The 66,961-nt window shown below is 35.7% G+C and overlaps 6 protein-coding genes and 1 pseudogene across 6 annotated transcripts in view; 3 read left to right on the forward strand and 4 right to left on the reverse strand.

Moving 5' to 3' along the window:
- The window catches only part of LOC144451920 (U3 small nucleolar RNA-associated protein 25 homolog), a 15,481-nt gene extending 10,595 nt beyond the window's left edge, over positions 1-4,886 (forward strand). The window contains exons 15-19 of the mRNA XM_078142830.1: positions 31-107; positions 982-1,053; positions 2,525-2,649; positions 3,397-3,495; positions 4,342-4,886. Coding sequence (XP_077998956.1) covers positions 31-107; positions 982-1,053; positions 2,525-2,649; positions 3,397-3,495; positions 4,342-4,579 — 611 coding nt within the window. The 3' untranslated portion in view covers positions 4,580-4,886. The remainder of the gene's footprint in view (positions 1-30; positions 108-981; positions 1,054-2,524; positions 2,650-3,396; positions 3,496-4,341) is intronic.
- Positions 4,887-11,762: 6,876 nt separating this feature from the next.
- Positions 11,763-22,585, reverse strand: LOC144444029 (transmembrane protein 62-like). The gene is made up of 14 exons (XM_078133522.1): positions 22,447-22,585; positions 21,918-22,029; positions 20,392-20,529; positions 19,082-19,127; positions 18,584-18,734; positions 17,857-17,981; positions 17,081-17,203; positions 16,481-16,636; positions 15,649-15,808; positions 14,904-15,014; positions 14,420-14,501; positions 14,056-14,154; positions 13,059-13,177; positions 11,763-12,098 (listed from the first exon to the last, which is right to left on the reverse strand). The coding sequence occupies exons 1-14, from the start codon at positions 22,555-22,557 to the stop codon at positions 11,763-11,765; spliced, it is 1,869 nt and encodes a 622-aa protein (XP_077989648.1). The 5' UTR covers positions 22,558-22,585.
- A 3,631-nt stretch (positions 22,586-26,216) lies between these two features.
- Positions 26,217-27,398, forward strand: LOC144453539 (NADH dehydrogenase [ubiquinone] 1 beta subcomplex subunit 3 pseudogene; annotated as a pseudogene).
- Positions 27,399-28,270: 872 nt separating this feature from the next.
- On the reverse strand, positions 28,271-37,909 carry LOC144453512 (transmembrane protein 62-like). The gene is made up of 14 exons (XM_078144824.1): positions 37,566-37,909; positions 35,941-36,052; positions 34,982-35,113; positions 34,716-34,761; positions 34,134-34,281; positions 33,596-33,720; positions 33,093-33,215; positions 32,418-32,573; positions 31,938-32,097; positions 31,163-31,273; positions 30,607-30,691; positions 30,121-30,234; positions 29,512-29,630; positions 28,271-28,785 (listed from the first exon to the last, which is right to left on the reverse strand). Exons 1-14 carry the CDS (start codon positions 37,752-37,754, stop codon positions 28,426-28,428), a joined length of 1,980 nt encoding a protein of 659 aa, XP_078000950.1. The 5' UTR covers positions 37,755-37,909; the 3' UTR covers positions 28,271-28,425.
- A 1,569-nt stretch (positions 37,910-39,478) lies between these two features.
- Positions 39,479-55,598, reverse strand: LOC144444045 (transmembrane protein 62-like). The gene is made up of 14 exons (XM_078133523.1): positions 55,365-55,598; positions 53,080-53,191; positions 52,024-52,155; positions 51,514-51,559; positions 50,628-50,778; positions 50,092-50,216; positions 48,093-48,215; positions 46,903-47,058; positions 45,538-45,697; positions 44,880-44,990; positions 43,726-43,810; positions 42,728-42,841; positions 41,910-42,028; positions 39,479-41,364 (listed from the first exon to the last, which is right to left on the reverse strand). The coding sequence occupies exons 1-14, from the start codon at positions 55,596-55,598 to the stop codon at positions 41,026-41,028; spliced, it is 2,007 nt and encodes a 668-aa protein (XP_077989649.1). The 3' UTR covers positions 39,479-41,025.
- A 600-nt stretch (positions 55,599-56,198) lies between these two features.
- LOC144448933 (protein FAM177A1-like) lies at positions 56,199-60,711 on the forward strand. Its single transcript, XM_078139313.1, has 5 exons — positions 56,199-56,303; positions 56,535-56,693; positions 57,437-57,503; positions 59,431-59,528; positions 59,877-60,711. The coding sequence occupies exons 1-5, from the start codon at positions 56,214-56,216 to the stop codon at positions 60,003-60,005; spliced, it is 543 nt and encodes a 180-aa protein (XP_077995439.1). The 5' UTR covers positions 56,199-56,213; the 3' UTR covers positions 60,006-60,711.
- A 3,210-nt stretch (positions 60,712-63,921) lies between these two features.
- On the reverse strand, positions 63,922-66,698 carry LOC144453375 (small ribosomal subunit protein mS39-like). Its single transcript, XM_078144651.1, has 2 exons — positions 66,582-66,698; positions 63,922-66,153 (listed from the first exon to the last, which is right to left on the reverse strand). The coding sequence occupies exons 1-2, from the start codon at positions 66,609-66,611 to the stop codon at positions 64,219-64,221; spliced, it is 1,965 nt and encodes a 654-aa protein (XP_078000777.1). The 5' UTR covers positions 66,612-66,698; the 3' UTR covers positions 63,922-64,218.
- Between the last annotated feature and the right edge of the window lie 263 nt (positions 66,699-66,961).

Raw genomic sequence — 66,961 nt, forward strand, 5'->3', positions numbered from 1 at the left:
TTTTGTATATTCCTTAAACACTATAATCACATTATGCTGGCAAGGTATTGGTCAACAATCCTGTCATTTCTGGAAGTATTTGTCAAATTGCTACAGCACTGCCTCAGGTAAGAAAGGATAGTAAATCACTCACTTGCACTGCAAATATTAATAAGAATGCTTTATTGTCACATACATTCCAACAATGAAATTTGTAGTGGTTCTGCAATTTTTTTTGCAAAACTAACATTTTGAACGATAAAATTTACAGAATACCAAGATAAAGAATACATTCTTTTAAAAACTATGACAGATTCTTCAACAACACTGTGACTCATTTCAAATACAAACATCAGATTTAAACATTCAACCTTTTACCTATTTGCTACCTCCTTACAGTCTGGAATATTCTGGAATATTTTCACCACTAGAAAATTTTGCGATTTTACAGACTTTTCAGCTAGTTCTCAAAAACAATGTGTTCATGTACAAGAAGGCATTTTAGTCATTACTTTATATTTTTGTGTTTAAAATTGTTTTCCAGCGAAATTTTGCAAAAATAAGTCTTCAGTGAATATTTCCAGGTTTGACAGTATTCGTTTTGATAGAATTAGTAGTAGTACTACAATATCCACACTATTGTTTTACCGGTACAACAATTAAGATCATGAAACCTAATACAACATGTTGACAAAATCTTACTAACACTGCTACACGTTATCATCTGGCTGAACAAATATATCTTACCAACAGTGTAATGTGTCTGCCTCAATGAAAATCTTACCAACAGTCCTAAACTTTATCGTGTGGCTAACAAAAATCTTGCCAACAGAGATATTTGTGTCGCAAGGCAATAAAAGGTAGCAGTGTTTGGTAAGACTTTTGTTGAGCCAGTCAATAAATGTAGCACTGTGAGATTTTGTCAAGCCAGACGACATTTTGTTTCTGGTTTCCTAAATTTAATTGTATCTGGGTTTTTTTATGCTTTTTCATGTTTTGCAGGTCTTTCAAAGAATAGAATGTGAGAATTATGTTGAGTTACCACAGAAAAGATATGATTACTTCATCTCAAAAGTAAGAATTGAAGTTTATTAGTCTTCTAGGGTCTGTTTGTGTGTACAAGTCATACAGTAATACTGTCAACTGTCAAGATGAAATTTTTATTTTTGTGTGCAAATTCCAACCAAAACTTACTCATCACAATATCTCTTATTGAATTCTACAAAAAAGCTATATTTAGTTTACCTCAAACACCCAGACTATCACATGGAACAGTTTGAGTGAACTGTTAACAACAAATGAATAGGCAGGTTATTACTACTCAACTGTGCAAAGAAGTATCACACCATAGGTACAAACAAACATACAGACGCCATAAAGAAGTACATTCACCTTCCTCTTTGTCTGGCTAAAACATGAGGTCAGAATAAATTATAACACTTTCCCTTCATGACCTCATGGGGGCGCTGTATCCATTCCAATAAAATGCATGTTGATTTGCATGTCTAAACATAGCACCCACAGTGGAGGGTCCATGGTCTAAAGTGGTGGAGATACGCTTTGTCTTTAGGAAAGTGAAATGCCTAAATCTTACATTGATATCAGATATTAGTTGTATATAAGAACAGTTTATCATTGCTTTACTTGTGTCATGAAATATTATTAGAATGTTTCTGATAACTTTTAGTAACTTTTAGGGAGTGTTCAGTTTTATGGCCAAGGGTGGGTCGGCAAGTTTTTGTTTGTATCGTACTGAATTAGACTAACCCTCCCTCCTGTGAGCCCTTCTGCAAGAAATTTTGCAAATTTGCATGATTAATAATGGCTCCTGAGCTTTAATATGATTCAGAGAATCACAACTTAAGGTCTAAAATAAGAAAGCCCCTGTTGATCAGCTTTGTAAAAGTGATGACTCCCTTCTTTGGGGTGACCCCCAGTCCCCTGATTTTCCACTTACCCCCGGCCATAAAAACTGAACTTGTCCTTAGTTTGATGTGCACCATACAGGGTGGTATACATGGGAAACAATGAATGTGTCGATGTCAGTGGTGGATAAGATGTAGTCATCAAAAGTGCTCTGTATCCTATATTTATGTGGTTAACTTCTTGCAACTGCCGACATCAGACCATGGACAAATGGAACAGTTACAAACAGAGAAAGTAAACAACTGAATTGGATTAATAACACTTGGCACAGCGTGTTTATACAGACACTTGTATTACTTTCCATCATTTGATAAGAACAGCTATATGGCCACTTTACATAAATAGTCCAATGTCACAAACAAATTTCCAGTTCCCCTGGCATTACATGTACACATAAAGAGGCCATAAAACTGTTCTTATCAAACCATGGTGTGTAATACATGTCTGCTGTCCCAGCATACTGAGCCAAGTGTTATTAATCCAATTCATTCGTTTACTTTGTTTGTAACAGGTTCCATTTGACTACGTCTGATGTTGGCAGTTGTAAATAATATAGCCATAAATCTACAATTTATAACTTGTTATGACCATCTTTCCCTTCTTCCAAACCAATCCGTAGGTACTTCCTCATTTCCGTGATAAAGTGATGTCAGGCACCTTGATCTTTGTACCATCCTACTTCGACTATGTCAGACTCAGAAACCGTTTCAGAAAGGAAGAAATCAACTTTGCCCAGATATGCGAGTGAGTATAATTACAGATTTGTGGTCTCACTTTCTGTGTACATATATACTACGCAAAATGGTCATATCCGGTCTACCCATACTGTCTCTCTTTAATGAAAATATAAAAACTGACAAATATTTATTTATCTGTTTTTGGAGGGGAGGAGATGAACTGTTATTGTACATGTATTATTTCCATGGCACTTTATTCAGCAAAGGTTGATTTATTACCGTGAACACGTAGTTTGGTTCTAAACTTATTTTAACTAATTTACATGAAACATTTTTTAGCACCAAAATAAATCGGCATGTAAATGTGTGAAAATTGAATCATTTTCATCAGGAAATTGTGACTAATTATTCATCTAATGTAAACATAACTAAATCAGGTGATGTAGTTTGGGTTACACTGTAGTCAAAATTTTTAACTGCTAAAAATGAAGTGGAGTGCAAAGTGTGCAAAATGGTCTTTTTGCTAAAACTTTCATAGTGCCAAAATAAATTACTAGTAATCTGTAAAGTATGCTGTAATAGGGCGCCCTCACACATCAGGCAGCGTGACACAACATATCTTGCAGTCTACAAAATAAATATGTTCACTGTATTTTCATAAGAGTAGTTTTGTCTGAATGTATTGCTTAGTTCAGGCAAAGAAAGCATTCAGAGTTTTCTTTCCAAGGTGAGATTTGACACTCGGCAATCTTTGTCTATAATTGTATTGTTGTGATGTGTGTTAATGAACAATACCTCTCATCTTCTACTTTAGGTACACAAAGCAATCTAACATTTCCAGGGCCAGGATATATTTTTATGAAAAGAAGAGACCTTTGATGTTATATACAGAAAGATTTCACTTCTTTAGACGGTACTACACTTTTTCTTGCCTTGAAATTGTACTTTATCAGAATCTGTGGTATCAATGACATGATAATGTAAAAGTGACATTATTTATATAGCAATGTTTTTGAGGTTGAGATGTTGATCTGTACTATATTGTGACAATAGAAAAAAGCAACTCATACAATCCTTAAACACATTCATCATGTCAGTAAAACATAGTTCTTGTATCACGACCAAACTGTCTGTTTACTGGTTTTACCACTAGGTGGTGTAGTTCTTGTATCACAACCAAGGATTCTTGTTACTAATGAGTAACGTTTCACCTGTTCGTCAGCTGGTTTTTACCACTAGGTGGCATAGTAATACTAATTTTAGTTTGTTGTTTTCAGTTGACATTTGAGTAAAAATACATATTTTTTTGTACAATTTTTTGTGTAGAGCCTTCCCTATATATTAACATTCCAATATTACAAGACTACCCATGTGTACAATACATTACAACACAGTTTTTGCCAGTCAGCTGCTCCTAAATTTCCTTGGACTTTTTGTTCATTATGAAATACAAAAACGATGAATTGATATTCCCTAACTTAGATCCGCTTGTAAGAAATGGTGGCCTAAGCAAACAGTAGTCCAGCTAAGATGATTGAGTTGATAATAATACTAATACTAGTTAGCTCACAAAATCGTGTAGCCTGTGATTGTGAACATGGCAAGCCTCAGCTTTTATAATCATTGCATACTTCAAGGTATCCAGAACTTGTTATGGATGGAATAAGACCCTTTAACATAGATTTGTTTCACTGACCACAGTCAAGTGGTCCACTATGCTACAGCTGTACTGACTTTGTTTTCAATGTCTTTCTTTCAGGTATAGAATAAAAGGTATAAGACACATCATTTTCTATCAGTTGCCAATGTATCCTGACTTCTACAGTGAGATATGCAACATGATAACTGGTGGGGTTGGAGTTGATAACAGTTGTACAGTGCTGTATTCAAAGTATGATGCACACAGACTGGCTGGTGTTGTTGGCATGAACAGATGTTCTCACATGTTGTCAGCTGAGAAGAATGTCCATATGTTTGTCACCGAAGAAGAGAGTTGAGAAGTAATTCCATGTAATGCTGCATCTTGGATTGTTGAAACACACGTCAAACTCACACTTCACACGTTGTATGTTCAGAAGAATATCCATGTTTGTCACATAAGAGAGTTTAGTTTAGAAGCAGTTCCAATATATTGCTGCTCTTGGACTACATCAAACTTGCACTGCTACTCTCAGACAAACTGTGATGGCCAGCAGCATCACACTGACGACACTCTACAAGACTTGCCCAGCAGGTGTCCTTACACTTGAAAAATTCCTGCTACTAGATGAAGATCAAGATCATGTAAATAGGTCACCGCTAATAAATGACTTCACTTCATTTCATAGAAACAGATGTGACTGTTGTCAGATTTCATTTATGGTAATGAAGTTTGGAGCCAGTGAAGTCCTGGATGCTCAGAATGTAAACTAGAATTGACATATCTACACAGCTAAAATTTATCAGGTTTGAAACAGGATTTGTGACAGGCCTGGTACAGGTATAACCGACAGGGCCTGTGCAGGGAAATGGATTCAGGCCTGTGACAGGCCTGATCCAACAGTCCTGTGGCAGCCTGCAGCAGGTCACTCTTTCACAGGCATGTGGAATTTTAGCTGTGTAGAATCCAAATGAACAGTGTGATTTTATGTGCATTTTCTGAGGATGATGAATGGTGGAATGGAGTCTTGATTTTTTTTATTTTTTTTGGGGGGGGGGAGAGAGATGGTGAACACAGGCATCACATAAAAGAAATACTATTACAATGGTAATTTTTACAGATAATTTTATTGTAAAGTTGTGCACTACTAGCAGTGCTTGCATTACTATGTAAGCTACAGTAGAGTTGCTATGGATGCTAACAATAGATGTATGTATATACATACTGCAGGGTGGCTGACTGTAATGTATGTATGTATATACATACTGCAGGGTGGCTGACTGCAATGTTGGTATATACATACTGCAGGGTGGCTGATTGCAATGTATGTATATACATACTACAGGATGGCTGACTGCAAACAATGTATGTGTATACATACTGCAGGGTGGCTGACTGCAATGTATGTATACATGTATACATGCTGCAGGGTGGCTGTGTATGTGTATACATACTGCAGGGTGGCTGACTGCAAACTTATTAGATTATTACGGTAGTTTCTATACCTGTACTACTTTCTAAGTGACTAAGAAACTATATTATTAAGTATACCCCAACATAATGAAAACCTTGCCAGGAGGTATCAATTTACAAGTTGAAAAGTTGACAATTCACCACAGGATTAATGAAAATCATCATCCCCTTTTAGAAAGCAGAATTCAAGTACATGCTATTCAGATCATAGATTTTGTTACTTCATTCAATCTGACGACATGTAGCAAGCGAACGGAACACTGCAAAGCAGCCAAGTAGTCTCAAATTCACATACATTTGAATTGACAATAATAGTTAGTAGAAATACAGGTAGGTGGCATTGGAAAAGTCTTTAAACCCTTTACATAGAATTTACAAAAATACATGTATGCTGTTTTCATACATGTTATATCCTTGTTATATCCAGTTGATAAATCAATTATAAAATTGTATTTGGCTTTTACATGATATGAAATACCAACTCCAGATACAAACACACTTAGTTGCACCTGTTATTACTAGCCACTACTTAATTAGCATGTTAGCTAGCACCTGCTACTAGCCACTATTTAAGACATGTTAGCTAGTACCTGTTACTAGCCACTATTTAAAGACATGTTAGCTGGTACCTGTTACTAGCCACTATTTATTTGACATGTTAGCTAGCACCCTGTTACTAGCCACTAGTAAATAGACATGTTAGCTAGCACCTGTTACTTGCCATAGGTAAATAGATATGTTAGCTAGTACCATCACTAAACAACCAATATTAAATACCTAGTACTTCATACCACTAGCACACAATCACTGGCACACAATCACAAGTTGGCCACTGTTATATACTTATTTGCTTGCCTCAATTACTAGCACACCTCACTTACTAGTACACAATCGCTGACCAATATAAAATCTTCACTTTACTAATACTAGCACCTACACTAGCCTCTATTCTCTATTTCCTAAGCTATCACTCAATCACTGGGCTACCTACCACTAGCACATATACAATAGCCACTGTGAAATCCTTGACTACCATCCATCGCTATCAAATATTACTATTCAAGCACCTGTTACTGTTGCACTATATGATAAATGCACATACACACGCTGTATTAACTGGTACATGTTACGAGCACTTCAAGCTGTATTACCCCCAGTAACTAACACCTTTTACTAGCCACTGTGAAATACACAAACACACACTATAGCACCTGGTAGCCACTGTAAAGTACACACACTCACACACTATTACATAGCACCTGTTACTAGTCACAATAAACACACAAACACTGATGAGCACCTATATATGTTGGTCCTGATATCTTGGTATTCGACTCACACTGTACAATGAGCCAGTGAATGGAATACCAGTAATGAAAGCACAGTAAATTGCTCCTCCTGCTATGAAGGCATTATTAAAATGTATGCACACCTACATGTCTCTAGTCTGTATTAAAGATACAACGTGTTATATATACCACACCTGTACCTATCAGCTAACTCTCAGTGAAAGGGATTGACCTGCATGAGGGCACTTTGTCACAGCGTACCTTACAGACTACTGGTACTATATCTCATGACATGAAATTTAGGTATTGAAAATGTCCTTATTCAAGGACGGGAAAACAGAGATTGGTGTTGGGCAGCTGTTCAATTGATATGGCTGACATCATGGATCTGATCATCATCGTAAACCACAGCCTCTTTTACGACACCGCAAATGGCTTCGTTACTGTGGAAGAAATAACAGTTCTGGTTTGCGAGAATGGGATCTGATGCAACAAATAGTACAACATACAAAACAATCACTTTCTTTGATAGAAAACCTATGTACAGAGTATACCACATGGTGAAAATATCCTCACCAAAGATAATAAAGTCTACCACTGTTTGATTTGTTCTTTTGTTCAGCTGTGGAAAGTTGAGTGACATAAGGGGCATTGTCACTATGAGGTACAAATGAGTAGTGACAAAACCTGTGTCACTCATGTGTTTCTGCTGAATGAAGAAAAATATTGGAGAATAATAGTTTTACCCCTTGGAGCTTTAATTTAAGAAGAAAGCGCGAAGATAACAGCAATGGTGAATATTTGGACTCTATTTTGAGCACCACAGAACCAGTAAAGTCATCTAGAACAACCAAGGTATAACTCCAGTATTTTCTGTTCAAACATAACCACTTTGCATGCACATGGTATGATAATAATTTGTACATGGCTCAAAGTATTTATCATAAAATATATATATTCGATGGTTTTCGATAGAAATACCATGTTGATTGGCAGGTGTTCTGACTAGACATGTTGATTGTAAAAATAAACAAACAAAACATGAATTTTTAAAAGTATTCTAATATAATATCTAGATGTAAATCAATATACTATATTTATCAAAGGAAAGTAAGAACGAAATATCGCACAAAATAATCATCTTGTCATTAACAAATTGAAAATATTATATGACACAATAATATAGGGATAAAGATATTTCAACAAATCAAAAAGTAATAAAAACAACAACCTGATTGTCTGCAATGAAAGTAACCCCCCCCCCCACTATAAATGCAATGTGCAAAATGAATCTTGTTAGTAACTATACACTCTTAAAAAACACAATGTCAGAAGTAATGTATAGTCCCAGGTAGTCTAATGACTACATTTGTAAATCATAACAATTCCTCTAGTACCATACAAAATCAAATAAAACTTAAAAGTCTTTTTAAGACAATAGTAATGAATGTGATATTTGAGCACAGAAATACAAAAAAAGTAATTTTTTTACACGGATATAACAAGAAACAGAAATTGACTACAGAAGTATAAAAATGTGTATGCTTTGGATGCATGCATGAACACAAATGGACCTTGCATTGGAGTTTGAGATAGATACAATACATTTAGATACTTGGTTGTTTTTTTTTAAGTGATGGGTCAGTTATCGTTAAACGTAATACCCTACCATCACAAAGTTATCGAGGTAGATATGAGGTGTACACATGAAGTATTTCTGAAAGTAAAGCAATGTGTTACAACTCTGGTAATCAAGGTTTCGGTTTACTATTAAAGATAGACATACACTAAAACCTTGGTTCTTCAATGTGGTAGATTACACAAGTGGGTGATAGCGGGTTCCTCTGTTGTGTGAATATAATCACCATGTGATCAATATAGTGTAAACATAGGAAGTCCCAAAAGAGTACATGTACTGCAAGTTTTATGGAACTAACTCTCAGAGAGCTGCCCTACTGAGACTATAATTTAAATTAACATTCACTCAATATCTTATCACTTTTTGTAAAAACATATTGTGACAATACTTTTACTTTGTGACTATCTTTAATAGTAAACTGCAGCATCGATTACCAGATTAAAATCAATGTTACAGAACTGATAGACAACATTTGTGGTAACATAGAAAAAGAAGAAAACAATTTAGTTCTCATCACAGTGATAATTATGACATTATCATCAATTGAAACGCAAGGATGATTCAATGACTTATTGTTCACAGGATTTGAAAAAACCCCACTCTTTTGTTTTTATCTTTTAGTTCCTCATTAATCATTTTTTCAAAATTACAAAGTGGACATAATTTATACAACAAACACAATTTTGGAGTGATTTTTCAACACATACATAAACATCAAAATAAAAAAATATATATCTCCTGTCATACAGTTATCACAGAGTATTGTTTTTCTGTTCTTTCCCAGTTTTTAATTTGTGATGTATAACATGTCATATTGGAGTACGTTTCATACATTAGTTCTCTGTTTTCACTTTATGTAGACAATGGAGTAAACGTGTTTCCAACGTTTCAAATTTTGTCTTTATTGAACTACAATGTGTGTATATCTTCATCCCTTTTATGACTTGGTTTCTGTAACTCTATATACTTACATCCTAACTACACGGTGTCAGGTTTTTAAAGGGTTAAATAATAGACTCTTTCAGAGATTTCAGAAGGATGACCATGTAAATATGAATCAACATCAACTACTAACTCTACTCACTACAATGGTACCATGTTTGATGTGTGAAAAGTTTAAGACAATTACATAAGGGAATCTTTTCCTGTTATTAACAGCATTATCAGTATGGTACCCTGGACTCAGTTTCCACATAGACCCTGGACAGGTTTATAGTTTCTGTATAATATTAAGCCCATAATGAGAAACAGCATATGAAATGACTATTACCACACTCCTTGCATTGCATTCCTTGGTTACCCTATGCGGGAGACATACATGTTCATAGTTACAAAATCATTTTCTCTATTGCATCCCAGCACACTGTGTCCAAATAAGGAATATGAATAAATCAGAAATATCAATAAACATAGTTATAGAACTTTGAATTTATACTATTTTCAGTTTTAAAGTACAAGCTTGAACTCCAATATTACACAAATAAGAATCAAGATATATCTTCCCTCATTATCTTATATATATATATAGAATGTAGAATTAGATCTATGGTAATTTTTCCATTATAACGGCTGATTTTGGGGATCTCAGTCATACACAGTGAGCTCACCAACCCTCTAAGGTTTGGTAATGCCAACATAATTTGGTCCCCAAAAAAACATATTTAGGCCATTCAAAAAACTAATTTAAAAAACTCATCCTTAGAAATATATTTAGGGAAATTGGAGTTGACATGGCCTATGACATTGCTTACACACATCCAGATAAGATAACTATAAATGCAAAATCAACAATTATAGTCTAAGAGGTACTTGCACTGTTGCCATGTAGACAAAGATAAGTTACCATGTTGCTTATCAGTTGGAAAGTAAACTGTCAAAACTATAAAAATCATGAGTCCATGTGCACTCATATTTCCGCAATAGACTTTTCAATGTGGTGTGTGTGTGTATGTGTGTGTGTGTGTGTGTGTGTGTGTGTGTGTGTGTGTGTGTGTGTGCGTACGTGCATGTGTGTGTGGTGTCTCTGTTATTGTTAGTCTGGAGTTGAAGTGTGTCTATCTTTATGTGAAAGACATTGTGTCCTGTGACGAGTGAAACACCAAGGTAATTCAGATTGCACTTTAAGTATTAAATTATCATCTTAAAAATTCTGTATTCATAGTAAGATTTGGTCAAATTGTTAGCCATATAATTTATACGAGAACCCTAAATAATTGAGAAAAACTGAATTTCTTTGGCATTTTAAATCATGCAGTATAATTGAACAAGTAATTTGGTCATTACAATTTCAGAAACCTGATTGAAATATCTTCTTGATGTGGTATGTAAACATTTATTCTACAGCAATATTCTATACCTAGCCACTTTGACCATAGAAATTCATCCATTTTTGTGTGCTTTGAGAATGATTTTTAGTAGAATACATGTACTCAATTATTAGTCATAATCATATATTATAATGTCATTTTACACTTTGCATTGTAGTGCTTGGACCAGACTTTTTAACTACACTGCAGTTATATTTCATTGACTGGCATAAACAGTTAGCTTTAAATGTATTATCATCCCTGGTTGTAATTTGGAGACAACCTTAGACCAAGAAATTGTTAAAGGGGAACACCACTCCAGGAAATAGAGACAATTTCATAAAACATGGGTTCTCAGGAAAGTCATTTCATGATTTTACATCACCATCAATTATTTGCAATTTCTGAGAAACATCAAGTTAATCTTGTGTATCTATAAGGTATCTTTGCTATAGGCTAGTGCATCATGGGAGATAGTAGAAATACATTATTCAATGGCTGAACACTGAATATTCATGACTACAAAATGTTATACACTCCAGTGCGAAACAGCTGTCATGAATAGTCAGTGTTCAACCATTGAATAATGTACTTCTGCTATCTCCTTGCCAAAGATACCCTATAAATGCACAATATCAACTTGATGTTTCCCTGAAATTGCAAATAATTGATGTAAATTCATGAAATGACTCTCCAGACCCCATACTTTATGACAGTGTCTCTATTTCCTGGAGTGGCGTTCCACATTAAGTAGGGGTTGAAGACTAGCCTCCCCCTTGAATGACTAAATTGTAAACAATCAATTTAAACTAACTACCTTACATTTCCACTTTGTTAACTAGTAGCCGACATAAAAGTCAAATCTTCGACTTTCAGTCTTGATGCTCTGTTGTGTAAAAACATAATATATGGCAACATCCAGGTGAATTTTGGACACAGTATGAACGCAATTGTTCCATAGCAACGTTGTGTCACGTAAGCTGCGTAGACATTCCACACTAAAGCACTGAGTAGTAAGCTATGTAGGTATATCCCTCGTATAAGTCCCACGGGTTGAAGGCTGGGTCTGCTCCCGCGACCATTCACTGATTTAGATGAGGAGTAACATCGGTAGGCATGGCCAACACGGCCAGCTAGGTAGAAAGTTACAGGAATCTGACAAAATATCACCTGAAAAAAAAAGAACCGATATAGATCACTGTTGACATTATTTAAGATGTTGTTAACATAATTAGAATTGATAATGTCAATGTGGGAACGTTGAAATCAAATCATTCACAAATTCTTACTTTCTGAATTTCTGGAGTGATAGATTGCAATAAATACAGTTGCAAAATCTGACTGACTACTGTCACACCACATTGTACCTTAAAGTAAGAACCATCACTGTAATGATTTGAGTTGCAGAGAAAAAATAGCCCATGACACAAGATCTGTGTTAAGAGTTTTTAGACTGAGACAGAGTTCATACAATTCTATACAAGGACAAAGTATGCATGCACCCTGTTTATTACAAATACAACTATAACGCCTGACTGACTATTTACAAACTATACTGTGTTTTTTTTTAAACAAGACCCATCACTGCAATGCTTTGAGTTGCAAAGGAGATCCATAAACAAGAATTAAAAGTTCAAAAACAAAGGTGATTTGCAAAAGTATTCTGTAAACATAGGTTTATATTATAAAAGGTGAAGAAGAAAAATAATTGTGTGTTTCCGATAACATGGCCTCAGAGAATTGGGCAGGTACGGTAGGTTGGGATTTTATTTTATTTGATCTTTTTAATAGTTTTTATTCAAAGTTTTTGCTTCGACACAAAATCAAACGAAGTGTTGGTCAGAATACCCCTTCTGTGATACTTTGATGAAATATGTACAGGCATCACTGGGGAAAGAAAACAGGCATGCATGAAGGTCAAGAAAACATAGAATTTCTTATCTTTTTTTTTTAAATGTTTAAAAAAAAATGTTTAGGGTTGGGACTTAAACTAGGGTCAGTCAGGTTATTGGAAAACACTCAATTTTTTTTAAATTTTGCCTCATAAGAGACAGTGAATTGAATACGTCACATGATAATACGTAATCATAGTTGTTAGAAATAGAAGAGATAGATTAAATTGATACTTACATCTAAACAAGCTGTTAGAAAGGAGAATGCTTCTGGAATGAAGACAGCCATGACATGCATGCCGTATAGAGTACTCATTCCTACATAACCATCAATTATTTCACCAAAGAACCATGGACCTATTAAAAATAATGATTTACGTATTATAACTTGTAACAGTGATGTAAAGTATGTTTACTGTGTGCTATGTATATGAAATAGTCTAGGAATAAAATTAATGAGGCGGCCGGGAGCTGAGTTGAATTTTAAATAAATGGACTGTTTCTCATTTAGCATTCACATTCCACCAAACGTTATCTCTATAACATTCACCAAGAGATACTATCTTGACCTACTATGTGCTTGAACTACACTTTTATCTGCTGTTGTAATTGCCTAAATCTCAAGTTCATGTGTTTTAGTTTCCATTCATATATGTTGAACTTGCAGAAATATTCTCATAAATACTCAGTTTCACACCTCTAAAGATCTCTCCTGAGTCTATTACATGTATATGCAGTGACAATTGTCCCTGTTTCATGATTGTTACTGACTGTTATGTATTCCTAGTTGGTGGGTCAAACTTGTGGGTATAACACCAGACATACCCCCCCCCCCCCCCCCCCCAACTCTAATCTCTCACACTCATATTTCTTTTGTCTACACATAGACCCATGTAGGGTCTATGGTCTACACTCCTTGTTAACCATTAATCAAACATCACTGCCAGGAGATCTAAATCTCAAAGTTCCATTACCATCATATTTTCCAGTGTTGATGTACAGACATACTTTCTTACTTGTTACTGACAGGTCAATTGCAATGTCAATCAACTTGGATGGATGCTAATACACCATATATAATTGCCATTGACTGGACAGTAATTTTATGTGGATTACCGTCGAGTCAATAGCAATTATATATGGTGTATTAGTAATCATTTATACTCTTTTGAAAATGAACAATTTAATAAAGTTTGCATATTCAAGATTAAAAAAAAAAATTGTGGATTACTTACCCATCGTAGTATATATACCCATGACAAGTAATGGATAATACAAATTCTCAGTCTTAGTCAACAAAACAATATCCCTACACCAACCCCTGTGATGTCCAACTGAAAGAGACACAAATAAAGAAATATATGATGTACCATACACAATATATTAACACTTAGGTCATATTATCGCATCCAAAAATGAAAATCAACAAACTGCACAATTTCGAAAATAAAAGTGTTTTTGTTGAAATGAGACAGAAAAGGTGCCATGTGACTAACACTATATTGAGTGAAAACTAAATGTTCTTTACTTGCTGTGATGTTCATAATTCATTCCCAGTATTTCATTTTACATAGAAATTTGTATCTAAGTTGTATTTACCTTCCTGTTTTCTTGTTAGCCATTTGATGATAGGTAGTGATATGACACCACCAAGGTATAAAATTGTAAAAAGAAGTTTGACCTGCCATGTTTTTTTTGAAAGGAGAAAAAAAAGATAAATATGCTGTCAGTAGTGTTACAAAATTAGCACTGAAATGTAGTTTTTAGAAAGTTGATTTTGCTGCTTCACGTCGATTATTGTAATTCTAAATGTAATTTTTATAAGTTCATGGAATATTTTTAAACAAGAATTGACACCATTTTTTGTATTCCTTCTTCAGAAACAGTGCTAATTTACCATAAGAGGGTACTAAAATAAAAGTTGTTTGCAGCAATTTTAAGGAACAACAGACAGCATCATGTTTTAACATGACAGATGACACAAGATTCATTCTAAAGTATGAAGTGTCAAGTAAAGTTGTATCGATAGCTATATACTTGTTGCCTATATCTAGTTGCAGCAAATATTAAACTGTATACTCACAGTTAGAACCCAGTCTCCCATCAGAATTACAGCTGGTACCAGCCACTGCAAAGGACGACTGCCATCAACTGAGAAATAATGCTGGACTTGGGACTCATGATTAGCTGAATCCTACAAAAGATGACACAGTGCAATCAAACATCTGGAATAGTTGGGTGATGAGTAATACTACAATACACATACCATTTTTCTCAGTATATCGTCGCATCAGTGCAGTAAGGTCGTGTCTGCCTATACAATTGCATAGCAGATACGACCTTACTGCACTGACGCTACGATATGCAAAATAGTTCAATCTATTGATGGGGTGGTTTATTTTACTGTCAACACTTTTCACAAAATCAATGATGAGGAAGGAAGCCTTTAGAACTTCTTTTATCATTCGTGAATCAAATACAAACAGGAAGTGTTACTATATCAAAACTTGTGCTCATGATGTTGATGAATCATGTTCTATAGCGCTGAACAAGAACAATAGTAAATTGGTATGATGGTTAGAAAACGCTTTCCAAATAGATGTGTCTTGATGTCCATCTTAAATTATCAACAACAGTTGATGAACCTAGATCAAGTTGTAGACTGTTCCATGTATTCCCAGTTCCATTCATCATATTAGTCAGTTGTGCATAGCATTCTCATAACATGTAAAAGAAGGTAGTATCCAAATACCAATTTCATATTTTCTGTGTATCACTTATATACAGAAATTTAATTTTGCAAATGTAGAAATTGACAAAGTTTGTACCTTGGCAGTAACTTTAATGACATGAAGTCCTTCACTATATTGTGAAGGTTTCCATTTCAGTACATATAGTGGTCCCTCTACGTGATTTACATATCCCATGTGTTTTCCGTCAATTTCTACAACGACTGATTCTATTGGCTGTGGTGAAAATACTAGCATTCTGCAAGAAAAGTGACAATATCCCAATTGTTAATTTGGGATTGTTAATGATTCAGGGTTCATAGTAGGTGAAAATATGGAGATGATTTCAATGGTGTGGTCATACAGAGCATGGCCACTTTCATGATTTTTCACATCAAAATTGTGCACATAAAAGATAACCTTTAACACCATAACTGTTACAAGGTTAGAGACACAGACTAATAGACACTTTTCACTTCATGTTTCACTATATCCTTTGGGAGCTAATCAATGTCAGAATTTGAGCAAGGTCTTCAACCCCTCAGGAATTCATTTTTCAACTATAGTCTTTCGGTTGACAGTACTTGATTAGCTTCCAGCTATTTCTAGCTTCCAACTGATGCTTCATCCTTAAATAGCTTCAAGCTATATTTTTAGTTACCGAATTACTGATTTTACTACAGTATTTGTTTTTTTTCAGCATATATGAATTTGGTGATAAACGAATCCAATACCTCAAATATGGAAATGGGACCTATTGCTTTTGAAATCAGTTTCAAGCACTTGGCACATTGATCACAAGATGGCTGTGCAGGTATATTTGTAAAGAGGAACTTGTAGTCTGTAAGGAATGCTGTGACGGAGCACTTTTATGCATCAGCCAAATGATCAAGACTATTGCAGACATGATGTATCTTACAGTCTAACTTACCTGATATGAGTTGAATGTTTTATCTTTCCTACAGGTTCATGCTTTGCTGCTAGAAACCTTGCATCTTTTGGATTAGTAATGAGAATCACCGGCCACTGGTTAAATTTGACATCCACAAAGGACAGGATATCATGATCAAAAGCCATGACTCGATATCTGTTGGTTGGTAGAATTAAAAGCAAATAACAAAGTACTCCGAAGGATAGCATTTTACATACAGGATTGTATACTAAGTACTTTGTATTGAAACAAGTAACTTCAACGTGCCATCTTGATACAAATTTAGATTATTGTCTGCAGAGAAGCTAATCATGAAATCTATGACAAAGTAATTTTGGAAATATACACAAAACAAAGCCTTTTATATCTAACAGTGATACAGACATGATGGTAGAAGTGACACAACCTGATTTTTGCATTTTACAAACGTTTGAAAATATATGTAACATGAAAATTATCAGCATAAATACATCATTCTTGTTTCTCATACATTCAGTCATTCTAACTATATCCTTGAACTTGCCACAGCCATTATGTTTTACATGAACTTGACCTAACGAGGGATGTACAAATTGATGACAATCCATGCTTTATACTTACACCCTATTGTCTTTCCAGTCAGCTACCTCTAACTCTAATGTACCCGTCTTCTCCTGTGCTTGCATATGAGGTACACCTCCACCAAGAGTATGTAAATGACCACATAAATGAGCTATTCCTGACCTGAAATAATTGAAAAATCAATTTTTATCGAAAATTTTGTGTTTATGATAATATAATGAGCTGTCAAAAACTAAGCCCACGATAATGGAAGAAATAAGATTTATCAAACAATCAAAATGTAGTGTTCAGGGGTCTCCATTCATGCTTTTTGTTTCAATTAGAATTGTTTGTAAAGGAACACTATGTACAACAAGTCTTCGAAGAAAACACAGCGCCTCCCCCCCCCCCCCCCCATATTTTACTTCAATGTGACTGAATGGAGACATGATTTTAAAAGAAATGGGTGGCAATAATTAATACTACAAAGTGTCTGATAATGAGGAAATTGCTGAATTTCAATAACCAGAAGATCAGAGTCAAGGCCAAAGGTCAATGTCTAAAAAGAAAGTTTGACACTTGCATGTAGTCTGTAGCTATGTATTAACGTTTTTGAGTTATGTGTACAATGAAGTCATTGTGATATGATAAGATGTCTTTAGGAACTTATGTGTTGTAGAATCAAATTCTCTAGAATAATAAATTTAATTTTCTGTGATAAAAAATTTTTCATGAGAAAAAAAAATCTCAGGCAATGAACTTCTTATTAGTTGTTGCGATAAGTAATGTACCATGACATATTAATTTTCGTAAATAGACACAGAAATAATTCATACCTCATAAGATAACTGAGACCAGGTGAAGGTGCAAAGACTGTTGATGTTGGGTAATGGCTCATGAAAATTGTTGAATTACTACCCTCGGCCTTCATGGTAAGTTTCTCTACAGCTTCTATAGCTGACTGTGGAAGAAAACAAATCATGGAGTTTGAACTATGAAAATAAGCTGTTTGTGGTACATTCTTACTGTTGAATTCACAAATACACATATACTCAACTAGCACACCAACCTATCCATCCACCTCAAACCCTAAAACACGGATGCACGGATGCACGCACACACACTCATGCACATACGTACACACGCACGCATGCACGCACACACACACACACACACACACACACAAACACACAAACACACACACACACACACACACACACACACACACACACACACAGAGTAACGAAGTACAACTCTGCAAGTATCTACACCACCAACCCTAAAATATACAGTACAGAAGCATAGGTATCATAGGTACCAAAAAATGTTCAGGAAATCCCTACTACGCAATGAACTGTTCTAACATTGCCAGAACACAATTGTAACGTTATAGAAGACATGCACTGGCATTATCATTATACTAGAATGTGGTTTTTATTTATAACTATTTTCACTTGAGTTAAAAAGCTTATAAACTCTGCTTGTGTCACTTTGATTAATATATTCAAGCCTGTCAATTATAACAAACGGGAAGGCCATGTGGAGTCATTCATTTAAACTAACCTCTTCAAATACCCCAAAGAAATTAAAAGGCCTTTTTGGTCCAGGAATGAGAGTAGAATCCACAGCGATGAAGGAATAAGTTCCAAATGGTAATTTCTGCTGGTATAGAAAATGAGACTGTTCTCCCTTCCTACCTGTAGTGGAATATTCCCTGTAAAACAAAAAATATAAATAAATCCTTAATCCTCTATGATAATAATACTATGTTTATTTAGTCATAAATCTGTACCATATTGTCTTGAAATAGAGTCAGTCAATCTCTACCAGCCATCATATTCTGATTGATGCATATTACAGTTTAAAACATAGAAACCAGTTGAATGTAACTATTAGTCCACTTACAGAAAATTCACAATAATGATCTCATTTCTACAAATTTTACATTGCTGGCGTTAGTCTTTTCTTGAGATTCTTTCCAGTTCTACTTAATATAAACTGACTGCCTTTCCTGTAGGGATTGACACAAAAATCATAATTACACAACGGAACACAACTTACTTGAAATAATTGACCTCGTTTTCAAGAGAAGGGACATTGAATGCATCTATGGAGAGATAACAAGAAATGGAATTCATTCATTATAATCAGATTATACAATGCACAAGCCAAACTGAACCAAAAATAGTCAAAATGTTCAAAATTGCCATTACTTTTCCTGATTTGTCTTTCATATTACTGGTGCTGGTATAATTATGTTATCCCCAATATTTTTCTTCATTCAGCTGGAAAAATACTCGTGACCTAAGGGGTTTGTCACTACTCATCTAGAGACTCATAGTTACAAAGGCCCCTTAGGTCACTCATGTTTTCCTTAGTTGAATGAAGAAAATATTGGAGAGTAATATCTAATAGTAAATTTCAACACTAGTGATAATATCATTATATTGGTAACTTTGGAAATTGGATATTTGAATCTCCATAAATATCATAAACTGATGAACATCTAACATATGACTAATGCAGTGGCAAGAATGTACAGCAATGGACCTACTACACAAGAGCCATCTTTGCATCAAAGATAGGGAGTTCGGCAAGTATAAGAATGTCATTAGACTACCTAACATACAATAGATTTGTATCTTCAGCAAGAAAGTAAATGGTAAAAGTAGACCCACTAGAGTGGCCTCTGCAGTATGTACAATTTTTTGGTCTGGAAGAAGAAACTTTATTTTATAACTGTGGAATAACAAGAACATTCTGGCAAAATTTCTTTGTAAATTGGGGCAAACATTTCTGGGTGCCAACTGTGGTTTCAGCAGAACAACTTCTTTTGGGGAATACATTATTGCCATCGCTTTTCAATTTCCTTCTGTTAGCAGCTAAGAGATACATTTATGTGAGTCGTTGTAATAGGAAATTAACCGATTTTATATCATTTAAACCTTTTGTACTCAGAATACAAAAAATTCCAGAGTATTTTATTGTGAATCGTAAGAACAAACTTGACAAGCACTTAAAGAAACGGGGTGATTTTCTTTAAAAACTTGGTCCAAATGATTTGTAATGAATTGTAATCTTTTCTTGAATTACTTTCCAGCTTTTTGTTTTCCTTCTTTTTTGTTCAACTTCAGACTGCAATAAAAAGTGTTAAATACAAAAAAAAAGGAGACCAACTACACAAAAAGAGATATTTTTGTACCAAAGCGAGGTTTTTTTTAAGAATTAGGTAAGGGATGTGAATATCATTACACAACCTTGATTTGTACTATTAACCATGACTGGCCACTATTCTGCAGTTCCAATTTTTGATTTTTCTGTAATAGACGAGTGATTGCCATGACAGTTTTTAGAGAATAAGGAATTCTTACCATGATTTCCTCTGATGTCTACCCATGTAGTTTTTTCCAAGACCTTGCTGTGTTTCAGTGTATTATAGTATGTCTGCCATTCCACTTCATACTGAGTTGAGCCTGCATTGTCGGAACGCTTGGCATCAGTCAAATCACCTGAAGGTGAGCCCACAGAAATAAATTACATGTCACTATCCCTTTACTATCTGACATTAAATGTGACCTCTCTTACATTAAGATTGATAGGGTACAGCGATGTTTCCAAAGTTTGTAATCAGTACACCTCGTCTCAGTGAAATCACTTAGCTGCTGATACAACCTATATATAGCATGATGTCAACACTTTGTTGAAACAAGTCTAACACAGCAACAATTAGGATACTACAACATTTCTTAGACTCAAATCTGAATTTAAATCTAAGGTGTACAACATTTTTATAGTCAAGTAATGTTTTCCATTAAGCTCATGGGAAATACATCAAAAGCATTTTAATTTCAGTTATAATGAAAAGCAAATAGTACACCAACTACTCAACTAACTTGAATGGTTACGCTTTCTTTCCTATAATCATTTTACAAACTCAGGGGAATTCACTCAGACATATAAACTGTGTCGACTGATATATATATATATTTGAGATTTATGGTAAGTACTAATCTAAAATAACATTTAGTAAAAGCTGCACTAGTTGCAACTAGAACATTCTTTTAAAAAAATTGTTTTGTTAGGTACAATAACTTACTCGTAATATCATAAACCATGAACAGTATTGCATCACCTGTGAGTAAACCTATTTTTTGTAGCTGTACATATGATAAATCAAATCAAATTGATTTTTGTGTTAGCACCAGTGTGTCCTCTAATGATAGCCAAATTTTGTTGTTGTGGATCAAAATGATAAAAACTGGCATTTCTTGTGAGTCACCACATACTAAGCGATAGGGGAACACCAAATTTTGATGCGTCCCTAGAAATTGTGACAGTGTGCGTCAGTGGCGCGTCAAATTGGCTTACAGGGCTCACTGGTCAGCACCCAAAAATCAGCGCCTTCAACAGCGATCACGATTTCAACCTGTTTCAGTACTGCTTATGGATAAAATTGACCACAGACTAACACGTACAATGTCTACTTATTTCAACAATTTGCAGTTAAATTATAGTGGTTGCCTTATTGAAAAACAATACTCTGGTTACAACTAGCACAGTTTGAACACAGTGGCAGCTTCAAAAAGGAGTATTTGCTCAAGATTCAAACTTACCACTACACTACTTAGTTAGAGATGTTTACCACTAACTAATAGATACACTGTCTCTTTATAAGTAATTGACCAATTTTGGAGAAGATATATTTGGTTATTTGATAAAACATAATTCCCAGTTGCAGCTAGTGCAGGTGTAAGCGAAACTTTCAACTACAGGACTTAAAGATTGGGCTTCTACATACCAATAACCAACATCATTTTTTTTTTAAATTTACAACTAAGAAAATCAGAAAGTCTGTAACAAAAATCACATATAGAAATAACAAAATGGTGAATCTTACCTGTGGCTACCACTAGGGGTGGTTTGATGACATCAATATTTTGTTCACAGAATTGTCTAAATTCAGGTGTTCTTTTAGGATCTCTAAATCTACTTATATGAATATCTGAAATCTAAAATAAAGGAATATGAATAATTTGATATTCATGTTTTCCTCCTAAACATCAATACATCATACTATACCTAAAGTGACATATTTTCTGAGTCATCTTTTCCTGTCAAATTACAGTATATTACCAAATTGCTATTATAGCTAGAGATAGGATTTAGAGATGTGATTTAATAATATCAGTCTTTTTATCTTTTGTTCTTATTTTTTTTTTATATCATGTACATCTTTTTCCTAACATGATTTCTTTTCATTATCAAAGTGTGAATGTTCTGTGATGGTCTTAACTACAGCTAAATACCAAACTACTACTTAAATACTCAAATCACTATTTAGGTTCCAAATCTAAAATACTTGAAATTAAGATGCTGTCAACATATAACTTTTACAGGTGCTCAACATAAAATATTCTGGTACTCACATGTATAAACCACCACAAGTTATCCATGGATTGTCCCGGAAATGGTGCTGTTTGGTCCCTGGGATGAGGTGGGCCGTTGTATTGTACAGGCACGGTAAAATAATCCAGCATGAATGCCCAAAGCCATGCCAGCACAGCAATGACAATCACAGTGATGATGAGGCTTGTTCTTGAGAACCAAACCATTACTAGTGTTATATCTCTGAGTACTTGTAGTCTGGTTGATGTGATTTTCCTTTCTTCTAGTTCTCCGCTTACGTACCAAACTCACTGCGACAGAAATGATAATTTACATTATGATTTAGCTGAAATTATGTGGTTAGACTGGATCATAATTGTATGATATGAATTGACGATATGGCAATATCTTTGATACATATATTAGTGTTTCTGCTAAGGTTTCTTGTGAGTCACCACATAGCAACTTTGAGAAATAGGATTGAGAAAACCCAATCTTGGTGCATCACTAGAAGTTGTGTGCATCAGTGGCATGTCAAATTGGCTTAGAGGGTACACTGGTAGACACATAGGTCTACGTGACCGTCAGTTTTATAAACTCTCTAAATTTGAAAAGTAATATTATTTATTGCACTTGGTCATAGTTTAATCATTAAAGCTTAAGTCCAAGTGGTATTGATGTGTGTGTGTGTCTGTCTGTCTGTCTGTCTGTCTGTGTATGTGTTTGTAACAATGGGTGAAATTTGTATTACTAATAATATGGTTGGATATAGCACTGAATAAATAACAATACACTCCCAATGTCAACCTCCAACACACATCTACCTGTACATTCATGTCTCCATTCCATCATGGCTATTTTGAGCTTTTTTTCCCATTAATTTGAATTGTTCAGTTTGCTACCAGCATTGCTTGCTTTGACACTGTTAGAACACAGCAGTGTAGGTGAATCACTTACTAATAATACTACAAATTATAATACATGATAAGGTGGAGTTTTCCTTGGCATTACTGTACACTTCAGACATGCAAAGATTTATGATTCTATGAGTCACTCACTACTATACTATTACTACTGTACAATACAACATGTTTAATCAAAGTACACATGTATTACAGTTCCTGTACCACATTAACTGCTACAAATTAATATTTACATCATGTCTAGTTCTCTTGACATATCTAGATTAATATCTGACTTCATCTTTAAACAAAGCTTCATGTCAGCCCTCTTTGAAGTCGACTTATCATTTCTCAACTAGAATTTCACTGTTACTATAAGTGAACAGTATCCTATCTGCAATTTTCATCTTTATCATTTCAATTTTCTGTATATTCTATTTCTTGAGTGAGTGAGTGTGTCTGTCTGTCTGTCTGTCTGTCTGTCTGTGTCTGTGTGTATGCGTACATGTGTGTGTAAATGTGTGTGTGTGTCTATGTGTGTGTGTGTGTGTGTGTGTGCATACATGTGTGTGTGTGTTTTTGTGCGTGTGTAACAATTAGCAATTCCTCTAAGAATTATTATGTGTTCTAATAAATAACAAATAAAAGTGCCAATGGCGTTGTAGCACAACTGTTGAGGTTGAACTTTAATTTTCTCCTATGATTATGTGATCTTGTTGCTAGGCATATTTGCATACATTTTGTGAAGATTTATTCCATTCCTACCCATATATGGTGTTGTATCTGCAATATACACCATCAATTAATTTTTGATATGGGTGTGGTCTTGTTGCCAGGCATATCTGCATACATTTTTGGAAAGTTTTTTTTCATTTGCCTTTCCTTCACTTGTGTTATATTGGCATTATACATCATCGCTTACCTGTTGCTATGGGTGTGGTCTTGTGGTCAAGGACATTCACAATTTAAAAAAAAAAATGTTTATTCAATTGCCTACCCGTCCCTGTTGTTATATTTGCAATATCATATCACTGTTGCTAAAGGCATGGTCATGGTCGCACACTAGGACCACTTATGTAAATATGACAAACTCAGTCAGTCAGTCAGTCAGTCAGTCAGTCAGTCAGTCAGTCAGTCAGTCAGTCAGTCAGTCAGTCAGTCACAATTTAAAGACTAACGCTTTTAGAATCATAACCAATTTCATCCTCAGTAATTTGAGAGGTAAGGTTCAATACCAAAATCACTTGCATCATCCACAAGACAGACAGACAGACAACACACTTTACCATGAACCATTGGTTCCCTTTGTGCTAGAACTTAGAGAATGTTTCCAAGCAACCTCAAGGAGAGATAATTCATGTGCCACTGACATGCACTTGTTATGTTATGTTAAGTACCCCATAATTTTTTTAATGATTTAATGAGATCAATAAAACAATAACACTTCTGTACAACCCTATCTGGCTAAATATTTAGGAGAGGAATCTTGACAAAAGGCATAATGTTTTAGCCCTAAGGTGCATATCACTCGTGGGATACATCATGTAATTAATATTCTTGATCTGTGTGTACATTCCAAGAAACATCCTTTCCTGTGAAATTTCAGCCGAATTAGCCAAGTTCTTTTGGAATTAAAGAATACCAAAATTGCATGTCACTGATGGGATCATCATGTCATGAACAATTCTTAATATAAACATCCCTAAGAACATTCCCATCAAATTTCAGACGATTTGCCCAGTAGTTTTTAACTGCAAGTTTTTTACCAAAAAGCACTTTTTACCCAAATCACACACCTGTGAGGCAATCATTTTCCCTTGAATAATTTCCCAACTGGACACCACATGTCCACACCAAATACCAAAGCAATTAGTCCGGTGATATTCGAGTTTCCTGACACATACAGTCAGACAGACGGACAAACACTGCTGATGGCTATAGCACTACTGAATCTTATCAGTTCAGTTGTGCTAAAAATTAAATTCCCAGCTTATTTTTAGGTGATCATCATGATGGTTTATACTGTGGGTTGATCTATCTAAAGCCTAAACATGACATCTTGAACTTAATATCCCTCCTTCTTTTGGTTAATGCATACGACTTTGTAGGAACAAGGTTATGTTCTTTGCTGACAAATCTTTTCTGCTCTAACACAAGTAATCACATCACTGACACTATGCATGATGTCATTGACAGTATGCATGATAAATAGGGGAATTGTAAAATTACATTTTACAATGCCGTCTATCAAAACAAAGCTTCAAAATACACTCTATGGCCAACATTTAGGCAACAGAGATGTTTTTCACGCTTCGACTGTGTCCACTTTTACTAGTATGTCCACCTAACATATTCAGTTCATTCATTCATTCATTCATTCCATGCGATAAATGATTATGAATATATGAGCAAATGGCAAGGAAAGAAAATTACGAACATTTCTCATCAAATGTAAGTCACCGAAGCAGAAAACGATCACTGATATTGATATTGATAGATGATGATGATTTCTGGTGATGTCATTGCACGTGCCAGACCGGCAAAGATGTCAATGGCGCATTGCATTGGCTTGTACATCAAATACTTCGTAATGAGGACTCGAAGTACAATGTGCAATGTGCGTGTACCTCCAGCATTAAACATTCATGAACCGTGCCGTGCGTTCGGCGACGAAGTCTGAAAATGGAACAGTGGATAAAAGATACGAACTTACCCGACAAAAAATATTGCACTGTTAGACACAAATCCAACGTGAAGACTTGACTTCCTTGTTTGAGTACAAATCACGAATGCTTCACCGTTTTCGTGTCGAAAACTAGCCGACGACAAAATCGCCTAGGAGCAGTCGCCATATTGAAATATACAGAACTTGTCCGCCGAGGGCGCTTCGATTTGCGAAAGGAGTAGACTTGACTCGACGACCGACTGTCTGTATGTACGGCTAGAGTGGAGTACGCTGGCCAAGATATCAAAATGTCGAAATTACCGTATGAAATCCCAGACTGGAGAAGATGGAGGGTGCAAGATGTGCCAGAGTTGAAAGAAGTAAAAGATGCACTTGGAAAGAGAGGATTGAAAGATCCGTGGCTGAGGAATGAAGTATGGCGATACAAACCGAGTGTACGTGCAGTGCCATTTTGGAGGTTTCTGTTTCGAGGTTTCCAGTGGGGTACTGTGTTATTCATAGCGGCTGTTGGTGTAGAGAAGGCTATTGCCACTGGCAAGAAGAATGGCAGCGGACATCACTGATGAATATGACAATACACTTTAGTAGATTATACGTGTATATAGTGTGTGTTCAGAAATTCAAGAATGGGGACCATAGACACCGCATGACCTGAACTGACACTGAATGTTCATATCATAGTTACATGTATGATGGATGTAGTGCTGGGGTTGAATTGAAAGCGCACTTTTGAAATATTTTACTTATTGTTATTGCACCAAGGCACCTCAAGATTTTTAACGTAACATTAAAACCGTCGCAACAATTTGACAAATGAAAATGCTGCTCACTGAGTGAGGTTGAAATCAAAGGACAAAGTTCAATCCTCGGCCAAGAGGGTTGTATGTTTCAATGAAAGACAATCAAGTTGGCATATGACCACTCATCACAACATCACGGAACCATTTCTGCTTATTTGCAGATTGTGTCAGTGTCATATGGAGCAATAAGAAATTTGCACATTTGTGACTTTTTTTTTCAGAATGCAAGACAACTTTTACACAAAAAATGTATTACATATTGCAACTGAAAATATGGTGTCTGCTAGCTACGTTTAATGTGGTATGATGTGCAATGTATTCTGGTTTGAAAATGTGATTGTGTATTCGGCATTATCTGCTATCTCTTTTTGTGCTTTTATTGATAAAATGCACTTTGATTTTGTGTTTTCTGTTTTTAGGTGTAACCTACAGCGTAACGGCTACTACTGTATTACAAAAATGCTGCACCATTGTAATCATTGTGTTTGTAAACATTTGTACATAAATCAATTTTAAACTCTTACTGTTGGAAAATTTGAAGTAAAACTTAAAGGATGCTAGTTATAATATTTTGTGGCTAAAAGACACAAGCTAGATATTGAATTTACTGACCCACATTGAATGTTTTGTAGAGAAAGCTTGTTAATAAATAAGTTTTTGAGAAAAAGACAATTTGTTCTTGAGTCAATTTATTGTCTTAAGAGAATTGGCAATGCCATAACTATGAAGATGATATTTCAAATTTGTCATGGCCATTACATTTGAATAGCAAAATCTGCTAAAAAAACATTATCAGAATAGGATCTCGTAATATTTTTATCTAGTAAATATTTATTCCTGGAGGCATTATATATATTACAGACTACACATCACAAATTAATTATATATGATTCTGATAACATTTTCTGGAGTAGTCGACACTTTTTAAGAACCATTAAGTTATAAGGGATATCCTAATGACAAAGGGGCTCTGATGAATTCCCATTTGTTTTTATCCTGAATATGAATAATTTATTGCAAGATTGGCGGACCACTTGAAAAGTTATCAATTTCGGTGTATTTGCGTGACGTCATTAATGCAAATGCACGCCCATGTTCTCGATCACTCTTCACAGTGTGTGGTTAACGTATGGTGAAAAGTAAGAACGCCAACAACGACAAAGTTTTTATTTCAGTATAGATTCATAGATTCAATGACTCGGCATTAGGCATCTCTGACCCGGTCTACTGTCAGCAGTTCAGTGTCAGACTCAATCACGACTAAACAAAGACAGAAGATTGTACATTTTTTGTGTTTTATGGTACAGTTTCCTTTTATTTACACATCACAAAATCAAAAGTGTATTTTTTCTGAGATTTTTTGTAGAAGTTGGTGGTATATCTAAGGATTAATATATAAAATTGAAGTTATAAGTCTGTTAGAAATGAAACTACTAAGAGAAAACTCATGTAAAATGACTGAGAAGACAAAAGATATGTAATAAAATAATAAAATATGTATTTACAGACTTTAAAAAAGCCCACACACATACATAATTACGCTAGGTAACGTTAAGTAACATGCCAAAATACCAAAGGACCATCAAGTTTAAGTACGTATTCCTCAATGAAGTCCTTTAACAAATACAGGGACTAGTTCTTATGACGTTTCAATACTGGTCTGTAGACATATGGTATATAAAATATAAAGGGGAGCGTCCAGGTGACTTTTGGACATAACAGCAAAGCTATTATCCCTAGACGATACAAAATTCTTTTACTTTCTCTTAATTGCCAAATGATGGCAATTAGTAATATAAGGTAGCAAAAGCCCAATTGTATTGGACTGAATTCACCAGTTTCCTGCTTCCCAGGTAATGTTTTACTCTGCTGCCGCTGTTTGGGTGACGTAACTGTTGTCAAGTCGACTGACGACGAATTACTAGATTTTGAGGCCTTCACTTCAAACAGGAAAACAAGATACAGTGTCATTGGAATCTGAAAACAGACAATCTGAAAGGAAAACATTAAGAAAGTGACTTAATTTGACAGTTTTGCATCTGGGAGAAAATTGTTTGAAAATCATTCCAAACTTTGTTATATGAAAGCTTGTCTCTAGTCTTTGGTCTTTTGAAATCATTAAAGCAATGTGGTTGTTCACCATCTTGTGTTTTCAAGGAAATCGTCAATCTGTTATTTCCTATAGACAATGTGTGTGTGGACTTTTTAAAAGTGTAATTCGGGTAAAGTTAAGGTTATTCTATTCTTAGACTATTCTCTGTTCAAAATTATATTATGGCGACCACTGTTTTCTTCTTGATTGTGAAGCTGAGAATGGCTTAGAGTTTTCTTGAACAAAGTTACGGTCATAGTTTTAACAAGATTTTTTTATTTCTGAGCGACATACTAGTAATTAAAATAACTTATAAACTATGAAGTATTCTAAACGACAATTTAAAGTTTTTAATATACGTATTTGTTTCTATGATGACGACACGATTGCCAAAAAGATGAGGCATATGAGATTACGTGTAGTCTCTCTCTCTCTCTCTCTCTCTCTCTCTCTCTCTCTCTCTCTCTCTCTCTCTCTCTCTCTCTCTCTCTCTCTCTCTCTCTCTCTCTCTCTCTCTCTCTCTCTCTCTCTCTCTCTCTCTCTCTCTCTCTCTCTCTCTCTCTCTCTCTCTCTCTCTCTCAAAATTAAAACGGTCTGGTGATTTGAAAATACTATTTTATACTTACATCCAGTATAGCGTCCTTGTAGATAATAGGATCAGGTATAAAGACACCGTTCACATATACACCATAAAGACAGGTAAAGCCGATGTGACCATCAATTATTTCACCAATGTACCATGGTCCTGTATGAGTTACAACATAAGAGTTGTTGATCTCTTCACTTATCGTTCATTTTAATTTATTTTGATTACATTTGTATTTATTAATTTGTGATAGATGAATAATTTTATCCATATTTGAGTAAGAGTGCGTTTATGTTTCACTTCTAGCTATTTCCACGCAGCATTGACTTTTAATGGTTTAAGATACCACGTTGGTGCAACATATCACTCTATCAGCTAATTAATTACTCACAAGGTGTTGGCCGACGTATGAGGGCGCATCGACAAGGCGTACTTTCCAGACTTTGGAAACTGTTATGATTTGTTGAATCTAGAGAGGCCTTTTATACGACTGAATAAAGTCGGCAGATTCCTAGCTAATCTTAACAAATAATTCCAATGTACATTCATTTTTAAAAAAAAAAGAAAAAACACACTTTATGAATGATAAGTCTGTGTTGACTTTCAAAAACTCTAGCTTTGCATGAACTATTTTGGTTTGTAAACTTACCAATAAAACTGTAACAGCCTGTAACAATCAGAAAGTAGTATAAAAAGTCGACATGAACGAGTCGTACTAACCCTGTTAGCATTGGTACGGACGAAATGTTGACACCTGAAATACCTATAAATACATAGTATAATTAAATTTTCGACAGAATGAGAAAGGATGTGAATGCCAGCAGCATGCAGAATTCGTACCTCATTGAGTTGAAAAATGAGTTGCACTTCTATAAAATCACATCTCTTATATCGCGTCACACCCCGAGAAATACTAGTTGATAACTGCAAAAAATGATAGTTGACAAAGAACAGGCTGAATTCTGAAAATATTTCATAACATATGATGTTAATACTTAAAAAGAAAGGAATGGCAATTTCTACATTTTTTCCCAGTGAACATTTGTAAGATGACAAGGAATAAAAACAAGTTTATCTTTGTAATTATTTTCAAACGTTTGTCCTGACTCGTCGCTTGATACCCAATTTCTCTTACTTGTAGAATTTGGTCTTGTCATTTTCCTGACGACATAAAGTGGAAGAACTGCAACAGTGACAGCTATCATGAAACAAACCTTCAACTGAGAGTAAAATTGGAAAACAAATTAATGTGCTAGTGAGGGCAGGACTATTTTGAAGACTGTGACTTCTTGGGAAGCAATATATAACCCTGTATATAACAATGCTATCCAAATCTCTTAGTTTTGAAATTATGTTACTGTTTTATGGTAGGAGTTTAATTTCACCATGAACTATATATAGTATTTCATCGTCGTAAACTACAGCCTCTTTTACGACACCGTCCAAGACGTCCAAGGTCTTTCGTTGCGTTAGTAGACAAGTTGTACTCTGGCTTGCCATAATCTGGTAAGTATTTCGTCTTGTTCTCAACCAAGCAATTATGTGTCTGTCAGAACATTTCCACTCCCTCCCCCACCCCCGTCATTCTCTTCACTCCTAAATTAATATTTGTATTGAGTATGTCGTATATGATATTTATGAAACAGGCCCATCCTAATTTGTCATCCAGATACCAGTTTTTCTTTCCTTACCACAAGTGCCATATCAACCATCAATACAAAGGAAGAGAGAAACAATTGTGGCGGACGACTACCATCCAATGAAAACTGGTGTCCTGCTACCTTTGTTCTTCCATCGGCGTCCTAGGGAGAGAAAGACATACCCGTACCTATTGTTATATACAGTAAGTTATAAATATGATCCAAAATTGCCCATATATGGATAGCATGATCAGAACATAACGTTTGTTTGTTTGTTTGTTTGTTTGTTTGTTTGTTTGTTTGTTTGTTTGTTTGTTTGTTTGTTTGTTTGTTAACATATATGCTTTAGATAATACTATTTTACTCGATGTTTATTTGCATAAACTGGGTCATTGTCTTTTCGTTACATTTCTAGACCTCAACAACTTTACTGTTTCACAGGTAATATACCACCAGTACTTTGAATCCTTATCCGAGAGAGTGTAAATATTTTTTCAAAAATACCAACAACCTGGACGTGAAGAACCTATTAACATGTAAAGATGCGAAGGATGCGATTGCAACCACGTATTCGTATACATTGTAGTATTATACACCCTAGCCTATCTGATTTTTCTTTTTATATAAATGAGCACTAAAAGGCTATGTCCTTTCAGAACTGTTTTCACTCATTTATTACAGAACTACATGTATTCTCAGACTGAATCATAACATCGTAGTCGATTGCAAACCTAAGCATCTACTTGCTATTAAGTAAAACAAATGACTAAATGGGCAAATGACAACCACGACGGTGATCGTGAATAAAAATATGCAATATGCTGACCTCGACAACGATGGATATGCTGTGCAAACCACTGGAGTACGAGGATGGATTCCACGAGATAGCATAGAGAGGACCCTCTATGTGCATTGCTATTCCGAGTGCTGCACGGTCTATTAGAACGGTGGCCTTCTTCACAGGATGCGGAGAAAATACCAAAAATCTGGGTAAAGAAGCAAGACCAGTAATGCCCGATTTTCGAGACTGTGTTACCTTGTACATGCATTAATTTCATTCCTCATCGGTTGAATGTATTAAACGAAAGATTGAGTGGTGAACGCTCTTTACTTACATCTATACTAGTTGAATCTTAAAGACGTGTTCATAAATTAAAGTTACATTCTTTATGGTTTAAGAATGGCGGGATTCTTGCGGTTTCTGTCAAGTAAAATTGAAATGAAGGTGTAGCATTTCATAAAATCTCGACTATTATTTATAGATTTGACTAAATAAAGTCACTGGATAAACTCGTTTGTTTTGTACCTTATATGTGTTGAGTGTTTTACTCTACCAAGCGGTTCATGTTTCGGTGCCATATATCTGGCGTCTTTGGGATTGGTGATTAAAATTACCGGCCACTGGCCATGACGGACATCGACGAAGGAAAACAGGTCGTGGTCAAAAGCTGCAATGCGGTATCTGACGACAAAAATTGAATTGAGTTTTGTTTACGGTTAACAGATGATAACGACTTTCCTGCAGAGCACACGATAACCAATATACATATTCATACGTAGGGATCAAGCTAACTTAAAAAGTCTCCACCGTCCGCTAAGTCGGAGTGGCACTGATATTTTCAAGCACAGTAATTTGGTTGGCAAAGTGTAATGATCAAGTTATAAGTATGTAAGCTAATGGGTTTATTATCAAACCTTTTACTTAGTATAACAGTATATTACATTTATTGGAAAGACGATAAGTGTATAATGAACGTCTGAACTGTGTAATGACCGAACTAAAATCCACAAACGTCACGATATTCTTCATATATGCGCATATGCTAGCCTGTTTACGGCACTGTTGAGCTACATCGTTAGCTGGTCGCCGGTACCCCCTAAACATTCCGCTTTATTACAGGAATTTTATATATTTTTGGCTATAAACTTAAAAACTGTATTTTTTATAAAGCTACAGCAGTCTTATATATAAGTTACTTACGCTCTATTAGCCTTCCAGTCCACTACCTCTAGTTCAAGAGTCCCTGATTTCTGTACCGTACAGAGTTGAGATACATAGCCTCTGAGGTCGTGCAGATGGCCACTCAAATATGCAATACCATGACTACAAAGAAAATGTGGAAATGTGAAATGGTACGATTGATCACACAAAAAATGACTGAATAGGATTATGAAACAAAGTTTTGCATGTCGCATCTTCAAATCAAAGTTTATTCATTACAATTTTCCAACGTTTCGATCCCTCACACTATGGGGGGTGGGGTCTTCCTCAGATATACCCTGAGATATACCAGAAACTAAACGTTGTGTTGGAAGATTCATCATGGTGAACTGTACTGGCAAAACATTTTTTAGTGTGTAAACAACATAATTTAATTTGCATTAATTTAATTTAAATTACATTTTTCATTGTTTTGTGATCGAAATATACATTAGGACAGAATGGACGAACAAACACACAAAGATGGAAGAAACTGTACCTACCTGATGACGTCAGAGATACCGGGTTTTGGTTCAACTATGAATGACGATGGATAATGACCAAAGAAGATTGTAGAATTAGCAGACATTGCTGTATTTGTCAAAGCTTCCAGTTGTTTGATATCCGACTGTGTGACACATGCATGATATATAACCAGTTAATTGTCAATTGGAATATTAATGTTTATTTACATTAAAAAAACCCTCTTGAAACAATGTGAAACTAAAGTCAGCTTGCGTCACATCAAGTTTACCATAAACTTGTGTTGTCTCTAATTAAAACAACAAATTAGGTGTCTCCCAATCTTGATGCAACGAGTGAGAATGCGCAATCACCAATAGACACTGATTTTCAAATGAAATTATATATAAATCGATAGCCAATCTAGATTCTACGGCACAGACCTGTAACTACGCGAGCGCTTCTCTTTCTCTTAGAATATAGCACGGGCATCAGCGCAATCACAGACCAGCGACGTAGTTAGGCGGACTACGAATGAACGTGTATCTAAAGAAGGAACAACATGATGAATCAACTAACCTTGGTTAATATCCCGAAAGAGTTCAGCGGTGATTTGGGACCAGGGACTTGATTAGATTCAATATGAATAAAAGAATACGTGCCGAAGTCCGTCTTGTGTTTGTAAACAAAGTGAGATTCGCCAGATATCCCAGTATTTGAGTGATTTCTTGGTAAATAAATTAATAAAAAGACGTGTTACTCTCAGAGGTAAAGAGATTCATCAACATTCGCCGTCATATACAGTGTGTCATAATGTATGATTTCTCATCTTTATATGAGCGTATAGTGTATTATATTATAGGACATGCGAGATGCAGTGACTATAAAGTGAGGAATAATCCCGTTCGAGATATTCTAGATACATACTATGACGATTCACATTGCACACAATATCGGAACATTTCACAAACAAATAAATATTACACTCAAGCATCATAGAACACATTAATAGAAAACTCAAACAGCTGCAAACTATAGAATTCGACGAAACAGAATGCTAAAATTTCACAGGAGAGATATGACACAACCTGAGGGTACACGATTCATATGTACTAGATTTTGTTTCAGTAACATGACATGCTTGAACGAATTAGTACATACCGGAAGTAGTTTTCTTTGCTTCTTAGAGATGGTACATTTGTGGTATCTGCAGAATAAGAAGTACGGAAAACTTATCAGCATCATTCAATTTCAGCAATATATAGATATCATTCTAAATGTTATTCCAAAAATCGAAAATTAGCGAATTGAAAATCGTATGTCTAAAAATATACACGAGGGTGATTTTAGCTTGAAAAATTGCGTGGGATATTTGCCATATGTGTGCACACTGCTCTACTGTGTCGCCGGTGAAAACTATAGCCTACCATGGTTTCCTTTGATGTCAATCCATACAGTTTTATCCAACACTCCACTGTTCATCAAAATATCATGGTACATCTTCCATTCTAACGGCTCTTGTTTGTTCTTCATTTTAAAAACTGAGTCGGTTATATCCCCTGTAGAATACAGATTTATTTCATAGTGCAATGTTCAATCTATACGTATGTATGAAGTGGTGCTTGGACAGGATTTTTTTTCCGGAAAAAGTACATAGTTGCTTTCTGAAATATTTCGTGCCTCAGTATGCTTGGCCGGCAGTCTACATAATAGCCCTTTTTTCCATTTAATGCTCGCCCACGACGTTATTTTAAATTCAATTCATGGAATAGTAGTATACAGCAAAAACCTTGCCTATATATAATTTCCACAATGTTGGACTTTTCCCCAAAGAGTAAAACGCTATATGCTATGATGGAAAAAAAGTCAGTGAAGTCTGATCGCCTCGTTATTTAAGGTAAGCTGTTCTTAGCAAGTCAACCTAGTGGCAATGGAATGGAACAAGTGCTACTCCACTGTATATGTATTAGGCTTAAACAAATTGTGTGGTTCCGTTTACGCTCAGTTATAGAATAGGTGGGGTAGGTAATTTTTTTATATTTTTAGTTCAGGTAGATATGTTTTCCATATGGTCTCTGTGATATGTTTTCCATTGTTTTCCATATGGTCTCTTTGATATTGGTTTCTTCCCATCAGATGTACAGCCATTACAGATTGGAAGAACTATTTTACATTGTCTTTTTAAGTCGATGTCAGTTTCCACACCCACTATTTCACTATTTCCACTACTTCACAATCGCCGCGATTTTATAATATATTTCTTGAATACGTTAAAAATTTAGGGTCTGCAGTGAAAAACAAGGTAGGGTCGGGTAACCGGAACCAAACATTTTTTTAGGTCTTCCATCCAACAGATGGTTTCAGCACTGACTATATCAATTCTCACCTGTGACAAGCACCATGGATGGGTGAATTATATCCACATTATCTTCGCAAAAATGACGAAATTTGTGTATTCTGTCTGGATCATAATAGCGACTTAAATGTAGATCAGAAATCTAAAATAAGTAATGTATAAAGACATGATGAGTGATCACAGATTCCAGTATATCATAATAAAAACTAATTTTCTCAGTAGAAAAGGAGGAGTTAGTCTATTATGTCAGTCGGTTAATTATAAAAATTATATATTCATTAATAATGCAATAATAGGTCACATGTTATGATATCAGTAGTGTAGCCGCAAAGTTTGGTACAATTCTGAACTACACATCATTGATGATATATCCTCTGCTTGGCAAGTATCATTTATTAAATTAGTAACGCATTATACAAGTTACCTATGATTGGTAGATATTATTAATTATGCAAATTAGTAACTTATTATACAAGTTACAACGATAATGATACATGTATCTAAAAAGACATATGATTCCTAGTATAGATCATCTGTATTTTCACAAAGTGGTGCGATCGTATTCTTTGTTATCACTGATGATGTATCCCCTACATTGGTAATGTGCCACTTTCGTGACCCCTGTGTGACCCAAGAGGTTTACATCCGGGGGTCCATGGAGATACGCAAGAAAATATTCGATCCGATACGACAAATTCTATTAATTATGCAAATTAGCCAATCATGGGCAAGTCCTACCCGTCATATGTAAATAACATTAATATGACGTCATCAATAGACGTCATGCGCGATGAAATTTTGAGAAACAATTGATGATATATCCCATAATTAGTAATTATGATTAATTATACAAATTTAGTCCTATAAAATGTAAGTCATGTTCCCTTTATCTATCTGACTTACTTATTATACCATAAACATACCCATCATGATTCATGGCATTGTAAGCAACAAAGATAATGCTGTAATTATGCAAATTAATCATTTATATGCAAGTCATATCTAAAGGACCTGTGCGTCGTGATATCATCACTATATCTATCACATGTAACAATTGATTCATTATGCAAATTAGTGTACCAGCCACACCTACTGTATATAAAACATGAGTCGTGATTTAAATATATCCGCCAAATTTGAAATTTCGAGCAACAATTGATTAATCAAGTTATGACGCATATTATTGATGTAACTTACAAGCCACACCCAATATATATGAAACATGAGTCATGGCATTATCAATACATTTGAGTTTGATGAAATTTTCAGCTATCACTGATAATATATCCTTTAGATTAGTAAATATAATTAATTATGCAAATTAGTCGGATATATGCAAGTCACATACACCTCCCAATGTTAAGAAAGACAGGAAAGAAAAAGTAACAAGAAAAAAAAGAAAATATAACTTTAAAAGTTAAAAAACATGTGACCTGTTGATGAAATACTGTTATGAAATAAAAATCTATATTCACACGAAAACAATGAATAATAAAAAAAATAGTCTGCAACATCAGAAAATGAAAAATATATGAAAAATGAAAAAGAGAATATACTTTTGACCGATGTGGCATGATATATCACTGTACTGAGAGTACCAAGTGACTGCTGTCACATCGTTTGTCATGCAAATGTGACGTCACTTCTCTCCTTACCTGTACAAACCACCAAATGTTATCGAAGTCATCGCCAGGATAAGGAGGCTTGTCATCTCGTAAATGTCGTGATTCACTATCATCTGCCGGAGTAGTGAAATATTCAACGGCTAATCCAAGTAGCCATGCAGATAATACTACGGCACAGATTACCGAAAGTCCGATACACCTGCAAAGCAAGGCTCTCATGTTTGTACCGTAACAGTTTCTGTATATATGCTTTGGCTACACGATTGCGTGTGAAATATATGTACCGGTGTTTCATCACCTTTGCCGTTAACGCTGACGTGTCCAATCATTCTAGCACGTTGACCCGGTCTGTCATTATGTCATTGTCCAGGAATGGTTCGTCCACGTCCGTTCCCGTGCCTATATCCTGTTAGCAGTATGGTTACAAATAAGAGTGTAAACATAGAATTTAAAAAACTTACACATATAAACTATATCGTATATTATAATTAGTATTATTAATACATACACGCATGCGCATTTACTTGTCGGAGCGGTCCGATCTGGGGGTTCGATCGGTAGACATGGGCGAAGTCCTTGATGCAACATTGCATCACTATATAGCGTACAGAGGCGATATGTATAGGAGCAGTATATGTAAATATTATATATACTAGTAATGTTATTTGTTTTACCTCTCGGAAGGGCAAGTTTTGAAATAATTATGTGTGTGTGTGTGTGTGTGTGTGTGTGTGTCAGTGTCATTGTATTGTCTACGGTCTGTCTGCCTGTTGTGAACAAGACATCTTTTACAACACAGGGGACCCAGGAAACATGTGACAAACAAAACAAAATAAACAAAACGAACAAACAAACAAATAAATAAACTATCAAATAAATGACAAATGAACAAGCAAACGAACAAGTATAGGGACAAATAAAATAATAAACATACTCGTGGGGGTATACTAGATATGTTTTTTTATAATTAAATGTATATGGTTTGAAATATTTTGCCACTAAATGGCCTAGCTCCTACATGTCCTTGAACCCAGATTGAAAGATAAAACACTGTTGCTTAAGTATTTCAAAGTACAGGTTACAGCTCAATGTGAGACCTTTTTTGCAAAGCCCACATCTATTTGTAAAGAAATCTCTCCACCTGCTGTGAAACCGAGAATTTTTATAGCCCCCTCCCCTCCCGTCTGCGCATATTTTAATGTGTAATTATACACACACACTCTTTTATTGTCTTGTTTTGTCTTGTCTTGTCTTGTCTTGTGTCTTACAAGAAAGATTACCTCTGATATACATTGGGGTGTACACACTTGAAGGGCATCTCGTGAATGTTGTATTCAACCAGTTTGGTTGTTGCCGAAATGTACATTTTTATGACAACATGGCCATAGTCACAACATACTGATCAAAGTCATGAACTGGCATTGGCACAGATTTGGTTGAAATTGAGTTGTGGGTGTCAGAGATAATGGCTGTCAAAAAAACGCATGGATGTATGCACAAATGGACAGAGAGATGCACGGCCACACACAGGTCCATCTGAGATGTGCCCATTCTGAGCTAATGTCTTTGTGAGGAATCAAGGAAATGAAATACACTGTATGAGGTCTCAAATGATGAATATAACTTGTACAGATTGCAATTCTTAAATAACACTTTTATTACAGATGCTGGCACTGGAAAAGTTTGATCTCAGTGTGACAACCATTACATGTGAAAAAAGAGAATTTTTTTTTTTGGCAGACAAAATTCTATGCAGATCAGCAGGTGCTTCATTTGTATGTGTGAAGCCATATTTTCTTTTGTATCCAGTTATGCTTTTGTTTTGGAGTTTAATTAGGATATCTATTGTGTATAACGGCATCATAACTTGTTATAACAAAGACATGCAAATAGGGAATTTGCAATCCAGACTGAGCATGCTCAGACACAAAGGACTACCGCATTATCTGTGGTTGCCATAATAGATTAATACCTAATCTGGAGCTACTGATAAAATTAACCTCCAACAATTGTTAGGGTAATTATGAATTGATCATTTGTGGTTACAAACAATACTAATTGATTAGTATTTATTATCACATTTCCCATGATGCAACATTCAAAGTGGCGGGTTTGCAAGTTCCCTATTTAAGCTCCAGAAAGTATAGTTGGAACAAAAGAAATGACACCAGATATGCAAATGAAGTATCAGCTGAGATTCAAGTGAATGTTATCTGCCAAATCAAGCCAATATCACCTCTCTTTTTTATCAAGAAAAATTGTGCGTTTGTACAAAAAGTTACGACACTTTTCCTAGATTTAATATGCATTCTTAAAACATTTACAATATCTGTAGCACTAGCAAGGTTATTCCCCTTTGAATAGGACTGAAAATGTATCGTGACAGTAGTGTATCTTGATGATTTAGATTCAGGTAAAGTGCAAAGGTATAAAAAAATCTCTTTGTACGGGATTCATCACAAATAAGACTTATTTTTCAAAACACACAAAATTCATCAAATTGTGCCCTCGCTCTGTTTACATTATCAAATAGAAGATACTCTTACAAATAAACATGCCTTGCATGTCTATGAAATTGCACAACTCAGCAATACTTGTCAAACAACAAGTTGTAAAAATCCCTTTTTTGCATGTTCTCTCCCCCATTCCCGCCTTTTGAAAGAGAGCAAAAAAAAAAAAAAACCCACTTTCTCAGACAATTTTAAAAACAAATTTCTTTGTAAATAATTTGTTTGGCATTGATATGTCTAATATTTAAAATTGTTTCTGCTCAAAAGTGAGAAAGCAATAATGCCCTTAAATAGTAAAATATGGTTATCAAATAAATTAACAATAGCACATAGATGTATATTCATAAAATATTCATAATTTAAAATTTTCAATGTGTTAATAATTCATGTACTCAATATTCAAATGATAATACAACAATTCGCATACTGCTTTGAACGTTGCTATGACAACACAGGGTGTCAAGGAAATGGGATCTACAAATTTTGCAGTCATGTGAACTTACAAGGTGAAAGGTTGGGTCACCCCTTTTTTCCCCCAAAAAATGTAAATATGTGTTTTCAGCACACAATGATTTACGATATCTACAGTAGAATTATGTAGAGATGTCAGACTTCCAGTTCTTGTCTACGCCATATCTGGACAAAGTGGGAGTTCACAAAGGATCAGGCCACAATCAAGGGTTTGTCTGTACTGAGAATTCAAAAGATGTTGTATCATGAATTTGGCTAAAAAAATATACACCCACATATAACACTATTGGTTGTCGACTGACAGAAGTTTTTACCAAGGAACTAGCCCATTCCTTGCACTGAATTAAACATAGCTGGGGCAAAACGTGGATTTCATCCTGGGTACTACCATTTTCTTGGCAACCAAACTATGCAAACAAGGTGGTTGGGCTTAGAACTGAACAAAAAAAAGTATGAACATACATTTTTGCAGGTGGTACAGGTTTCATTATTTGTCTGGCTAAAAATATCTAAATTCTAGTACTGCTAGATGTCTGTTTTCTCTTCGAAAAATATACAAAATAGATAGACAAAAATACCAGGAGCATAATAACAGTGGTCCATGTGTACTTTGGACAGAGTAAGAAAGACAGTGCACCATAGGCACTCCAAATATACCAACTATAATGCACCTGCCATCTTAAGGCTGAAATGAAGAGATACTGGCTGGTAAGAAATTTGATCCACCATGAAACTCTGTCGATATGTCTATGTTGGCACTTGATTAGACTTGTCTGGTTATACATGGGAAACATGAGTTCTATCTGTAAAGCTAGGTGGAAGATGAACGGCACCAGAAAGTACAACATCTGTAAAAACAGAATGTGATATTCTAAGTCATTATGATTGTTATTCACGTTTTAAAAGCTCAGAATTCTGCCAAAAATATTCAAGTGTTTCAACATGAGGGGTTTGATCGACATGCAGGTTTTACTTTGTGACAAGCTTACCGTAGTTTAAGTAAAGACTACTATGATTCAATTGTAGTACAGCCACTTGCCTCTTTTACAGTGGCACTTAACAGATGCTTCCTTGAAGAGGTTTTGTGTTACTTCAGCTAGAAAACGTGTCCTCTGACTTGTGAAATGCATGACTCTGAATAATGGCTGATGCAGTCTGTAAGGTATGATGTGCTACAAATGCAGAATCTTACCATTGCTCCATCTTTTTCTTTAAACATATGATTTAAATGATGTACACCTTTGTTCACATGTACAAAAATACTTCCATTTTTGCAATCAAATCTTCAAACTCGTCTCAGTATCAGAGTAGTTTTTACCATTTTTTTCAACTAAAAAGACAGTGCCTTAAATTCATAACACTTTTTCTTTAGTCTATGAGAGTTTAAACTTACGTCATGTAATGCCTCTCTGTATATCATACTGTCAGCATATAGGGTTCCATTCACATACACACCATATAGACAAGCAAATCCAAAGTATCCATCTACCATTTCACCAAAAAACCAGGGACCTACATCAAAATACAAAATAATACTGTTTTATGAGAGACTACAAACTACACAAATTAGTCAGAATACGCAACAATTCCAAGTACCAATGAGATTAAAAACAAGTAAGACACTGTCCTGATTGGAATGTGGATGTATACTACACTGAAACTCCATTGATGTTCAGTCACTAAATCTTTACAATTGCTTTTTTAATCAACTTTGAACTATTTTTTCCCCTTATTTTTCTGTATGTCTTTTCATGAGAATGGTTTTGTTTGCTTATAAACCTAACCAATCTGTTAATCTAACTAATCTCTATATTGTTGATGAAAATGCACACAATCAAAATTGTTACAACTGAATTAAAATCACTCTACAAAAGAATAAAGTTGGATAGAAAGTAACAAAACACAGAACCATGAAGATGTTTACATCAACTCTGCATGTAAAAAGTTGTATCATCATTCTAGTCTGCCCCCAGTTTCTCTGTTCAGAAATTGTACTTAACTATCATGGCAATAAAGACCCTAACTATAAGCTGAAGGGATCTCAAAGGCCCTAACTATAAGCTGAAGGGATCTCCTATACAGTATCTTAGTAACCTGACATTGGTTGCCTAAGTTACATGGTTGCCTAGTTACATGGTTGCCTAGTTAGAAGTATACAGTTCTAGTAGAAAGTAAGTATGGTTGCATATAATGTATGCTAATTTTACTCACCGATAAAAGCCCAGCAACTGATGGTCATAACGATATAATATAACACATTTATATGAACTAAAAGTAACAGTCCTCTCAGTAACGGAATCTTGGCAAATGGTATCCACAGAAAATCTCATATTTTGAAAGAGAAAATTAAAGGAGAAAAAAAAAAATCTTAGTGCTGTTGACACAATGTGATAAAACTCATTGTATGATGCACTTCAAATTTCATTTTCTTAAAAACATAAGTTGATACAAATAATTGTCAACACATCATCATCACCAGTAGTATATTTTGATCACCCTTGAAACATGTCATTTGCTTTAGAGAATTCTTCACCAATACATTATAACTTTTAAAGTACTATATTACATAATGAGTAAAACTCTAAATTTTCATAACAATTGCTCAAATTTGATATCATTTAATTTATATCAGAAGAAGGCTTGAGTTTAAAGGCCTATGTCAGATGGCTTGGGTTTAAAGGCCCATGTCAGATAGGTTGGGTTTAAAGGCCCATGTCAGATGGCTTAGGTTTAAAGCCCCATGTCAGATAGCTTGGGTTTAAAGGCCCATGTCAGATGGCTTGGGTTTAAAGGCCCATGTCAGATAGCTTGGGTTTAAAGGCCCATGTCAGATGGCTTAGGTTTAAAGGCCCATGTCAGATAGCTTGGGTTTAAAGGCCCATGTCAGATAGCTTGGGCTTAAAGGCCCGTCAGATAGCTTGGGTTTAAAGGCCCATGTCAGATAGCTTGGGTTTAAAGGCCCATGTCAGATAGCTTGGGTTTAAAGGCCCATGTCAGATGGCTTGGGTTTAAAGGCCCATGTCAGATTAGGATTAAACTTTGAGTGAAGAAAACAATTGTTTTGTAGAGCTATGGAGAATCCATGAACAAAGAATGATCCTATGTACTCCCCATTGCTCCACTGATAAAACAGCACTAATACAAGAACATGGGATTGAAGCATGGGCCTTTAAGGGAAGAAAATGCCAAGATATATCTTTCATACTTACATGTAGATGAAGGTCGTGTAAAGAATCTCAATAACAGTAAAGGCACCAGAGTCAAGACATTGCCGATAATAAAACACACCTTCAGCTGGGAAGGAAAGACATAACAAACTTACTTATATTAAAGGACACACTATAGTTTGTATCTAGAGAAAGAAAGAAGAAAATATTTTGTTCTGTTTCACTTTTTGTCTTGTAAATTTGTACATTCTATTGCTATGAGCTTGATCTCAAAATAACCTACTATTGCTGAATTGTAAACCCACAACTCGTTCACTTTGCTCAAATAACAAAAGTCTACTTCATGTCCCCCCCCCCCCCCCCCCCCATTGTAATACAAAGTCATATGGTGAGTGTGCGTTCTCGTTAGGAGTGCCAGTCTTATGGAACAGTATACCACTTGAACTTCCTTCTTCACCACCTGTCGATAAATTCAAGGATATAAAGATACATTTGTTTGCAAGATCTTTCTAACTTTGTACATGTACTATAATCTACTATTGTTCCTGTTCAGTGCCATAGACCAATACGCCATATTGGATTTTGGTGCTATACAAATTCCTTTGATTGATTGATTGATTAATTATTATCATTACTGGGTATTACATGTCATCTACTGAATTTCTTACTAATCAAAATACTTTTGTGTTGTGCTGAGCCAAGTCTTTTTTAAAAACAATGCAGGAATTAGGATGAAAAGAACTGGTATAAATGGGAAGAAATTTTTTGAGAATTGTTTTTTTTAAATACCACCACCACCACCACCACCACCACCACCACCACCACCAGATAGATTGTAGTAATGTATTGTGTACATCATATGAATTATTATGATTTCCCTTGTCTCTATACAAATTGTTGTAATCAAAGTCATCACCTTCTTTCTTTTCTCATCTTTCCTTAGATATCAGAGTCAACTGACTACTTTTTTTGATAGTATTGAATAATTATTTGATACTATCAACACAGATGAATTTCCATTTCAAGATACTCTTTTTGATAGACACTAATTGCATATAATCACTCAACAATACAAATATCTGTAATCCTGTACAAATATCAAATTTCATAGCTCATTTCAAATAATCCTGTTCAGTAAAAATAGAAAGTATATTTTTTTTTGTTTCTATGTATTCTGAATATTGCACAATACTTACAACCTGTGTCATATCAGTCATAAGTAAAAATGCCGAGATAATGTTCTGCTGTGGACGACTACCATCTAAAGAAAATGTTTGACTGGTTTGTGATTCATGGCCCATCAGATCCTGGTGAAAGAAAAAAGGAGATTTCTGAGAACATGTGTAATCTGACGTACGACCCATTCTCTCTTGGTGGGTGTAGTAAAGGGGAGGGTCATCAGTGATGAGCTCTTCACATGTTGTAAATACATTATCTCATGTGTGATTATCATGGAAATTACAAAACTCAGAAATGTATGGGTTTAACCAGTCCATGTTGTTAACTAATGTCTACAGATTATGGAATTCAACTTTGATTCTGTTCTGTAAGAATCGAAACATCTTTCCATGTCTGTGGACAAACAGAATGTTAACTCTGTCGCGATAACTGGTTATTATGCTATTTTTAGCAAATGTTATTTTGACTGACTTGGAACACCTCGTAACCTTGGCCCTAAGTGTCAAGCACAGTCACTTTTCACTTTCAATGTGTGTACACATAAATATTTCTCAAATGTCATTACATCACTATCATCACCATATCAGCTGACATGTTACAGAATAGATGGCATGTCATTAGTGATAGAGTCATCACAAAAAGTGATTTTGATCTAAGCCCAAGTTCCCACCTCACCTGTGTTTGAACAGTGATCTTATGAAGTCCAGCCACATACAACAATGGATTCCACTTTAGGACGTAGAGAGGACCACTCACATGAGAAGCTTCTCCAAGAAATTCATCATTTATGGATACTTTAGCTGATTTGATGTTGATGGGTGAAAACACAAGGAATCTGAAAACGGTCAAAGTAGCAAAGAATATGAATTGAGAAATGGTGGTCACTTCACAGCAAAGTCAAAATCTTACAATGTATGCCACACTTTTAAAGACAAATACTAAAATGGAGACTTCACTGCTGATGCTACAAGGTTACCAAATGGTTAGAACAACAGCTTTGAGAATTTTACTTGCAAAAATCAGTTCTTGAAAGGAATACTTAGTACATTAATATGTTTTCCAAATATTCAAGAATTACAAAGCTATGAAAGAAAGATATATCTATGTTGTCATCTGATTGTTTAAAACCTGTCATTTTCACTTTTTCTTGTCTGCTTCATTTTAAATATGCGATATCCAGCAAAATTCAAATATTTGTAGCAATAAAATTTTTGCTGAAGAAACCTTATGAAAACCCTAAGAGTATATATATATATATTTAGTTAATAATTCATCAGAACAAAACTGGATAACACCCTAACTTAGGACTACACATCTATTTGTCATGGTTGACACTGTATACATGTACTGAGACTGTAAAAAGATACCATCTCCCTCAGTTGTTCAGGCTTCAACTTGTTCTTTGTCTCTAGAATAGGCCATTGCAGACTGCAAACAGGGAATTGAGAATACAGCGCCCTCACTCAAATTGGGGGTATCATCACCTCTTTTCATTTGTTCATGTTACCTTGACTGTCTCTTGTGTTTAAATCGTATTTCACTTTGTTTTTGTATGTGTTTAATAATTTATTCTTATGAGCTTGTACTAAATAAAACAATAAAATAAAAATAGTACTGTATCTTACGAGCTTTGTTCCTTGTTAATCAGGGATGTTTTTCGCATTGTACAGACATTGAGGAAAGCAGCAGTGCTCTATGATTAACCGAGTAACCTATACCATATATACCCCCAAGGTACACACAGACAGGAAGTAGAGCACCACCATGGCAAATTTTGGAAAGTGCTATTACATGAACATGCACTTTCTCTTTCAGTTTAATAGTTGGCTAATAAACAGTGCCTTTGTTAAGGGTGTTAAGCAGGTAAAATCTATCTCTGAGTTTCCAAGGCATTTTTCAGAGGTTCCCCACCAAAATGACAGTACATATGGTACGGAAAACTTTGCAATTTTTACCAGATTTCGCTCCTTCGTTACTACAGTTCCCAGACCTTAACAAAAACACTCCGAATAATACCTGTCGACAATTACTACTCCATACCTAATATGTGTAGACTGCCTCATTCTTCTTGTTGGTTCATGTTTTGGTGATAAAAACCTGGCATTTTTCGGATTAGTGATAAGAATGACAGGCCATTGTCCGTACTTACTATCCACAATAGATAGCAGGTCATGATCAAACGCCAGAACACGATATCTGAAAAGAGTAAATTGGACAGTGAATACAGAAACATATTTGAATTCCAATGATAAATATAAACATTCATGTTTTAAGTGCAATGTATATCCATTTGTCTAGTTATCTGAGAGAATGGTGCCTATAATCCTCAGAAATTCGGACTGTGGCCAAGTTGCTAGAGTCACTGAGTCTTACCTGCTGATCAGTTTACAAACACATGACTGCAGACAGTATATATGCAAATAGATATTTGCAGTTACAAAATGGTGACTTCACTGAAATGTGTTGGTACACATGGTTGTTGATTGATAACTGAACACATTACATTCCATGTTTGAACATAGTTTGGTGAGAGCTGATTTGGAAACTGATTGCATGGCTGTGAATGTGTTCATGTACAGCATTACAAAGACAAGCTCTTCTAGAAGTATACTGGTAATTACATATGCCTATGTGCCAATCATCCAATCAACCTAACCAACCAACCAACCAACCAACCAACCCAATCAACTCACTCACTCACTCACTCACTCACTCACTCACTCACTCACTCACTCACTCACTCACTCACTCACTCACTCACTCACTCACTCACTCACTCACTCACTCACTCACTCACTCACTCACTCACTCACTCACTCACTCACTCACTCACTCACTCACTCACTCACTCGCTCGCTTGCTCACTCACTCACTCACTCCCACCCACCCAACCAACCAAAGCAACCAACTGATCAAACAAACAAACAACCGACCAACTAACTTAACGCTCATCCACTCACACTCCCAACAACCACCCACCCATCCACGCTCCCTCCTATCAAACCACCCACCCACCCACTGACTCACCCACCCATCCACCCATCCAACCAACCAACCAACCAACCAACTAACCAAACAAACAAACAACAAACCAACCAACCAACCAACCAACCAACCAACCAACCATCCATCCTATCCATCCATATCCATCCACCCATTTCAGGATGAAACTCCTTTTTTGGTGTTTATTCTGTATATTATAATCTATGAATGAACTCCATATTACTTACTCTCTATTGTCTTTCCAATCTAACAATTCTAATTCCAATGTACCACTTTTCTGTGTTATCTTCATGTCTGGTACACGGCCATAAATATCATGAAGATGACCACTAAGTGTTGCAATGCCATTGCTACAAAGTAGACAGTTTGAAACAATAAATTTTGAACACAGATGTTAACCACACGTAATTCCAAGTGTTCTGTATGACCAACCTAAATACTACAGAATACCAGCTTTACGATATGACTTAGAAATCCCAGGCTATCTACATGACTTAGAAATCCCAGGTTATCTACATGACTTAGAAATCCCAGGTTATCTACATGACTTAGAAATCCCAGGTTATCTACATGACTTAGAAATCCCAGGCTATCTACATGACTTAGAAATCCCAGGTTATCTACATGACTTAGAAATCCCAGGTTATCTACATGACTTAGAAATCCCAGGTTATCTACATGACTTAGAAATCCCAGGTTATCTACATGAATTAGAAATCCCAGGTTATCGACATGACTTAGAAATCCCAGGTTATCTACATGACTTAGAAATCCCAGGTTATCGACATGACTTAGAAATCCCAGGTTATCGACATGACTTAGAAATCCCAGGTTATCTACATGAATTAGAAATCCCAGGTTATCTACATGACTTAGAAATCCCAGGTTATCTACATGACTTAGAAATCCCAGGTTATCTACATGAATTAGAAATCCCAGGTTATCTACATGACTTAGAAATCCCAGGTTATCTACATGAATTAGAAATCCCAGGTTATCTACATGACTTAGAAATCCCAGGTTATCTACATGACTTAGAAATCCCAGGTTATCTACATGAATTAGAAATCCCAGGTTATCTACATGACTTAGAAATCCCAGGTTATCTACATGACTTAGAAATCCCAGGTTATCTACACGACTTAGAAATCCCAGGTTATCGACATGACTTAGAAATCCCAGGTTATCGACATAACTTAGAAATCCCAGGTTATCGACATAACTTAGAAATCCCAGGTTATCTACATGACTTAGAAATCCCAGGTTATCGACATAACTTAGAAATCCCAGGTTATCTACATGACTTAGAAATCCCAGGTTATCTACATGACTTAGAAATCCCAGGTTATCTACATGACTTAGAAATCCCAGGTTATCTACATGACCTAGAAATCCCAGGTTATCTACATGACCTAGAAATCCCAGGTTATCTACATGACCTAGAAATCCCAGGTTATCTACATGACTTAGAAATCCCAGGTTATCTACATGACTTAGAAATCCCAGGTTATCTACATGACTTAGAAATCCCAGGTTATCGACATAACTTAGAAATCCCAGGTTATCTACATGACTTAGAAATCCCAGGTTATCTACATGAATTAGAAATCCCAGGTTATCTACATGACTTAGAAATCCCAGGTTATCTACATGACCTAGAAATCCCAGGTTATCTACATGACCTAGAAATCCCAGGTTATCTACATGACTTAGAAATCCCAGGTTATCTACATGACTTAGAAATCCCAGGTTATCTACATGACTTAGAAATCCCAGGTTATCTACATGACTTAGAAATCCCAGGTTGTCTACATGACTTAGAAATCCCAGGTTGTCTACATGACTTAGAAATCCCAGGTTCTCTACATTACTTAGAAATCCCAGGTTATCTACATGACTTAGAAATCCCAGGTTATCTACATGACTTAGAAATCCCAGGTTATCTACATGACTTAGAAATCCCAGGTTGTCTACATGACTTAGAAATCCCAGGTTATCTACATGACTTAGAAATCCCAGGTTATCTACATGAATTAGAAATCCCAGGTTATCGACATGACTTAGAAATCCCAGGTTATCTACATGACTTGGAAATCTGAGGTTTTGTGTGTGACTTGGAAGTCCTTGGTTTTCTATGAGAATTAGAAATCCTAGGTTTTCTATATGATTTAGAAATGTAATGTTTTCTATGAAACTTAGAAATGCCATATTTGGTATGTGTCTTACCTCAAAACTGTAGAGATCCCAGGTTTTCTATCCACAATGAATGAGGAAGGGTAGTGAGTAAAAAAGACGGTGGAATTGCTGGATTTTGTTTGATTTGTCAAGTCTAGAAGATCCTTGATATTTGTCTGTGTGAAGAGATGCACACAGGTAGCATCCGTCAGTTTTTGTCAACAAACACTTTACACTTCAATGGTACATGGACAGATTGACTAAGGTGAAAAAAGAATGATTATGGGTTTCCAATAACATGGCCTCGGAGAATAGAGTAGGTAGGTCAAGATTTTATTTTATTTTATTTCATATTTTTAATGATGTTATCTTTTTAATTGTTTTAAAAACAAATATTGCTTCGACCCAAAACCAAACAAAATGTCCATCAGAATACCCCTTCTGTGATAGTTTGATGAAATATGTACAGGCATCACTGTGGAAAGATGCATGAAGGTAAAGAAAACAAAGAATTTCTTTTCTTTTTGTTTTAAATGTTTTAAAAATAGAATGAAGACACATTGATATTTATGAGATTAGATACTTACCTTACTCAGAATACCAAAGAAGTTAAAAGGTGGTTTGAGAGAAGGCAGTGGTGTAACAGCATCAATGTAGATGAAAGAATAAGTACCAAATGACGTCTTCTGATGATGAACAAAGTTACTCTCTCCTTGTTTACCGATCTGAGAAAATTGTCTGACAAAATAATTTGATTTATTAAACTTCCGTTTATACAACATTTGAACCCACCCATCTCCCATCCCCTCAATTAAAAATGTCAAGTAACAAGCTGTATTTGCCTCACTACATTTACATTTCTTTCTTGTCTGTGGTACTCCCTTACAAAACTGAACTGCCAGCTTAACAGTTTGCAGGCATGTGAACTGCTAGTACTAACAATCAAACTGCTAATTACATAACACCAAAGTAAAGCATTTTCTGTATGTAAATTGTTCATGGCATCCATATCAAGTATAAAAAGTATACTGTTTCATTTGCTAATTGACCACATTAGAAAGGCCACATGCTAGGCTTGTAAATAAACCAATTGAAACAGTATACTTTTATACTTGATGTGAATGCTATAAATGAGTGAAGCACATAGAGAAAGTGCTTTACTTCAGGGTTACTCGTTGTATACAAGTTGTGAGCAAATCATAATAGTTTGCGATATTTCTGAAAAGTGAACTGCTAAAACCCTTGCACCTGACAGTTGTCTAGAAATGCTGCTGATTAGAACCTTGCTTTATCAGTGGTGGACAATTAAAACTGGGTACACAAAATGTAAGTACAATTCTTGACTATTAAACATTAAAAGGATATCGAATCCTAGATGTTCAACTTTATAGTATGTAACTAGCTCTCTCCTGTATTTTGAGAACAACGAAAGTAAAGTATTTGATATATTAGAGTAACATTACACCAACCCACCTGTATAGATTCTGTTTACTATCAGCTGAAGGTATGTTGTATGTATCTGCATAGATAAGGGCAAAATGGTTATGAAATATTCAAAATGCTGGAAAATCGCAGTGAAAATATTTATTGAGATGCGTCTCCTCTAACACCATGAAATATAATTATGAGCTGAATGAGTAATATTCCTGACAGATGAACATTAAATCCTTACTGTATGTCTCAAGAGTGTGATAACGCAGATTTATGCCGATACGGAGTTCACCACATGAAATAACAATATTATCACAAGCAGTCTGAATCACCCATACAAATTCATGAAAATTCTATATAACATGTTGCATAACATTAGTTATTACAACAACAGTTCTGTAAATGTTCAAAGTGAATGATGGACTTGATAGGAGAGAGTTCTACATTTGCCGTATTTGTCATGGGATCGTTTTTATGCCTAGAAAATTTAAGATATTTTTATCATTTCATTGGTCTCATTAGATTGGTTATTATTATAGAATCACTAGTTACCATGGTTACCCTTGATGTCAATCCACGTTGTTTTCTTTAAGACGCCGCTGTCTTCCAGACATTTCTTGTACATTTCCCATTCAATTTCACTTTGATGAGCTTTCTGTCTGTGTACAGCATCTGTTATATCCCCTGTAATGAGTCACAGTGAGTGGTTATTATATCAAATCACAGTTCCTCTATCAATAGTCTGTATATGCCCTTTGATATTATTTTTGATTATTACCTAGGCCAAATCAATAAAATTGTCATGTGTCGTTCCAATAGTGCCCAATTTCAAAATAGCGTAGGATTTTTTCAAAAAATAATTTTTTTTCTTTTTACAACTCTTTTTTTTTGGTCTGGTTTTGGTTATTTTTTCCAATATTTATCTAGATCCCTTCCATGTGTTCTTTGTGTTATGGGTCACATGACGTGCTGACATCTTCAAATTTCACTATTTCTCACTTGACTGCAAATGTTTTCAATTTTTCGATAATTATTTTCGAATTACCTAAAAAAACTTTAGGGTGGGGAGTCAAATACAAAGCTGGGCTGGGTTACCAGAACCAAACAATTTTTTTGGCCTTACATATTCATATGTATATATCTATATAAATAATTACCATATCATTATCATTATAATTATCATTATATACATATAATATTTAGTTGAGAGGTCTGCATTGTAGTTTGAAGTTTGCTAGTGAGGGTTTTGATGGCAGCATCTGTCTCACTGATGGTACTCCTTAGCTGTTACTGTATTACCATATGGGTTTTTATACCCTGCTCGTTCTAATATCATTACAACATGCGTCTACGTCATTGATTCTGCAATACTAAAAATAACTTAATATGAGTCAAACATTCCAAATCACCCCCCCCCCCCCCGATTTTTTTTTTTTATAAATTATGCTTTAGGAGGTACATTTATATAATATCCTCAACAATTTTCTTCATTTGGCCAGAAAGTACTTACTCTATACTGACCTCAAAAGCACTCACATTTTCCTTTGCTCAGAACGAAGAAAAATTTTGGAGATAATATTTAAGTAAAGAATAGTTTAGAAGATATACCTGTAACTAGCACTAGAGTTGGTTGAATGATGTCTACATACGATGAACAAAAATGCCAAAACTGGTGATACCGCTCCTTGTCATAAAATTCATTCAGATGCACATCGGAAATCTAAGAGTGAAACAAACAAAATCGTTTTAGTTAATGTCATGAATTTTCACACATTATTTGCATTTCTACACAGAATAATTTTAAAAAATAACTATAATTTACTATACTTTAGGGTGACCCTATTTTTTTTTATGTTTCTCATTTACTTTTTCATAGCAACTATTGGTCGGTCAGTTGATTAATAAAAAAAGTAAAAGAAATAAAAAAATCATCTTCATGTTTCTCTGTCTCTCCTTTTTCTCCTCTCTATCTTCTTTTTATTGGATTCCTACTAAAAAGCGCTTTCCCAGCTTCTTTACACAATTGGCATGTTTTCAGCTTCCCCCCCCCTTCCCCCCTTCCCCCCTTGAATAACCATAAGAAGTAATATCTGTTTGTGAACAAGTGCCACTGTCGCCACCATGACTGTAGATGACGTCAACAGTCCAGACACTTGCTTATTCTTACCAGAGAGGCTGCTGTTCTGCAAAATATTAATAAGGGTGGGTGAAATTAAACATATTTTTTTATTTTTGATGTAGAGCTAAAAATTTGAAAATAATGATAAACAGAAGAAAAAAATAGGGTCACCATTCCCAAGAAAAAATATTTTAAGCATTTTATGAAATGTTAACTGTTTCTGTGATGTTGTTGTTGTTGATGTTGTTGTTAATGACCAGTATTATGTGTAACAAAGATGTAAACATGGGGGTTGGGGGTGGGGCATATGAAATATACATGACTGTCCTCATTATTAACACTGTCATCTTTTATTGTCAATGCTTGAAGCACATTGTTGAATTATATATCATGGATATAAATTATGATCATATGACATTAAATACGCCAACATAAACTGGACAATATACATGTACACAAAACAATATTTTAAGTCAAACAATACAGTTAAAATGAGGAACTGATGACAGTACTGAAAAGGCTAACAGGAAATTGATCAGTTCTGTTGCAATAAATTATAATGTGAAATGTAATGCATATTAATCATCTCATACCATTGTACCAATTTTATTTTTTTTTAAATCCCATATTTAAAAAAACCAAACAATTCTTTAATATAGCATCAACTGATATATAGCAATTACTAGGACACTAATCACTTTACTAAATTAACATCTACAATATTAAGACATTAAATGTGACATTAAAAGAAACGAGTATAATTCTCTATCTCAGTTCCGTAGACATTTTGTACATGAACAAGTTCAAAAATAGACAACATGCATCTGGAAAAGGGGACAGCCATTAAACAAATCTTTCATGCATTGAGAAAATACAGACTTAATGAGCCATTGGCAGTGAGTCTTGAGTTTTTAATTGGTGATTGAACCCCAGCTGTTTGTTGCTAATACAAATGTAGTAGTTTCATATTATATACTAGAAACTGATTAGCAATTGCTTCCTAGAATGAAAAAAAAATCTACATTTATTGACCACTTTGGTTTCACATATTCTTTGGAAAAATTACAATTTACAAAACAAACACACCTCAAAAAAATTATGAGAATAAGAGAAATGGTACAGTGTGCATACAGAAAGCTTTCACTTACAAATATCCAATTTATGTCTTATAAAGGCCACAATGTATGTATCATCATTTTGATTTATTATGTTGACTCTAGAATAGATCTATCTGTAGTCTCTCCATAATATGTCAGACTTTAAGTATGTAATGCAATTTTGTAACATATGCAACAAACAAAATCATGCACTTAAAACTATCATTAAATCCTTCTTTGAGGGACATTAATTCAATAATTCAGCCATGCACAATAGTCATTTACATGTTAATGTAACTTTAATGGGTTATCTAGTGTGTTGTGCACTGAATGTAATTTTCTCTATTATACCAGGCATGCTCAATATTCAGCAATACAAAATACTGAGTTTTATATATATATATATCATTAATTTTTGATTTTATTGAGAAATCATGGCGGATTTGTGGATTTTATGTCCTCACTGAGACTTCAAGGAAATTGGAAAATAAAATGTGCGAGGTGTCATGAAATTTTACACATGACATGATTCGAGAAGCTGTGATGAATTTTTAATGTCATGGGCATCGTAATTTATTATTCTAGTGGAAAAGTGGAAAATCTATAAAAAAAACACACAAAAAAACATGCAGTACTTAGATAAATCGTTTGGTGAAAAGGATAATGTTTTACTATACCTGTACAAACCACCAGAGGTTGTCAGATGTAGGACCAGGGTATGGTGGCTGTTCATCTAAGGGATGTGATGACTTCTCTATATTATCTTCCACAACAGTGAAATAATGCCAACTGTATGTAAAACTACAAAGAGCACAAATTAAACCAACCACTATGAAAAATAGCAAAACTCCACATTTTCTACGCATGTTGGAGGAATGTGGTTTGTAGTCATCGCATGGAGGGGTTTCCATGGTGATGCCGCTTCAGCCTATCCATCCTCATCAGTACCACATAGAGTTCAAGGCTTGTGGTAAAATACTAGTAAGGAGTCAACACACTCCTTGTGATAACAATGGTGGTTCCCTATAAAACTACGTTGAGTTTATACAATCGAAGGTCTAAATTCTACTACTGCTTTCTGCCTATGTCGGCGTGTCCGAACTAATGGTGAACTGCCTTTTCCAGGCTGATCTTGCTGAACTCACTCTGTCAATGCAGTGTGCTTGTAATACATAATTTATAAATTTACTTACAGTCCGAAAGTGTTGAGCGCCACCAACGGATATCGTGACACGAACGAAAACATAGATCACACCAAAAGAGAGAGGGGTCAGGATTGTTGTTCGGGACACAAGACGGAAACTTGTTACTTTTCCGGTGCGTAAAACTGTCAGATATATATACATGTATATGAAAAATGTTCCGAGTCTAGCTATTTTCACACTTGTATATCTTCAAAACAAATTGTTCTATAAAGGTCAAGTGTGCAGCCCTAATAATCAGAAGTTCGTTCACTAACTACCCTATTTTATTTTGGAATACTCCTCTTTAGCCTGATGATGTCATTCACAAATATCTCAACAATCATGGACGCTCAGATCCAAACAGAAGCTGAAAATACAGTAACTGAAGCGATTTCCCAGGAAAATGTAACTATACAAGAGGCACCTGCACAGGTATGAGAATGATGGGCAAACCTTTTTAGACAATATAGATTTTTTGTACGCTTGGTAACGTTTAGATATGAAAAATTGCCAGTCCTTCCGCGTTGAAATTGAATGAATGTTTCCGGATCCGCGGAATGGACTCGGGGACCAAATTCATACCTTGTTCAAAATGAACTCACAGTAATATGTAGTGTCTGTTTCTGATCATATTAATCATTTAATGGCACGTATTCGTTGCAGAAAAGTGAAGGGTTTGAAACAATCCAACTTGAAGAAGAGAAACCAAAGAGAGTGCCGAGGAGAGTAATTCATTTTAGCGATGGCATTGTAGAGGAATACAGCACAGACGAAGAGGATGATGAAGTCGATAGCAAACCCGTAGAACCACCTGTAGACCCCGTAAGCTTTATACACTTACAGTTGAATATATACATTGTTTGTTTCATTGTACAGTGTCGTTTGGACAGCTTATAATTTTTGGAAAAATCAGACGTATCTGATATGATTGAGTCTGTATGACTCTACGATTGACTACGATTTCATCAACAGAAACATTACAATACAAATTTTTATATTACTAGAATCCATTGATTCAGTCTATGTTTTCGTAGGTAAGAAGTTTAGGCAGATAACATTTCAATGTGTCATTAAAATGGCATTCACACACATTCCAGAAAGATATTAAAAATGAGAAATCTGTTTTCAGAATGAAAACAAAATTGTCTGGACGACACAATGACGTGAACATTGTTTTTTCCCTGATCAGATCCAATGTACATTCATAAAATATTCATTCAGATGCCTTCTGAGATTTGTGATATTAAAAAGTGAAATAACAGCCTTGAAAATGGTATGGTCATGAACTTAAACTTGGTCATTAGGTCTACATGTACATGTATGTAATAGAGTAACGAATAGGGGTTTGAAAAACTCACTGTAAACTGTTCATCCCAACTACAAGTATGGTAGACATGTCTGATCATTATAGTCGGTGACAGCAGTATATACATGACAATGATATTTGAAACATGTGACTACTTGAATCTTCTTTCAATTGATTTATTTTGGGGCATGTTTTGTCTGACATGAAATGATTAATCTGCAGACAAATACATTTCTATTCAAATATTTTTGTATTTTAGAAATCATTAGCCTGGATGCCTTACATATGGTATTACACTGTTGCTAGTGCCATGGGTGCCTTAGGAGGTAAGAACAAATATTAAAATGACTACCATGATGTTTGATGACTTCATGAGTGACAGGCTATTGGTGTAAACAGTAGCCTGTGATAGTGGCTATGACAAGTCTTTGGGCTATTACAGGCTATTGGTGTAAACAGTAGCCTGTGATAGTGGCTATGACAAGTCTTTGGGCTATTACAGGCAAGTGGTGTAAATGGTAGCCAGTGATAGCGGCCATGACAAGTCTTTGGGCTATCACAGGCTATTGGTGTAAATGGTAGCCTGTGATAGCGGCAATGACAAGTCTTTGGGCTATTACAGGCTGTTGGTGTAAACGGTAGCCAGTGATAGCGGCCATGACAAGTCTTTGGGCTATCACAGGCTGTTGGTGTAAATGGTAGCCTGTGATAGTGGCCATGACAAGTCTTTAGGCTATTACAGGCTATTGGTGTAAATGGTAGCCAGTGATAGTGGCCATGACAAGTCTTTGGGCTATCACAGGCTATTGGTGTAAACGGTAGCCAGTGATAGTGGCCATGACAAGTCTTTGGGCTATTACAGGCTATTGGTGTAAATGGTAGCCTGTGATAGCGGCCATGACAAGTCTTTGGGCTATCACAGGCTATTGGTGTAAATGGTAGCCTGTGATAGTGGCCATGACAAGTCTTTGGGCTATTACAGGCTATTGGTGTAAACAGTAGCCTGTGATAGCGGCTATGACAAGTCTTTGGGCTATTACAGGCTGTTGGTGTAAATGGTAGCCTGTGATAGTGGCCATGACAAGTCTTTGGGCTATCACAGGCTATTGGTGTAAATGGTAGCCTGTGATAGTGGCCATGACAAGTCTTTGGGCTATTACAGGCTATTGGTGTAAATGGTAGCCTGTGATAGTGGCCATGACAAGTCTTTGGGCTATTACAGGCTATTGGTGTAAACAGTAGCCTGTGATAGTGGCCATAATGAGTCTTTGGGCTATCACAGGCTATTGGTGTAAATGGTAGCCTGTGATAGTGGCTATGACAAATCTTTGGGCTATTACAGGCTATTGGTGTAAACAGTAGCCTGTGATAGTGGCCATGACAAGTCTTTGGGCTATTACAGGCAAGTGGTGTAAATGGTAGCCTGTGATAGTGGCTATGACAAGTCTTTGGGCTATCACAGGCTATTGGTGTAAATGGTAGCCTGTGATAGTGGCCATGACAAGTCTTTGGGCTATTACAGGCTATTGGTGTAAATGGTAGCCTGTGATAGTGGCCATGACAAGTCTTTGGGCTATTACAGGCAAGTGGTGTAAATGGTAGCCTGTGATAGTGGCTATGACAAGTCTTTGGGCTATCACAGGCTATTGGTGTAAATGGTAGCCAGTGATAGCGGCCATGACAAGTCTTTGGGCTATCACAGGCTATTGGTGTAAATGGTAGCCTGCGATAGCGGCCATGACAAGTCTTTGGGCTATTACAGGCTATTGGTGTAAATGGTAGCCAGTGATAGTGGCAATGACTAGTCTTTGGGCTATCACAGGCTGTTGGTGTAAATGGTAGCCTGTGATAGTGGCCATGACAAGTCTTTAGGCTATTACAGGCTATTGGTGTAAATGGTAGCCAGTGATAGTGGCCATGACAAGTCTTTGGGCTATTACAGGCTATTGGTGTAAATGGTAGCCTGTGATAGTGGCTATGACAAGTCTTTGGGCTATCACAGGCTATTGGTGTAAATGGTAGCCAGTGATAGCGGCCATGACAAGTCTTTGGGCTATCACAGGCTATTGGTGTAAATGGTAGCCTGCGATAGCGGCCATGACAAGTCTTTGGGCTATTACAGGCTATTGGTGTAAATGGTAGCCAGTGATAGTGGCAATGACTAGTCTTTGGGCTATTACTATGATTTAGATAAAGAATAACTTAAACAAAAAAATTCATCTTATTCATTTGATGCTATATTTTTCTCAACAGTATGTGATTTCTTAGGAGAGAAACTTGCCTGGTTCTTTGGAATCACACAACCCAAATATCAATACGCAATAAATGAATACTACAGGAATCTTAGAGAGGTATGTATTGTATGATAATGAAATCACTTGACCCAAATATCAATATTTACGAATTCTACAGAAATTTTCAAGAGGTATGTGTATTGCTCTGGTATTTGAAGTATACGATGAATAGATTTTCAAAACTAAAAATGTTGATAATCAAAACCATGATACTCAAAAATATTTTGCTTATCAAAACATAATTTATGTTTCACTTGAAAATGAAGAAAAATGTTCATGGAGTATACCATGATGTCAGCATCATAGTAGATGGTGACACTCACTTTTACTCAAAAAAAATACATTTGGTTATTTTTGTTGTTTGCTTAGTTGTATTACAAAATACATTATTATTTTTATACACAGGAAGAGGAAGATGCCAGGCGAGCCAAGGAAGAGTTTGAAGAAGAACAACGTGAAGTCACTGAGAAGCAAACTGAAACACTTTCAAAACTGGAGGGTGGTGTTGAAGATGAAGTTGACATTACTTCCTAATTTATTTCTACCTTTTTTTGGTTTTCTTTTGTATGTGTATATATGAACAGTAATTTGATACAAAATATAGAACATCACCTCCAAACACCTTCCTTTCGGTTCCAATGAATACTGCCTTGTGGTACATCTTGTGTGATTAGCTAGCCCAGACACGATCAAGCATTTTGACGCGTTTCACGCTCAGTTTGCCATTTTTAGTCCCCGCGGACGAAGTCCGGAACGGGGACTTATGGATTGGGTTCCGTCCGTGCATCCGTGTGTCCGTGCGTCCGTCCGTCCGCAGCCGTTTCTTGGAGATGCCTGTACCGATTTTTTTCAAACTTGGTACAGGGGCAACATGCTATGGCATACATATGCACGTCAATTTGTTTTATGATACGATCCAATATGGCCGCCTAGCAGCCATTTTGTTTGTGAATTTTCCCTGTCTAAAGCCATAACTCAGACATGCTTGAACAAATCTCATTCAGAGTTGGTATTAGGACAGTGTTCTATGGCATATATGTGCATATTCATTGTTGTCATGATACGATCCAATATGGCCGCCTGGCAGCCATTTTGTTTGTGAATTTTCATGTCCAAAGCCATAACTTAGACATGCTTGAACAGATCTCATTCAAAGTTGGTATTAGGACAGTGTTCTATGACATACATGTGCATATCCATTTTCATTGTGATACGATCCAATATGGCTGCCTGGCAGCCATTTTGTTTGCAAATTTTCCATGTCCAAAGCCATAACTCAGACATGCTTGAACAGATCTCATTCAAAGTTGGTATTAGGACAGTGTTCTATGACATACATGTGCATATCCATTTTCATTGTGATACGATCCAATATGGCTGCCTGGCAGCCATTTTGTTTGCAAATTTTCCATGTCCAAAGCCATAACTCAGACATGCTTGAACAGATCTCATTCGAAGTTGGTATTAGAACAGTGTTCTATGACATACATGTGCATATCCATTTTCGTCATGATACGATCCAATATGGCTGCCTGGCAGCCATTTTGTTTGTGAATTTTCAATGTCCAAAGCCATAACTCAGACATGCTTGAACAGATCTCATTCAGAGTTGGTATTAGGACAGTGTTCTATGACATACATTTGCATATCCATTTTCATATTGATATGATCCCCCATACCCGACCAATCCTTTATTGTTGTAGGCATGTTCCATGTCCGACAAGCAGACACAACATATCTAAGTCTGTTTGATTTAGGTTCACAAGTGTTGTTGCGTGATCAGAGTAGTGCTAATTCCTTAAAACCCAATCATAGCGGGGACTATGTCATTCTCAATGGCTTGTCCACAAAGTGCTCGATTGAACTCTTTCACACGCACTTTCATGCTCAGTTTGCTATTTTCTACAAAGTGCGCGTCGAGCACTTTTATGTGCACAGTCAATTTCGGAACCTTACCAGTACATACCTCGCTAGCCTGAAGATTGGTACATAGGTTATCCTTGCCGATATTGTAAGGGAAATGTAAAACACTCAATTCACAGTAAGATTAGAAAAAACCTGTCAGTTTTTCAAAGAGAAGAGATGATCGTTTGAGTGTCACTCTTATCTCTCTCACATTGCTGTTAGATTAAGCGGAGGGCAGTATTTATTGGAAAGGGATTTCTGCTCAATTATTTATATAAGCAAGGTGTTCTGCGGTACATATGTTAAGAAAAGAATGGGAATATGAATATTATGAGTTAGAACAAGTAGAGAAAGGATTTCTATCAACACAATGTGAAGGGCAGTATACATGTGACTGGCTGCTTGTATGATAGCTCAGCACTTTTGGGGATGTGAAATTTTCCCATGCCGGCTGACAAGTTGTCTAATCACAACACAGACCCAGAGAAGAGTGAATGGAATCGAAATAGAATTAGATGGACAGTTTTTAATTTTCAAATATTGTCTTCAGATTGTGGTAATATCTACTTCATATGACGTTTTTTTTTTATTCAGCAGGTGTTAACAGTTTTCATTAAAAAAAGCATTATTGTGACACATTGAGAAATTTTTTTTTCAAATGTTCTCCGACTAAAATCAAAGTTTTCATATAAAGGTGTATGTTTTAATAAGTTACATAATTTATTTATTTTGTGTGTTTGAGATGTTGATACCATTCATATGAACAGAAAGTTTCCCTCTTTTCTCTGTTCAGTTTGTTGAAATTCTACCATAGTGACTTACATTAACAGTCCAGTGATTATTGGGTTCGGTTCTACAGGAGTATTTTTTAGTTACAATGAGGAGAATGTGTAGGATTCTTTAGGCATCTTTGTGGAAGACATCTTCAGTTCAAAAGAGAAAAAATATTGAAAATATGTAATATGACATACTGTCATGGTATAGGTATGGCACATGTAGAGAGTAAATAAGTTGTCTTAAAACCCTATTACATGTAAATTACCCCATACTACTTTTATCAATTGGATATCAAACATGTAAGGATGTGAGCACTTTTCAATCTTTAAATTTTTATTTTGTTTACCAGTTGAACCTTACTTTAAAGGTTCTTCTGTTTCAAACTTTGTTTTTCAAGATTCTAAGTTGTGTTAGTATACATAGATTAAATCATAGACCTAGGTGACAACAAGAGGCAAACAGTACACTTTAGTATGTGTGAATTGTGTGTAGGTAACGGTACACATTTTCAAATCCTAAATATATAGAAATATTTGTAGCAATCTGACCTGAATTTCACCAATTCTTTTTGTCCACGTTGGCCATGTGCTTTTCCAATACAACTTCTTACAAATGGACGAATCATTTACAAGACATGATCTACTGTAACTTATTTATTGCCACATTTTCATTTCAGCATGCATGGGTTAAGTATTTCATGAATACTTTTGAAAGTTTTATTTTATACACGGTGCAGAGATGGATTTGGTAACTTTTGTACATAATATTATGAAATAAAGAGCATACTGTGAGAATATGGTTGTGTGCGACTTTTGAGTATCACCATACCTCCAGCATTAGTGACCTTTTCTGGAATGAATGGTTTGAGTCAGTGCGCCCTCTACGTCAATTTGATGCACCACTGATGCACAGCAGTTCCTTGTAGCCCACTAAAATTTAGTGTTCCCCAATCTCTCACTATGTGGTGACTCAATTGCAAGAAACCCTAGTTTTCTCATTTTGATCCATAACATAAAAATGTGTACAAAAGGCAGACTGGTTTTTAATAGCTATTTGCAACCAACTAACTATACAGGAAAGCAATAACAGCCAGGCCAAAATGTTTAGATGTGCATTGAAATTATACATTTTGTGGTGTTAATAACATCGATTACATCGCAATTTGTGATTTTGCATTGCTGTCCCTCTAACTGCTTGTAATGCTATCAACTGCAATCGATAAAGTGGTTTGAAAAACGTGCACACAAATTGATTGGTTACAGTGGGGAGTGATAACATACATCAGCTTAATTGATTATATATAATTTACATTCAAATGAAGTCAATATGTAAATGTACCCTCATTGAGATGAGCACAAGATTGACATACTTTACATATAGTGAATAGTGTGTAAATATCTACAAACAGCCATACTGATAACTGCCATTGGGGGCTTGGCTAAATTAATCGTTTGCTGTTACTAGAATTACAAGCAGTTAGTGAGAAAGTGAAGTAAAGTCACAGATTGCAATATAAACAGGCTGGGTGATAATATGATTAAAAACCCTGGATGAAAATCTGATCAGGTAGGGAAGCTTCATATGTTTTATTTCCAGTATTTTGTGTCTACCTAATCAGTAAGATATGATGTTCATGCCATGCTGTCAGCTACCACAGGTTAAGAAGGTGACCAAAACTACCGACCCTTTCTAGAACCACTTGCATCAAATCATATATCAAAACTCAAACAACACTGGCTACAATAACGATTTAATTTTTCAAAGCTGACATACAAAACCTAACTTCACAAAGTCCTTTTAGCTAGGTCATACATGAAAATTGGCACACTTCCAATTTGGACCAGAATATTGATAAATGAAAGATCAGAACCAAAATATATCTTGTCATTTCAAAATAGAAAAGTGGGTTCAAAACGTTTCTGTTGTTACACGTAACAATATCTGATAATATAAAGATAGTTAGGAGTTTTCTGGTTCAAACCACTATTTATTTATTTACGTTTTTATCATACAATAAGTACATTTCAAAACTGTACATTTATTTTAAAGAGCGAAGCGTTGAACTCTATGCAAAGAGTACTTCTTCATTTCTGATGGTTTCCTCCAGCTTCTCCAAGTCCTCACTTGAAAGTGGAAAATTGCTCTTAATTTTGTCTACATACGCTGGGAAAGTAGAAAGTCCACTGCCCACAATGACCTTGACCAAGCCTAAAGCTTTCTGTGAATCTTGCACTTTAATGCATGCATTCAAAAACATGTCTATAACCTCAGAGCTTGGTACTTTATGATTGACTCTGTACATCTGCATAGCTTCCCACGCCTTGTCAAGTTTCTTCCCTCTCAGACATAGCATTACCACATGGCCCAGTGAAGGGGTGCTCCACAGCAACTTATCTCTACGTCTCGCCGATTCTCGCACTGCGCCAGCAATATCCAACGCAATCTCGGCAAACTTCTCCTGTATCTCTACAGAATGAGTGTCTTTGGCCATCAGATAGAGGTACTGATCTATCAACTGTTGGCGATACCTGTGACCAAACTCTTGTGTATCACGCCATAGATCGGGTAGCTTGTCAAACATGCTGTACATCTCCACAGCATGTAGAAGATCTAACATACAGTACGCACTTGGTACCAAATTAGATGGTATGTATTCTTTGTAGAACTTCATAATGTTCTCTGGTGTATCCAGCTGACAGATAAGGCTGAATAATTTACTGTAGAAAGCTGCTCTCATCACTTGGCTACCCAGTAGTTTATGGTTCTCGCCGGTATTTAACAAATTGTTCACACGATGAGCTAAACCGAGATCTCGTAGACGTTCGCAAACACTCATTGCATCTAGGCAAAATCTCTGGTCAATAGGGTCTTGGATAGTGAAGTGCTTCCCATCAATTTCATCCATAATGTCATACAGCATATCGTTTGGTGGCAGATTAGGTTTATAAAAGATAGCTATCAGGTGTGCATAGCTTGCTAAACATGGTTCAATGCCCAGTGCTACCATTTCACTTATTGTTTGGAGTGACATTTTACGACCAATTCCACCCATCCTCTTTTGGGCATTCAATATTACATTGAAGGTGTTCAAGTTAGGTTTAACACCTTCCACTTTCATCTGTTTCAGGAGAAGTTCAATGAGTTTCCATTTCTCTATGTGTGACTCTCGAATATCAAATACACCATAAATCAGATCATTGTATGCTTCTACACTGACTCTGATGTGTTTGTCCTGCATTTCATTATACATTTCGAAAGCTTTAGCCGAGGCATGGTATTTGATCATACCTCGTATCATGCTGCAATAGCTGTGAGAGTTCCTTTCTTCCATTGCATGGAACACTTTCTCCGCATAATTACCATTATTCCAGACAAGACGTTTGCTGAACCTGGCAGCCATCCTTGCCTGTCTCCCATGTCTTGGCTCTGGAGGTGCCTTTTCCTCTACCTCACCATCTTCATTTTCATCTACATCTTCTTTTGTTTCGGATGAGACATTGGACGTGTCTTTGAATTCTTTTGGTGCTTCCTGTCCACCGTAGAAACACAGCAAATCCAGCAATGCATTATTGGCATCCAAGCTAACCTCTTTGCCTTCTTCGACGATTTTATCATGCATTTGCATTGCTGCCTTCACGTCTCTGTTGTTGACTCTTTCCAGTAACCCTTCTTCACATGCATCTTCTATGATGTACCCATCAAGTTTAGGATATAGACATTCACTTTTGGGCTCATTGTGCATAGCAGTGAACAAGTGTGGATAACTACTGAGGACATATTGAGCTGTCTTCCTTCCTGACTCAGCCGACAAGAAGTAAATCTTTCGCTGGATGGCATTGGTTGGTAGAAGAAACGGATCATCATGGAATTCATATGGCATTGCTGTGTGGTCTTTGCCAACCGTTGAGGCAAGTGCCCGTAACACGGCTAGTGAATCTCTCTTCTTTCTCCTGGGTATTATTATTGTTTCTTCCTCTGATAAAACTGGTGAGCTACTTCCCTAATAAAGGATAAAATTGGACAACTGTTACTACATTCTATATTTCTAAAACATGTAGTTTTATTAAGATGGATAGTCCTGCTTGCTGACGGAGTAAGTAAGGACTCGATTCTTACAGAAACTTATCCCTATATTATCTTTTCTATATACATGGTTTCAACTTTCAAGCTAGTTTTTGCATTTTTCTTTGATTGAAATTGCCCAATAGTCGAATCATATATAGTAATTTCACTAACTCACAGCATGTCATTTAGAACTGTGACCAATTTTACAGTTTTGAGTCGTGGCAGGAAGCGCATAGACACCAGTAAATTTGATCGCATCCATCCATACTACACACTGTGTGTTGCACACGTGATTGGTCTCTGATTTTGATCCTTACTGATGTGCAACGTTTTGTCACGAAAAACGAGGTAACTTTGACTTACTTTCGCATTCTGGGGAACTGTTTCTTGCATGTGAGATGAAGAGCGGCATATCTGTCTGGTTATTTGATTTGAAACCAACGAAAAACAGTTTCTTCTCAGCGGCACAGCTCTCAAGCAAGTCGCCATTTTTCAGTTTGAATAACGCCCTCAGTGTCCGTAAATAGGCTTCCGGTTTACATGTTACACATGTGGACGAATCGCGAAATGGCGTGCAGTACATACCTGTATAACGTACATGTACAATCATCAGTGTAAACGAAGCGAATGAAGATTAGATGTCGTGACTTCAATGATTGGTCATGAATGGAATATAGGGAAACCTCTAAACACTCGGACTAGTCGGAGTAGAACCCGAGTCGAACTTGAAGACAGATCTGGTT

This window comes from Glandiceps talaboti, chromosome 2 (assembly GCF_964340395.1).
Source record: "Glandiceps talaboti chromosome 2, keGlaTala1.1, whole genome shotgun sequence".
In the NCBI taxonomy this organism is placed as follows: domain Eukaryota; kingdom Metazoa; phylum Hemichordata; class Enteropneusta; family Spengelidae; genus Glandiceps; species Glandiceps talaboti.

What these genes read in the sequence shown, in the direction of transcription:
- LOC144444029 (XM_078133522.1), bottom strand. Translation starts at nt 22,557, where the DNA reads ATGCTGGATTATTTTACCGTGCCTGTACAATACAACGGCCCACCTCAT. An exon ending in ACCCCTAGTGGTAGCCACAG is followed by an intron (nt 20,530 to 21,917) that starts GTAAGATTCACC and finishes GCTCACCTTCAG; the next exon opens with GTGATTTGACTGATGCCAAG. An exon ending in AAACATTCAACTCATATCAG is followed by an intron (nt 15,809 to 16,480) that starts GTAAGTTAGACT and finishes CTTTTCTTGCAG; the next exon opens with AATGCTAGTATTTTCACCAC.
- LOC144453512 (XM_078144824.1), bottom strand. Translation starts at nt 37,754, where the DNA reads ATGAGAGCCTTGCTTTGCAGGTGTATCGGACTTTCGGTAATCTGTGCC. An exon ending in TGACATCAAAGGAAACCATG is followed by an intron (nt 34,762 to 34,981) that starts GTAGGCTATAGT and finishes CTTATTCTGCAG; the next exon opens with ATACCACAAATGTACCATCT. An exon ending in CTTTCGGGATATTAACCAAG is followed by an intron (nt 33,721 to 34,133) that starts GTTAGTTGATTC and finishes TGTGTCACACAG; the next exon opens with TCGGATATCAAACAACTGGA.
- LOC144444045 (XM_078133523.1), bottom strand. Translation starts at nt 55,598, where the DNA reads ATGGAAACCCCTCCATGCGATGACTACAAACCACATTCCTCCAACATG. An exon ending in AGGCAGTCTACACATATTAG is followed by an intron (nt 45,698 to 46,902) that starts GTATGGAGTAGT and finishes GACCGTTTTCAG; the next exon opens with ATTCCTTGTGTTTTCACCCA. An exon ending in CAGTTGCTGGGCTTTTATCG is followed by an intron (nt 42,029 to 42,727) that starts GTGAGTAAAATT and finishes ATTTTGATGTAG; the next exon opens with GTCCCTGGTTTTTTGGTGAA.
- LOC144448933 (XM_078139313.1), top strand. Translation starts at nt 56,214, where the DNA reads ATGGACGCTCAGATCCAAACAGAAGCTGAAAATACAGTAACTGAAGCG. An exon ending in TACAAGAGGCACCTGCACAG is followed by an intron (nt 56,304 to 56,534) that starts GTATGAGAATGA and finishes TATTCGTTGCAG; the next exon opens with AAAAGTGAAGGGTTTGAAAC. An exon ending in ACTACAGGAATCTTAGAGAG is followed by an intron (nt 59,529 to 59,876) that starts GTATGTATTGTA and finishes TTTTATACACAG; the next exon opens with GAAGAGGAAGATGCCAGGCG.
- LOC144453375 (XM_078144651.1), bottom strand. Translation starts at nt 66,611, where the DNA reads ATGCAAGAAACAGTTCCCCAGAATGCGAAA. An exon ending in CAGTTCCCCAGAATGCGAAA is followed by an intron (nt 66,154 to 66,581) that starts GTAAGTCAAAGT and finishes ATCCTTTATTAG; the next exon opens with GGAAGTAGCTCACCAGTTTT.